General features: G+C 56.4%; 4 protein-coding genes and 1 pseudogene across 4 annotated transcripts; all 5 read right to left on the bottom strand.

Annotated features, from left to right (window-relative positions):
• Positions 1-334: 334 nt before the first annotated feature.
• On the bottom strand, positions 335-12,492 carry LOC129198284 (uncharacterized; the record flags this gene model as incomplete). The annotated part of the gene is given in 15 exon segments (XM_054807432.1): positions 335-836; positions 1,840-1,895; positions 2,010-2,186; positions 2,421-2,471; positions 2,549-2,644; positions 2,874-2,930; positions 3,259-3,368; positions 9,965-10,015; positions 10,424-10,459; positions 10,566-10,685; positions 10,768-10,946; positions 11,037-11,152; positions 11,155-11,402; positions 12,149-12,195; positions 12,338-12,492. Coding segments are annotated over 15 exon segments (2,001 nt in total), but the record flags the coding sequence as incomplete, so codon positions are not given.
• Positions 12,493-13,593: 1,101 nt separating this feature from the next.
• Positions 13,594-24,250, bottom strand: LOC129198282 (uncharacterized; the record flags this gene model as incomplete). Its single annotated transcript, XM_054807431.1, is given in 13 exon segments — positions 13,594-13,827; positions 14,179-14,229; positions 14,307-14,402; positions 14,632-14,688; positions 15,017-15,126; positions 21,723-21,773; positions 22,182-22,217; positions 22,324-22,443; positions 22,526-22,704; positions 22,795-22,910; positions 22,913-23,160; positions 23,907-23,953; positions 24,096-24,250. Coding segments are annotated over 13 exon segments (1,500 nt in total), but the record flags the coding sequence as incomplete, so codon positions are not given.
• Positions 24,251-25,351: 1,101 nt separating this feature from the next.
• LOC129198281 (HLA class II histocompatibility antigen, DM beta chain-like) lies at positions 25,352-35,055 on the bottom strand. Its single transcript, XM_054807429.1, is given in 12 exon segments — positions 25,352-25,585; positions 25,937-25,987; positions 26,065-26,160; positions 26,390-26,446; positions 26,775-26,884; positions 33,481-33,531; positions 33,940-33,975; positions 34,082-34,201; positions 34,284-34,462; positions 34,553-34,668; positions 34,671-34,918; positions 35,007-35,055. Coding segments are annotated over 12 exon segments (1,347 nt in total).
• Positions 35,056-46,091: 11,036 nt separating this feature from the next.
• LOC129198280 (HLA class II histocompatibility antigen, DM beta chain-like) lies at positions 46,092-47,539 on the bottom strand (annotated as a pseudogene).
• Positions 47,540-48,297: 758 nt separating this feature from the next.
• On the bottom strand, positions 48,298-48,936 carry LOC129198279 (class II histocompatibility antigen, M alpha chain-like). The gene is given in 4 exon segments (XM_054807428.1): positions 48,298-48,320; positions 48,423-48,548; positions 48,631-48,696; positions 48,699-48,936. Coding segments are annotated over 4 exon segments (435 nt in total). The 3' UTR covers positions 48,298-48,315.
• Between the last annotated feature and the right edge of the window lie 12,012 nt (positions 48,937-60,948).

Raw genomic sequence — 60,948 nt, 5'->3', positions numbered from 1 at the left:
TTCTCCTCCCCGTCACGCACGCTCAGTGGTTTGAGTCAGTGGTCCTCAAGGGCTCTCTGGTGGTCGTCAGTGGTCGCGCACCCGTGTCCGCTGGATGACCCTCTTCTTGCAGGCATGCGCGGTATCCTTGCTGTGGATGCACCTGTCCATACCAACTTACTTCATAAGATTAATATCTCCAAACCTATTGTTCAGTTTGGTAGGGACTGTACATGGGACATAGCAGCATTGTACCTTGCCATGGTCAGTTAGCTTCATGACCTATTACCTTGGTTACAAACTAATTATCTCAACCTGATTCTATAGCTTCTGTTTCACCACCCCTATTCCACGGTTACAGCGGCACCCGTCGCGTGGTACATGCTGCCTCCTCGGGAAGACTTTTCACGCCCTGGCTCTCGCGCATGCACACGGTGGTGCTCGACCGCAGATCGCGGGGGGGGGGGGGCAGTGCCTTCCGAGGCAGGACGGCAACGCAGGGAAATGGTGGTGTGCCGGCAACGTCGAGACAAACTGCATACCGTAGCAGTCCGCTACCCACGAGTGGCTGTGACCTCCACGGACCCGTCTGCCCCTTACCAGCTGTGCTTCCACCACCTCCGGCAGCACAGTCTCCGGCGCCTCTGCCTCCTTCTTCCTCTGCTGCTGGCTGCAGGCAACAGGGCTTGCTTGGACGAGTTACGGACCTCCACGGTGTTGGATGCCGGACTAGTCCAGGCTTGTTGGTGCCGAATACAGGGCCATTAGGAGCCAGCAGAAGGGGCCCTGGGGGAGTCCAGCTTGGGCGAGAGCAGGGATTGAGCAACTTGCTTATCTTGCACTGATAAGCACCGGACCTGAACAGGGGCAGGAGATGAGCAATTTGTTCATCTTAACAAGCTGCAGCGCCTGACGGGTCTACTCCTCAATCAGCTGAGTGACGCCTGGGGTGAGGGGGAGCCTTCACAGCTTGACGTTACTTTGGTAAAACTAAACAGACCACCGCTCCTCTGTACTGAACGCCTTTGTTCTCCGCCACTGCCCCCCCCAGCCCCGATCAACTGCGCAACAAGCCTTGCTAAGGGCCAATCGGCACACAATACCTGACTTAGTCCCGCCTCGCCAAAAGTATAAATCTGGCATTTAGAAGCCTCTTCTTTGAGGATGAGAACTCCAACTATCCGGACGGGTCGACGGGCCTGGACCTCTCTCTCCTCCCCAAGCAGGGACGCCTCTTCGGTAAGACTTGCGCCTCCGATTATGTCGGATGTTACCCTGGGAAAACTATCATTAACAAAAGCGCTGAACTATTAACTTGAGCTCAAAATTGTTGCAGTAAGTGCATTTATCTACGGCAATTCCGAACTTTTATATCTGTCGCCTCAATAAATTACCTATTTTTCTTTTCAACTTTGCGAAGCTGTTTCAGTGAAAGTCCTTAGCGGGGCTCTGACAGGCAAACGTTGACTCTGATAAGTGGCTACACACATAATCCTTTAGACATAAACCGTTGACCAAGTCTGGGACTAAGACTGGACGCAGCCGCACCGAGGCTCCTCTCTGAGAAGGAGTTTAGAAAGCAAGGGGGCCCTTTCTGAACCTCGTGACTCAACGGGACGGCCTCCCTCAGCCACACATCAGACTTGTACCCTTTCACGTGACACATGGCCATGCAGGGGGTCCCCTTCCAAACATACACCACCCCAGGCAGGGACTGGGCTCCCCTGTCACACATGCTGCACATGCGCGTGCTGCACTTTCCCCCCACCCCATTGCCTGGCACCGGCATTGGCAGCCCCATCGCTCCGGGTGCTGCAGAGACCCCCTAGGACACCCATGTGGGGCAGAGGCCTAACTCACCGGATCTCTTCCTGCTCCACGGCCTCGTCAAGCTGCCCTATTTCCTGGCGCAGCACCTGGGAGAAGGAAGGGTCTGAGTCCCTGAGCCCGCCGCGGCCCTCCTCCAGCCCCCCCAGTCCCGCAGGGCCCGTGGGCACCCACCCGTTTTCCCCCGGCCCTTTCGGCACTACCTCATTGTAGCGCTTCTCCTCCTGCAGCCAGCCCTTCATCTGGGCACAGTGCTTGTCCCCCTGCAAAACACCGGGCGCATCATGCGGGCGGCTGGGCTGGCACCTGGGCACCCTCACCCCCCTCCAGCCCCAGGGCCACGCCCACTCGCTACCCCACTGCCCCAGGGCACTGGGAGACTGGGCGACCGGCAGGGCCAGGCAAAGGGAAGTAAGTGGTGGATGCCCCCAGCGTCTGGGGAAAACGGCCTCCCCGGTCACACTCCTGCCCATAGCCGCTGGGCAACCGGCGTGAGGTGACCCTCCTTCAGCCGGGGGGTTTGGACAAGACAAGATGACCTCCAGAAGTCCCTTCAAAGCTCTCAGCCCCAGCCGACTCAGCCCTGGGACTTGTGCAGAGGAGAGGACACCCACCTTGCTGTTGAACTTCTCTATGGCTTCGCGCACCTCCTGATGGGTCTCCTCCTGCGTGCGGAAAGGAGAGCAGGGGCTCAGGGCCTGCAGCCCCAGCCCCCGCGGACCAGGAGCCACTCCACACCTACCATATGCTGCAGTAGCTCCTTGCTCTTTGCCATGTTTGTGGAGCTCTGCACAGAACCTCTGCCGGCTGCTCCATCGGTCCCCAGAGCCTCTGCTGCCTGCAGGAATGGGGAACCATCAGATTCCCTGGCACAGCCGTGGACGCGCCTCGCCTGTGGCGCTGCCCCAGCTTCCCACGTCCCAGCGCCCATCAGCCACCTGCACACCCGCACCTGGCCAGCGGTCCTGCGCGCCCCTCGCCCTGTGCCCGGCTCGGCCGGCGCTAGCTGGCTGCACTGGCACCCCCCTCCCTGACCCTGTCAGGACGGGCCTCCTTCTCCCCTCTACCTTCTGCGCCTCTTCCAGGTTTGCGGGCGTCTCCCTCGTCTCCATCCGAAAGTTCTGCTGTGGGAGAGGAGGGGAAGAGGAGCAGCCGTCAGGGCAGCGGCACACTCCCACGAGCGCGCTGCCCTCCTCCGCCTTATCCCCTCCCGGCTCCCTTCGGGCACTGCCTTTGCCCTCGCGTCCCCTCTCCTTCCCAGCCCTGCAGGCACTGCGGGCAGACAGAGGGACCCCCAGGCCCAACTCTGGACACGGTCCACGCCTGGACGTGGTCCCGAGCGCCTGGCTCTTGCTGACCCTGCTCGAGCAGGGGCAAGGGCACGAGACAAGATGATCTCCAGAGGTGTCACAGCCCCAGGCCCCGGGGACACGGGGAACACTCCACACCTACCAGACACCGCAGCAGCTCCATGCGCCTTACTGACCACGCAAAGCGCTGCGCCAGTTGCTCCCAGAGCACGCGGAGGCCTTGCTTCACCACTTCTAGCTCCATGACTGGACCTGCGTGGTGGGAGCCATGGTCACGGTCATGGTCGGGGATGCCCAGGGCTGGCACGGGAGCCTCCCCCCAGAGAGGAGCACCGTCAGCCGCCTGCACTCACGCGCCTGCAGCCCCCACAGCCAGCGGTCCCGTGCGCACACGCGCACTAGTTCTGTGCCCGGCTGTGTGTGCGCCAGCTGGGGGCTGGGCACGTGGCAGGAGGGGGTGGGGGGCACCCGGGACCGGTCCCCCCCATCAGCCCCAGCAGCACACATGCGTCCTCCCCACCCGGCCCTGCCCCGGCCCAGGCAGCTGCCTTCCCCCCGCCGCTGGCAGACACGCGCAGACCCCCGGCCGAGGGCTGCGGGGACCGTGGCCATCCTCTGTTCTCACCTCCTGATGTGGTTTAGCCCCAGCCGGCCGCTGAGCACCACGCGGCTACTCACTCACCCCTTCCCCTGTGGGATGGGGAGGAGAACAGAAAAACAACGGCAAAGCCTCGAGGGTTGGGATAAGGGCAGGTTACTGGGACAACAAGGGAGAGGGAAAACAATGAACAACAGTACTGGTAACAGATATTAACAATGGGTAATAACAGAGAACAATTTACTGAGCCACCGACCTACCAACCAGATGCTCAGCCCGTCCGGGAACCACGCTGAAAACCGCGCTGCCCCTCCCCTGCCCGACTAGCCCCGCTTTTATGGTGAGCATGACGTCACATGGTATGGAATAGCCCCCCGGCCAGCTTGGGTCATCTGTCCTGGCTCCTTGTGAAATTAACTCTGTCCTTGCCAGAACCAGGACATTTTCCACCCCTTATTCTATACCATCTACGTCATGCCCAGATTATTTCACAGACACCATTTTCTTCCTCCATGGGCCATCACTCTAACGTGTCCATTGAGTTCATTTAGTCCATGGCTTTGGGTTCCATCTGCCATTACAGTCTCTCAGAGCAGGAACAATGGTGCGTGCTGCTGGATTGTTACACGCTGCATCCAGAGTTTCTTCACGGCTGGTGTATCTGGTATGGTCCATGCTCGCAGTCTGGACGTCAAAGATGTGATTTTTTTGATGAAGTTGCTGGGTACCAGTTGAAGTCAGTTCTAGTTCCAAAGTCCATCCTTCATTAGTTTTGGGTGATTCTTATGGTCATACCATTGATACAGTATATAGCTATTAGCATCATGCAATTTAATTTATTAGCTATTTTCACCCAAAATCTAATCCCCTTGGGGTACACGCCGGACTTCCCCATCTTTTCTCATCATCCACCCAGTGCACCCTGGTCCCTGAGCAAAAGCAATCCCACAGATGGGCTTGCCTTTGCCTGAAGCGGAGATAACCCAAACTGTTTTACCCAAAGTATTTTTCATGCGCACTACAGGAACTTTATCTCCTTCTACTGGGTGTGGTAATTTTGATTGGGCAGGGCCAGCTCGATTGGCAGATCCCCTAGTGTTAACTAACCAGGTGGCCTTTGCTAAATGGGTGTCCCAGTGTTTGAGGGTCCCACCACCCATTGCTCTCAGGGTAGTTTTTAGCAGTCCATTGTACCTTTCAATTTTCCCAGAGGCTGGTGCATGGTAGGGGATGTGATACACCCGCTCAGTACCGTGCTCTTTGGCCCAGGGGTCTATGAAGTTGTTCCGAAAATGAGTCCCATTGTCTGACTCAGTTCTCTCTGGGGTGCCATGTTGCCACAGGACTTGCTTTTCAAGACCCAGAATAGTGTTCTGGGCAGTGGCATGGGGCACGGGATATGTTTCCAGCCATCCAGTGGTTGCTTCCACCATTGTAAGAACATAACGCTTGCCCTGGCGGCTTTGTGGGAGTGTGATGTAGTCGATTTGCCATGCTTCCCTATATTTATATGTCAACCATCGGCCTCCATACCACAGAGGCTTTACCTGCTTGGCTTGCTTGATTACAGCATGTTTCACATTGATGGATGACCTGTGAGATGGCGTCCATGCTCAAGTCCACCCCTCGATCACGGGCCCATCTATATGTCGCATCTCTTCCTTGATGGCCTGAGGTGTCATGGGCCCACCAAGCTATAAATAATTCACCCTTACGCTGCCAGTCCAAATCCGCCTGAGCCACTTCAATCTTGGCAGCCTGATCCACCTGCTGGTTGTTCTGATGTTCCTCTGTGGCCTGACTCTTGGGTATGTGGGCATCTACATGACATACCTTTACAACCAGCTTCTCTAGCCGGGCAGCAATATCTTGCCACAATGGGGCAGCCCAGATGGGTTTGCCTCTGCGTTGCCAGTTGCTCCGCTTCCACTGCTGTAACCACCCCCACAGGGCATTGGCCACCATCCATGAGTCAGTATAGAGGTACAGTGTTGGCCACTTTTCTCTTTCAGCAATATCTAAAGCCAGCTGGATGGCTTTCACCTCTGCAAACTGGCTTGATTCACCTTGTCCTTCAGCAGATTCTGCAACTCGCCGTGTAGGACTCCATACAGCGGCCTTCCACCTTCGATGCTTTCCCACGATGTGACAGGACCCATCAGTGAAGAGAGCATATGGTTTCTCATCTTCTGTTAGTTTATTATATGGTGGGGCTTCTTCAGCACGTGTCACCTCCTCCTTTGGTGACATTCCGAAATCTTTGCCTTCTGGCCAGTCTGTGATCACTTCCAGAATTCCTGGATGACTGGGGCTTCCTATTCGAGCCCACTGTGTAATCAGTGCAACCCACTTACTCCACGTAGTGTCGGTTGCGTGATGTGTAGGAGGAGCCCTCTCTTTGACCATCCAGCCCAGCACTGGCAGTCGGGGTGCCAGGAGGAGCTGTGCTTCAGTGCCAATCACCTCTGAAGCAGCTCGAAGCCCTTCATAGGCTGCCAATATCTCCTTTTCCGTTGGAGTGTAGCGGGCCTCAGATCCTCTGTATCCCCGACTCCAAAACCCCAGGGGTCGACCTCGAGTCTCCCCTGGTACTTTCTGCCAGAGACTCCAGGTAGGGCCATTCTCCCCGGCTGCGGTGTACAACACATTTTTTACATCTGGTCCTGCCCGGACTGGCCCAAGAGCTAAGGCATGAACTATTTCTTGTTTAATTTGTTCAAAAGCTTGTCGTTGCTCAGGGCCCCATTTGAAATCATTCTTCTTCTGGGTTACGTGGTAGAGAGGGCTTACTATCAGACTGTAATTCGGAATGTGCATTCCCCAGAAACCCACAATGCCTAAGGCGGCCTGTGTCTCCTTTTTGTTGGTTGGTGGAGACATGGCTGCCATTTTGTTGATAATATCCATTGGGATCTGACGCCGCCCATCATACCACCTTATTCCTAAAAATTGGATTTCCTGCACAGGCCCCTTCACCTTACTTCGTTTTATGGCAAAGCCAGCCTGCAGCAGGATTTGGATTATTTTCTTCCCTTTCTCAGAAACTTCCTCTGCTGAGTTGCCCCATACAATGATGTCATCAATGTAGTGCAGGTGCTCTGGGGCTTCACCCTTTACCAGTGCAGTCTGGATCAGTCCATGGCAAATGGTGGGGCTGTGTTTCCACCCCTGGGGCAGTCGATTCCAGGTGTACTGGACGCCCCTCCAAGTGAAGGCAAACTGTGGCCTGCACTCTGCTGCCAAAGGGATCGAGAAAAATGCGTTAGCTATATCAATTGTGGCATACCATTTGGCTGCCTTTGACTCTAGTTCATATTGAAGCTCCAGCACGTCTGGCACGGCAGCACTCATCGGCGGTGTGACCTCATTCAGGCCACGATAGTCTACTGTCAACCTCCACTCTCCATTGGACTTCCACACTGGCCATATGGGACTGTTAAAGGCTGAGTGGGTTCTGCTGATCGCTCCCTGACCCTCCAGTTGACGAATTAGCTTGTGGATGGGAACCAGGGAGTCTCTGTTGGTGCAGTATTGCCGCCGGTGCACAGTTGTGGTAGCAATCGGCACCTGTTGCTCTTCAGCCCTCAGCAACCCTACAACTGAAGGGTCCTCCGAGAGACCGGGCAAACTAGACAACGGTTCCATTTCCTCCACTTCCAAGGCGGCTATTCCAAAGCCCACCAGTAGCCTTTTGGGTCTTTGAAGTACCCTTTCCGGAGGTAGTCTATGCCCAGGATGCACGGAGCCTCTGGGCCAGTCACAATGGGGGGCTTTTGCCACTCATTCCCAGTTAGACTTACTTCAGCCTCCAACAGAGTCAACTGTTGGGATCCCCCCGTCACACCAGAAATAGATATCGGTTCCACCCCTTCATAGTTCGATGGCATTAGGGTACACTGTGCACCAGTGTCCACTAGGGCCTTGTACTCTTGTGGGTCCAATGTGCCGGGCCATCGGATCCACACAGTCCAATACACTCTATTGTCCCTTTCCTCCACCTGGCTGGAGGCAGGGACCCTCTAATCCTGCTCATCATATTCACTACTCATCTCTTGCAGAAAGGACTTAGAAGTCCCTTCAAGAGGGTCATAAGTGCGATCAGGCCTTCCACTTGATCTGGGGGGCTGCGTGGTGGAAACTGGAGCAGCATTCCTTCTGGAAGAGTCCCTTTGTACAGCTGTCTTGCCTTGTAGCTCATGTACATGTGCCCGCAGGGTTGAGGTAGGCTTCCCATCCCATTTCCTCATGTCTTCTCCGTGGTCATGCAGATAAAACCACAGGATACCTCGTGGTGAGTATGCTCCATATCCCCTCTCCGGAGCAGAAAAACGCTTACTCCTAACAGCTGAAATACGGGTCTGCGCAGGTGGGGAGTACGATATATCGTCTTTGAGTTGCCGGACGTCCTGGAACAGTTTCCGCACAGCCAAGACGAGGGAGGAAGAAAGGCTCTCTTCATATTGCCGGAGTCGGCCAGGCACTTCATCCACTGTGGGTGCCTCTTCACTCTTCCAGTTGATGACTGCCAGTGAGTTGGCGTACGATGATGGTGCACTTCGTACAAATTTTCGCCACGTGGGTCGGGTACATTGGACTTCATCAGGGTCCGTGGGCAACTGTGCGTTGTCTGGATCATAGTAAACCGTCTCCTGCACAGCTAATTCCCTCAGATATTGGATACCTCTCTCCATGGTGGTCCACTCGCCCGGCCGACATACATCTTTGCTGAAAGGATACCTTTCCCTCACACTTGACAGGAGTCGCCTCCAGAGGCTGAGGGCCTGCGCCTTCTTCCCAATTGCCTTGTCAATGCCCCCTTCCCTAGACAAGGAACCCAGCTGCTTGGCCTCCCTGCCCTCCAGTTCCAGGCTACTGGCCCCGTTATCCCAGCAGCGGAGCAGCCAGGTAATAACGTGCTTCCCTGGAAGGCAGCTGAAATCTTTCCGCGTATCTCGCAGCTCACTCAGGGACAGGGATCGGGTGATCACTTCTGGTTCTGGCTCTTCTTCTTGTTCTCGTGATGGTCCCGGCTCATCATCATGTCTCACTAAGTGAACCAATTTCCTTGTGTATAGGGGCGACTGATACTGGTATGGGTTGATCTTTTGGCTCGGCTACAGTGCCTGTTGCGGGGGTTTGGGCAGCTGCAGGGCCTGTTGCAGGGGCTTGGACAGCTGCAGCGCCTGTGGGTCCGCTCTCTCCCCCTGGATGGTGCTGTCTACTGTCAAGCAGTGTTTGATAGATTGTGGCCAGGGCCCAGCACAGCAAGTTGTGTCTCCTTAGAATCCCCACAGCATTTTCCTTTCAAATATTCTACCATTTTATGAGGGTCTTGCAGTTGTTCAGGAGTGAAGCTCCAAACCATTGGGGGTGAAAAGGTCTCTAGATACCCGCCCATACTCTCCCACATGCCATGCCAGCCCTGACCATTCAGCCTTGGGGAAGATCCCTGGGTGGTATTCTTGAAACAATTTTTGCTAACCCTGAACAGGAGTTGGAAAACATTCAGGAGACCTAGCAATAGGAATATACTGGCCTGAACATTCCAAGGGTATTCAAAATTCTCAAAAATTGTCGTGACCAACCAAAAGGGAAAAGGGGAGGTGAAAGAGTGGGAGAAGGTATCCCCCCCGTCTTCCCCATAGATTGGGTGCAATTATTAATCAATTCTGAAAGATATTGACCAAGGTACGGGCCTGACGAAAATGCTACGTACAAGTACCAGCTCAGACTCATGACTTTCCATGATATCTTATCATAAGTCATTATCACACAATACAACAATATGAGAACAGGAACCCCTCTTCCAGAGGTGATAAACAGCGCCGCAGGGATTACATAGAGTAAACACGGGTTTACAAACCAGAGCCATGTGACCAAACAGAACATCATTATGACCAGAGACTGCTTCAAGAACATTAAAAATGCTTATAACAATTTTGCTGTAACACACTTGGGTGAGACTTGTCCTTATGACAACCCCTCATGCCCCACGTTGGGCGCCAAAAAGACTGTCGTGGTTTAGGCCCAGCTGGCAGCTGGGTGCCACGCATGGTGAATGCCCCCAGCGTCTGGGGAAAACGTCCTCCCCAGTCACGCTCCTGCCCATAGCCGCTGGGCAACCAGCGTGAGGTGACCCTCCTTGAGCGGGGCGGTTTGGACAAGACAAGATGACCTCCAGAAGTCCCTTCAAAGCTCTCAGCCCCAGCCGACTCAGCCCTGGGACTTGTGCAGAGGAGAGGACACCCACCTTGCTGCTGAACTTCTCTACGGCTTCGCGCACCGCCCGATGGGTCTCCTCCTGCGTGCGGAAAGGAGAGCAGGGGCTCAGGGCCTGCAGCCCCAGCCCCCGCGGACCAGGAGCCACTCCACACCTACCATATGCTGCAGTAGCTCCTTGCTCTTTGCCATGTTTGTGGAGCTCTGCACAGAACCTCTGCCGGCTGCTCCATCGGTCCCCAGAGCCTCTGCTGCCTGCAGGAATGGGGAACCATCAGATTCCCTGGCACAGCCGTGGACGCGCCTCGCCCGTGGCGCTGCCCCAGCTTCCCACGTCCCAGCGCCCATCAGCCACCTGCACACCCGCACCTGGCCAGCGGTCCTGCGCACCCTTCGCCCTGTGCCCGGCTCGGCCGGCGCTAGCTGGCTGCAGAAGGGGTGACATGCCCCTTGGGGACAGGGGACAGGGACAGGCTGGATGTGCCGTTACCTGCAGGGGAGTTGTCTCCGGGGAGGGGAGTGTAACCTGCAAGAGGGAGTAGAGGGGGTGAGGAGGCTCTGTGTCACCCCAGGCCACAGTCCCTGTCCCCCCCCGGCCACTGTCCCCATCGCCGTCCCCCCCGACCGCTCACCCAGTGCCGGTGGCCTGGCCCGGTACTGGTAGAGGCCGGCAATGAAGGTGCTGAGCCCCAACACCATCAGCACAGTGGCCGCAGCCACCTTCCCCATCAGCCCTGGCGACAAGGTGGGACCTGTGGGGACACGGTGGGGGTGAGCAACGACGTGGTGAGGACCCAGGGGTCTGGGTGGGTGTCCCGTCCCCCCCCGACTCACCCCAGTCCTCCAGGAGGGGCCGGTCCAGGCTGGCGTGTTGCACTGAGCACGTGAAGGTGTCTCCGGCCAACGGGGCCACCATCAAGGTGACCTGCGCCTGGTAGGTCCAGTCACCGTTGGGGATGGCGGAGATGGGGGGGTGCTCACCGGGGCCCACGACGTCCCTGTTGTGCAATGTCCTCGTGCAACATCAATGCACCGTCCCCATGCAATGCTCCGTGCAACACCCGTATGCAACCCCCATGCAACATCCCCGTGCAACACCCCACGCCACACCCCACGCCACGTCCCCGTGCAAAGCTCCTGTGCATGATGCCCCTGTGCAAAGCCCCCGTGCGCTGCAGGCCTCACTCCTCCACATCACCATCTGGGCCCAGAATTGGGGGGGGTCAGGTCGTCACAAGCCCAACGCCGGGCTTCGGCGCGCTGCACCCAGGCGGTGCCGTTGTTGAGGATGGCAGCGAGTTGGGTGGCGACGGGGTGGAGCAGCCCCCAGTCACAGGGGACGAAGCGCTGGGCGTCGGGGTCGTAGCAGACCAGCGGGTTCTTGTTGAAGACGAGGGCCAAGTTGAAATCCAGCATGGAGCCGTTGGCCGCCAGCGGGCAGGAGCTGGCCACGTGCACCAAGAAGGCGCCTACGAGGGGGACGCGGGGGTGGGCAGGGTCCCCAGGGGTCGGACCCCCCCCAAACCTGCTGCACGCCCCTGTCCCCCCACATCCTACCTGCCCCCCGGCAGCTCAGCACCAGCCCCAGCACCCCGAGCACCCACATGGGCGGCTGTGGGTGCTGGTGCGTCCGGCACGGCGGGCGAGCTCCGGCCTCTCCCTGCAGCGCCCGACCTTCATTCCTGCCACCGGCCCGCTCCCTCCTCCTCCCCCTCCTGTTCCTCCTCCTGCTCCTCCTCAGGGCTTATCCCCAGGGATTTGGCCCCGGGATCCCACGTCACCGGCGATGGGCAGCGCAGGGCTTCGCCCCGAGGGGACTGTGCCCCAGGGCTGGGCTTGGCACCGCGGGAATCCCGCCTGTCCCTTCCCAGTGGGGAAACTGAGGCACGCCTCTTGGGTGTGGCTCTCTGGGGAGTGCAATCCTGCTGCACCCCAATAGCAGAGAGCAGAAAAGCCACCACCACGTCCTCCCTGTGGCCAGCTGCTGCCCTTCCATCCTTTGGCAGTGGGGAAACTGAGGCACGCCTCTGGGGAATGGCTCTTTGGGGATGGGGCACGAACCAGCCCAACCCCAATAGCAGGCAGCGGAGAAGTCATGGCTGCACCCATCTCCCAGCCTTCCCCAGTGGGGAGCCGCAGCGGCTGGAGCAGGTGTCCGGCCCATTGCACCTGCTGCCCAGGAGCAGGGCCCTGGGGACCCAGAGGGGACACTCACTGCAGCCAATACATGAAGCTGCGTCTCCTCGCCAGCAGGTCCCTCTCCTGCAGGTCAACACAGAGCAAGGACACTTGTCAGGCACTGCCGCGCGGTCGGGACAGCTGGGGGTGCGCGGTGCCCCTCCGCCTTGCGCAGGACTACAGCCCACGCGTGGCTGTGAGCTCCATGGAGCAGTCTGCCCCTTACCAGCTGTGCTTCCACCACCTCCGGCAGCACAGTCTCCGGCGCCTCTGCCTCCTTCTTCCTCTGCTGCTGGCTGCAGGCAACAGGGCTTGCTTGGACGAGTTACGGACCTCCACGGTGTTGGATGCCGGACTAGTCCAGGCTTGTTGGTGCCGAATACAGGGCCATTAGGAGCCAGCAGAAGGGGCCCTGGGGGAGTCCAGCTTGGGCGAGAGCAGGGATTGAGCAACTTGCTTATCTTGCACTGATAAGCACCGGACCTGAACAGGGGCAGGAGATGAGCAATTTGTTCATCTTAACAAGCTGCAGCGCCTGACGGGTCTACTCCTCAATCAGCTGAGTGACGCCTGGGGTGAGGGGGAGCCTTCACAGCTTGACGTTACTTTGGTAAAACTAAACAGACCACCGCTCCTCTGTACTGAACGCCTTTGTTCTCCGCCACTGCCCCCCCCAGCCCCGATCAACTGCGCAACAAGCCTTGCTAAGGGCCAATCGGCACACAATACCTGACTTAGTCCCGCCTCGCCAAAAGTATAAATCTGGCATTTAGAAGCCTCTTCTTTGAGGATGAGAACTCCAACTATCCGGACGGGTCGACGGGCCTGGACCTCTCTCTCCTCCCCAAGCAGGGACGCCTCTTTGGTAAGACTTGCGCCTCCGATTATGTCGGATGTTACCCTGGGAAAACTATCATTAACAAAAGCGCTGAACTATTAACTTGAGCTCAAAATTGTTGCAGTAAGTGCATTTATCTACGGCAATTCCGAACTTTTATATCTGTCGCCTCAATAAATTACCTATTTTTCTTTTCAACTTTGCGAAGCTGTTTCAGTGAAAGTCCTTAGCGGGGCTCTGACAGGCAAACGTTGACTCTGATAAGTGGCTACACACATAATCCTTTAGACATAAACCGTTGACCAAGTCTGGGACTAAGACTGGACGCAGCCGCACCGAGGCTCCTCTCTGAGAAGGAGTTTAGAAAGCAAGGGGGCCCTTTCTGAACCTCGTGACTCAACGGGACGGCCTCCCTCAGCCACACATCAGACTTGTACCCTTTCACGTGACACATGGCCATGCAGGGGGTCCCCTTCCAAACATACACCACCCCAGGCAGGGACTGGGCTCCCCTGTCACACATGCTGCACATGCGCGTGCTGCACTTTCCCCCCACCCCATTGCCTGGCACCGGCAGTGGCAGCCCCATCGCTCCGGGTGCTGCAGAGACCCCCTAGGACACCCATGTGGGGCAGAGGCCTAACTCACCGGATCTCTTCCTGCTCCACGGCCTCGTCAAGCTGCCCTATTTCCTGGCGCAGCACCTGGGAGAAGGAAGGGTCTGAGTCCCTGAGCCCGCCGCGGCCCTCCTCCAGCCCCCCCAGTCCCGCAGGGCCCGTGGGCACCCACCCGATTTCCCCCGGCCCTTTCGGCACTACCTCATTGTAGCGCTTCTCCTCCTGCAGCCAGCCCTTCATCTGGGCACAGTGCTTGTCCCCCTGCAAAACACCGGGCGCATCATGCGGGCGGCTGGGCTGGCACCTGGGCACCCTCACCCCCCTCCAGCCCCAGGGCCACGCCCACTCGCTACCCCACTGCCCCAGGGCACTGGGAGACTGGGCGACCGGCAGGGCCAGGCAAAGGGAAGTAAGTGGTGGATGCCCCCAGCGTCTGGGGAAAACGGCCTCCCCGGTCACACTCCTGCCCATAGCCGCTGGGCAACCGGCGTGAGGTGACCCTCCTTCAGCCGGGGGGTTTGGACAAGACAAGATGACCTCCAGAAGTCCCTTCAAAGCTCTCAGCCCCAGCCGACTCAGCCCTGGGACTTGTGCAGAGGAGAGGACACCCACCTTGCTGTTGAACTTCTCTATGGCTTCGCGCACCTCCTGATGGGTCTCCTCCTGCGTGCGGAAAGGAGAGCAGGGGCTCAGGGCCTGCAGCCCCAGCCCCCGCGGACCAGGAGCCACTCCACACCTACCATATGCTGCAGTAGCTCCTTGCTCTTTGCCATGTTTGTGGAGCTCTGCACAGAACCTCTGCCGGCTGCTCCATCGGTCCCCAGAGCCTCTGCTGCCTGCAGGAATGGGGAACCATCAGATTCCCTGGCACAGCCGTGGACGCGCCTCGCCTGTGGCGCTGCCCCAGCTTCCCACGTCCCAGCGCCCATCAGCCACCTGCACACCCGCACCTGGCCAGCGGTCCTGCGCGCCCCTCGCCCTGTGCCCGGCTCGGCCGGCGCTAGCTGGCTGCACTGGCACCCCCCTCCCTGACCCTGTCAGGACGGGCCTCCTTCTCCCCTCTACCTTCTGCGCCTCTTCCAGGTTTGCGGGCGTCTCCCTCGTCTCCATCCGAAAGTTCTGCTGTGGGAGAGGAGGGGAAGAGGAGCAGCCGTCAGGGCAGCGGCACACTCCCACGAGCGCGCTGCCCTCCTCCGCCTTATCCCCTCCCGGCTCCCTTCGGGCACTGCCTTTGCCCTCGCGTCCCCTCTCCTTCCCAGCCCTGCAGGCACTGCGGGCAGACAGAGGGACCCCCAGGCCCAACTCTGGACACGGTCCACGCCTGGACGTGGTCCCGAGCGCCTGGCTCTTGCTGACCCTGCTCGAGCAGGGGCAAGGGCACGAGACAAGATGATCTCCAGAGGTGTCACAGCCCCAGGCCCCGGGGACACGGGGAACACTCCACACCTACCAGACACCGCAGCAGCTCCATGCGCCTTACTGACCACGCAAAGCGCTGCGCCAGTTGCTCCCAGAGCACGCGGAGGCCTTGCTTCACCACTTCTAGCTCCATGACTGGACCTGCGTGGTGGGAGCCATGGTCACGGTCATGGTCGGGGATGCCCAGGGCTGGCACGGGAGCCTCCCCCCAGAGAGGAGCACCGTCAGCCGCCTGCACTCACGCGCCTGCAGCCCCCACAGCCAGCGGTCCCGTGCGCACACGCGCACTAGTTCTGTGCCCGGCTGTGTGTGCGCCAGCTGGGGGCTGGGCACGTGGCAGGAGGGGGTGGGGGGCACCCGGGACCGGTCCCCCCCATCAGCCCCAGCAGCACACATGCGTCCTCCCCACCCGGCCCTGCCCCGGCCCAGGCAGCTGCCTTCCCCCCGCCGCTGGCAGACACGCGCAGACCCCCGGCCGAGGGCTGCGGGGACCGTGGCCATCCTCTGTTCTCACCTCCTGATGTGGTTTAGCCCCAGCCGGCCGCTGAGCACCACGCGGCTACTCACTCACCCCTTCCCCTGTGGGATGGGGAGGAGAACAGAAAAACAACGGCAAAGCCTCGAGGGTTGGGATAAGGGCAGGTTACTGGGACAACAAGGGAGAGGGAAAACAATGAACAACAGTACTGGTAACAGATATTAACAATGGGTAATAACAGAGAACAATTTACTGAGCCACCGACCTACCAACCAGATGCTCAGCCCGTCCGGGAACCACGCTGAAAACCGCGCTGCCCCTCCCCTGCCCGACTAGCCCCGCTTTTATGGTGAGCATGACGTCACATGGTATGGAATAGCCCCCCGGCCAGCTTGGGTCATCTGTCCTGGCTCCTTGTGAAATTAACTCTGTCCTTGCCAGAACCAGGACATTTTCCACCCCTTATTCTATACCATCTACGTCATGCCCAGATTATTTCACAGACACCATTTTCTTCCTCCATGGGCCATCACTCTAACGTGTCCATTGAGTTCATTTAGTCCATGGCTTTGGGTTCCATCTGCCATTACAGTCTCTCAGAGCAGGAACAATGGTGCGTGCTGCTGGATTGTTACACGCTGCATCCAGAGTTTCTTCACGGCTGGTGTATCTGGTATGGTCCATGCTCGCAGTCTGGACGTCAAAGATGTGATTTTTTTGATGAAGTTGCTGGGTACCAGTTGAAGTCAGTTCTAGTTCCAAAGTCCATCCTTCATTAGTTTTGGGTGATTCTTATGGTCATACCATTGATACAGTATATAGCTATTAGCATCATGCAATTTAATTTATTAGCTATTTTCACCCAAAATCTAATCCCCTTGGGGTACACGCCGGACTTCCCCATCTTTTCTCATCATCCACCCAGTGCACCCTGGTCCCTGAGCAAAAGCAATCCCACAGATGGGCTTGCCTTTGCCTGAAGCGGAGATAACCCAAACTGTTTTACCCAAAGTATTTTTCATGCGCACTACAGGAACTTTATCTCCTTCTACTGGGTGTGGTAATTTTGATTGGGCAGGGCCAGCTCGATTGGCAGATCCCCTAGTGTTAACTAACCAGGTGGCCTTTGCTAAATGGGTGTCCCAGTGTTTGAGGGTCCCACCACCCATTGCTCTCAGGGTAGTTTTTAGCAGTCCATTGTACCTTTCAATTTTCCCAGAGGCTGGTGCATGGTAGGGGATGTGATACACCCGCTCAGTACCGTGCTCTTTGGCCCAGGGGTCTATGAAGTTGTTCCGAAAATGAGTCCCATTGTCTGACTCAGTTCTCTCTGGGGTGCCATGTTGCCACAGGACTTGCTTTTCAAGACCCAGAATAGTGTTCTGGGCAGTGGCATGGGGCACGGGATATGTTTCCAGCCATCCAGTGGTTGCTTCCACCATTGTAAGAACATAACGCTTGCCCTGGCGGCTTTGTGGGAGTGTGATGTAGTCGATTTGCCATGCTTCCCTATATTTATATGTCAACCATCGGCCTCCATACCACAGAGGCTTTACCTGCTTGGCTTGCTTGATTACAGCATGTTTCACATTGATGGATGACCTGTGAGATGGCGTCCATGCTCAAGTCCACCCCTCGATCACGGGCCCATCTATATGTCGCATCTCTTCCTTGATGGCCTGAGGTGTCATGGGCCCACCAAGCTATAAATAATTCACCCTTACGCTGCCAGTCCAAATCCGCCTGAGCCACTTCAATCTTGGCAGCCTGATCCACCTGCTGGTTGTTCTGATGTTCCTCTGTGGCCTGACTCTTGGGTATGTGGGCATCTACATGACATACCTTTACAACCAGCTTCTCTAGCCGGGCAGCAATATCTTGCCACAATGGGGCAGCCCAGATGGGTTTGCCTCTGCGTTGCCAGTTGCTCCGCTTCCACTGCTGTAACCACCCCCACAGGGCATTGGCCACCATCCATGAGTCAGTATAGAGGTACAGTGTTGGCCACTTTTCTCTTTCAGCAATATCTAAAGCCAGCTGGATGGCTTTCACCTCTGCAAACTGGCTTGATTCACCTTGTCCTTCAGCAGATTCTGCAACTCGCCGTGTAGGACTCCATACAGCGGCCTTCCACCTTCGATGCTTTCCCACGATGTGACAGGACCCATCAGTGAAGAGAGCATATGGTTTCTCATCTTCTGTTAGTTTATTATATGGTGGGGCTTCTTCAGCACGTGTCACCTCCTCCTTTGGTGACATTCCGAAATCTTTGCCTTCTGGCCAGTCTGTGATCACTTCCAGAATTCCTGGATGACTGGGGCTTCCTATTCGAGCCCACTGTGTAATCAGTGCAACCCACTTACTCCACGTAGTGTCGGTTGCGTGATGTGTAGGAGGAGCCCTCTCTTTGACCATCCAGCCCAGCACTGGCAGTCGGGGTGCCAGGAGGAGCTGTGCTTCAGTGCCAATCACCTCTGAAGCAGCTCGAAGCCCTTCATAGGCTGCCAATATCTCCTTTTCCGTTGGAGTGTAGCGGGCCTCAGATCCTCTGTATCCCCGACTCCAAAACCCCAGGGGTCGACCTCGAGTCTCCCCTGGTACTTTCTGCCAGAGACTCCAGGTAGGGCCATTCTCCCCGGCTGCGGTGTACAACACATTTTTTACATCTGGTCCTGCCCGGACTGGCCCAAGAGCTAAGGCATGAACTATTTCTTGTTTAATTTGTTCAAAAGCTTGTCGTTGCTCAGGGCCCCATTTGAAATCATTCTTCTTCTGGGTTACGTGGTAGAGAGGGCTTACTATCAGACTGTAATTCGGAATGTGCATTCCCCAGAAACCCACAATGCCTAAGGCGGCCTGTGTCTCCTTTTTGTTGGTTGGTGGAGACATGGCTGCCATTTTGTTGATAATATCCATTGGGATCTGACGCCGCCCATCATACCACCTTATTCCTAAAAATTGGATTTCCTGCACAGGCCCCTTCACCTTACTTCGTTTTATGGCAAAGCCAGCCTGCAGCAGGATTTGGATTATTTTCTTCCCTTTCTCAGAAACTTCCTCTGCTGAGTTGCCCCATACAATGATGTCATCAATGTAGTGCAGGTGCTCTGGGGCTTCACCCTTTACCAGTGCAGTCTGGATCAGTCCATGGCAAATGGTGGGGCTGTGTTTCCACCCCTGGGGCAGTCGATTCCAGGTGTACTGGACGCCCCTCCAAGTGAAGGCAAACTGTGGCCTGCACTCTGCTGCCAAAGGGATCGAGAAAAATGCGTTAGCTATATCAATTGTGGCATACCATTTGGCTGCCTTTGACTCTAGTTCATATTGAAGCTCCAGCACGTCTGGCACGGCAGCACTCATCGGCGGTGTGACCTCATTCAGGCCACGATAGTCTACTGTCAACCTCCACTCTCCATTGGACTTCCACACTGGCCATATGGGACTGTTAAAGGCTGAGTGGGTTCTGCTGATCGCTCCCTGACCCTCCAGTTGACGAATTAGCTTGTGGATGGGAACCAGGGAGTCTCTGTTGGTGCAGTATTGCCGCCGGTGCACAGTTGTGGTAGCAATCGGCACCTGTTGCTCTTCAGCCCTCAGCAACCCTACAACTGAAGGGTCCTCCGAGAGACCGGGCAAACTAGACAACGGTTCCATTTCCTCCACTTCCAAGGCGGCTATTCCAAAGCCCACCAGTAGCCTTTTGGGTCTTTGAAGTACCCTTTCCGGAGGTAGTCTATGCCCAGGATGCACGGAGCCTCTGGGCCAGTCACAATGGGGGGCTTTTGCCACTCATTCCCAGTTAGACTTACTTCAGCCTCCAACAGAGTCAACTGTTGGGATCCCCCCGTCACACCAGAAATAGATATCGGTTCCACCCCTTCATAGTTCGATGGCATTAGGGTACACTGTGCACCAGTGTCCACTAGGGCCTTGTACTCTTGTGGGTCCAATGTGCCGGGCCATCGGATCCACACAGTCCAATACACTCTATTGTCCCTTTCCTCCACCTGGCTGGAGGCAGGGACCCTCTAATCCTGCTCATCATATTCACTACTCATCTCTTGCAGAAAGGACTTAGAAGTCCCTTCAAGAGGGTCATAAGTGCGATCAGGCCTTCCACTTGATCTGGGGGGCTGCGTGGTGGAAACTGGAGCAGCATTCCTTCTGGAAGAGTCCCTTTGTACAGCTGTCTTGCCTTGTAGCTCATGTACATGTGCCCGCAGGGTTGAGGTAGGCTTCCCATCCCATTTCCTCATGTCTTCTCCGTGGTCATGCAGATAAAACCACAGGATACCTCGTGGTGAGTATGCTCCATATCCCCTCTCCGGAGCAGAAAAACGCTTACTCCTAACAGCTGAAATACGGGTCTGCGCAGGTGGGGAGTACGATATATCGTCTTTGAGTTGCCGGACGTCCTGGAACAGTTTCCGCACAGCCAAGACGAGGGAGGAAGAAAGGCTCTCTTCATATTGCCGGAGTCGGCCAGGCACTTCATCCACTGTGGGTGCCTCTTCACTCTTCCAGTTGATGACTGCCAGTGAGTTGGCGTACGATGATGGTGCACTTCGTACAAATTTTCGCCACGTGGGTCGGGTACATTGGACTTCATCAGGGTCCGTGGGCAACTGTGCGTTGTCTGGATCATAGTAAACCGTCTCCTGCACAGCTAATTCCCTCAGATATTGGATACCTCTCTCCATGGTGGTCCACTCGCCCGGCCGACATACATCTTTGCTGAAAGGATACCTTTCCCTCACACTTGACAGGAGTCGCCTCCAGAGGCTGAGGGCCTGCGCCTTCTTCCCAATTGCCTTGTCAATGCCCCCTTCCCTAGACAAGGAACCCAGCTGCTTGGCCTCCCTGCCCTCCAGTTCCAGGCTACTGGCCCCGTTATCCCAGCAGCGGAGCAGCCAGGTAATAACGTGCTTCCCTGGAAGGCAGCTGAAATCTTTCCGCGTATCTCGCAGCTCACTCAGGGACAGGGATCGGGTGATCACTTCTGGTTCTGGCTCTTCTTCTTGTTCTCGTGATGGTCCCGGCTCATCATCATGTCTCACTAAGTGAACCAATTTCCTTGTGTATAGGGGCGACTGATACTGGTATGGGTTGATCTTTTGGCTCGGCTACAGTGCCTGTTGCGGGGGTTTGGGCAGCTGCAGGGCCTGTTGCAGGGGCTTGGACAGCTGCAGCGCCTGTGGGTCCGCTCTCTCCCCCTGGATGGTGCTGTCTACTGTCAAGCAGTGTTTGATAGATTGTGGCCAGGGCCCAGCACAGCAAGTTGTGTCTCCTTAGAATCCCCACAGCATTTTCCTTTCAAATATTCTACCATTTTATGAGGGTCTTGCAGTTGTTCAGGAGTGAAGCTCCAAACCATTGGGGGTGAAAAGGTCTCTAGATACCCGCCCATACTCTCCCACATGCCATGCCAGCCCTGACCATTCAGCCTTGGGGAAGATCCCTGGGTGGTATTCTTGAAACAATTTTTGCTAACCCTGAACAGGAGTTGGAAAACATTCAGGAGACCTAGCAATAGGAATATACTGGCCTGAACATTCCAAGGGTATTCAAAATTCTCAAAAATTGTCGTGACCAACCAAAAGGGAAAAGGGGAGGTGAAAGAGTGGGAGAAGGTATCCCCCCCGTCTTCCCCATAGATTGGGTGCAATTATTAATCAATTCTGAAAGATATTGACCAAGGTACGGGCCTGACGAAAATGCTACGTACAAGTACCAGCTCAGACTCATGACTTTCCATGATATCTTATCATAAGTCATTATCACACAATACAACAATATGAGAACAGGAACCCCTCTTCCAGAGGTGATAAACAGCGCCGCAGGGATTACATAGAGTAAACACGGGTTTACAAACCAGAGCCATGTGACCAAACAGAACATCATTATGACCAGAGACTGCTTCAAGAACATTAAAAATGCTTATAACAATTTTGCTGTAACACACTTGGGTGAGACTTGTCCTTATGACAACCCCTCATGCCCCACGTTGGGCGCCAAAAAGACTGTCGTGGTTTAGGCCCAGCTGGCAGCTGGGTGCCACGCATGGTGAATGCCCCCAGCGTCTGGGGAAAACGTCCTCCCCAGTCACGCTCCTGCCCATAGCCGCTGGGCAACCAGCGTGAGGTGACCCTCCTTGAGCGGGGCGGTTTGGACAAGACAAGATGACCTCCAGAAGTCCCTTCAAAGCTCTCAGCCCCAGCCGACTCAGCCCTGGGACTTGTGCAGAGGAGAGGACACCCACCTTGCTGCTGAACTTCTCTACGGCTTCGCGCACCGCCCGATGGGTCTCCTCCTGCGTGCGGAAAGGAGAGCAGGGGCTCAGGGCCTGCAGCCCCAGCCCCCGCGGACCAGGAGCCACTCCACACCTACCATATGCTGCAGTAGCTCCTTGCTCTTTGCCATGTTTGTGGAGCTCTGCACAGAACCTCTGCCGGCTGCTCCATCGGTCCCCAGAGCCTCTGCTGCCTGCAGGAATGGGGAACCATCAGATTCCCTGGCACAGCCGTGGACGCGCCTCGCCCGTGGCGCTGCCCCAGCTTCCCACGTCCCAGCGCCCATCAGCCACCTGCACACCCGCACCTGGCCAGCGGTCCTGCGCACCCTTCGCCCTGTGCCCGGCTCGGCCGGCGCTAGCTGGCTGCAGAAGGGGTGACATGCCCCTTGGGGACAGGGGACAGGGACAGGCTGGATGTGCCGTTACCTGCAGGGGAGTTGTCTCCGGGGAGGGGAGTGTAACCTGCAAGAGGGAGTAGAGGGGGTGAGGAGGCTCTGTGTCACCCCAGGCCACAGTCCCTGTCCCCCCCCGGCCACTGTCCCCATCGCCGTCCCCCCCGACCGCTCACCCAGTGCCGGTGGCCTGGCCCGGTACTGGTAGAGGCCGGCGATGAAGGTGCTGAGCCCCAACACCATCAGCACAGTGGCCGCAGCCACCTTCCCCATCAGCCCTGGCGACAAGGTGGGACCTGTGGGGACACGGTGGGGGTGAGCAACGACGTGGTGAGGACCCAGGGGTCTGGGTGGGTGTCCCGTCCCCCCCCGACTCACCCCAGTCCTCCAGGAGGGGCCGGTCCAGGCTGGCGTGTTGCACTGAGCACGTGAAGGTGTCTCCGGCCAACGGGGCCACCATCAAGGTGACCTGCGCCTGGTAGGTCCAGTCACCGTTGGGGATGGCGGAGATGGGGGGGTGCTCACCGGGGCCCACGACGTCCCTGTTGTGCAATGTCCTCGTGCAACATCAATGCACCGTCCCCATGCAATGCTCCGTGCAACACCCGTATGCAACCCCCATGCAACATCCCCGTGCAACACCCCACGCCACACCCCACGCCACGTCCCCGTGCAAAGCTCCTGTGCATGATGCCCCTGTGCAAAGCCCCCGTGCGCTGCAGGCCTCACTCCTCCACATCACCATCTGGGCCCAGAATTGGGGGGGGTCAGGTCGTCACAAGCCCAACGCCGGGCTTCGGCGCGCTGCACCCAGGCGGTGCCGTTGTTGAGGATGGCAGCGAGTTGGGTGGCGACGGGGTGGAGCAGCCCCCAGTCACAGGGGACGAAGCGCTGGGCGTCGGGGTCGTAGCAGACCAGCGGGTTCTTGTTGAAGACGAGGGCCAAGTTGAAATCCAGCATGGAGCCGTTGGCCGCCAGCGGGCAGGAGCTGGCCACGTGCACCAAGAAGGCGCCTACGAGGGGGACGCGGGGGTGGGCAGGGTCCCCAGGGGTCGGACCCCCCCCAAACCTGCTGCACGCCCCTGTCCCCCCACATCCTACCTGCCCCCCGGCAGCTCAGCACCAGCCCCAGCACCCCGAGCACCCACATGGGCGGCTGTGGGTGCTGGTGCGTCCGGCACGGCGGGCGAGCTCCGGCCTCTCCCTGCAGCGCCCGACCTTCATTCCTGCCACCGGCCCGCTCCCTCCTCCTCCCCCTCCTGTTCCTCCTCCTGCTCCTCCTCAGGGCTTATCCCCAGGGATTTGGCCCCGGGATCCCACGTCACCGGCGATGGGCAGCGCAGGGCTTCGCCCCGAGGGGACTGTGCCCCAGGGCTGGGCTTGGCACCGCGGGAATCCCGCCTGTCCCTTCCCAGTGGGGAAACTGAGGCACGCCTCTTGGGTGTGGCTCTCTGGGGAGTGCAATCCTGCTGCACCCCAATAGCAGAGAGCAGAAAAGCCACCACCACGTCCTCCCTGTGGCCAGCTGCTGCCCTTCCATCCTTTGGCAGTGGGGAAACTGAGGCACGCCTCTGGGGAATGGCTCTTTGGGGATGGGGCACGAACCAGCCCAACCCCAATAGCAGGCAGCGGAGAAGTCATGGCTGCACCCATCTCCCAGCCTTCCCCAGTGGGGAGCCGCAGCGGCTGGAGCAGGTGTCCGGCCCATTGCACCTGCTGCCCAGGAGCAGGGCCCTGGGGACCCAGAGGGGACACTCACTGCAGCCAATACATGAAGCTGCGTCTCCTCGCCAGCAGGTCCCTCTCCTGCAGGTCAACACAGAGCAAGGACACTTGTCAGGCACTGCCGCGCGGTCGGGACAGCTGGGGGTGCGCGGTGCCCCTCCGCCTTGCGCAGGACTACAGCCCACGCGTGGCTGTGAGCTCCATGGAGCAGTCTGCCCCTTACCAGCTGTGCTTCCACCACCTCCGGCAGCACAGTCTCCGGCGCCTCTGCCTCCTTCTTCCTCTGCTGCTGGCTGCAGGCAACAGGGCTTGCTTGGACGAGTTACGGACCTCCACGGTGTTGGATGCCGGACTAGTCCAGGCTTGTTGGTGCCGAATACAGGGCCATTAGGAGCCAGCAGAAGGGGCCCTGGGGGAGTCCAGCTTGGGCGAGAGCAGGGATTGAGCAACTTGCTTATCTTGCACTGATAAGCACCGGACCTGAACAGGGGCAGGAGATGAGCAATTTGTTCATCTTAACAAGCTGCAGCGCCTGACGGGTCTACTCCTCAATCAGCTGAGTGACGCCTGGGGTGAGGGGGAGCCTTCACAGCTTGACGTTACTTTGGTAAAACTAAACAGACCACCGCTCCTCTGTACTGAACGCCTTTGTTCTCCGCCACTGCCCCCCCCAGCCCCGATCAACTGCGCAACAAGCCTTGCTAAGGGCCAATCGGCACACAATACCTGACTTAGTCCCGCCTCGCCAAAAGTATAAATCTGGCATTTAGAAGCCTCTTCTTTGAGGATGAGAACTCCAACTATCCGGACGGGTCGACGGGCCTGGACCTCTCTCTCCTCCCCAAGCAGGGACGCCTCTTTGGTAAGACTTGCGCCTCCGATTATGTCGGATGTTACCCTGGGAAAACTATCATTAACAAAAGCGCTGAACTATTAACTTGAGCTCAAAATTGTTGCAGTAAGTGCATTTATCTACGGCAATTCCGAACTTTTATATCTGTCGCCTCAATAAATTACCTATTTTTCTTTTCAACTTTGCGAAGCTGTTTCAGTGAAAGTCCTTAGCGGGGCTCTGACAGGCAAACGTTGACTCTGATAAGTGGCTACACACATAATCCTTTAGACATAAACCGTTGACCAAGTCTGGGACTAAGACTGGACGCAGCCGCACCGAGGCTCCTCTCTGAGAAGGAGTTTAGAAAGCAAGGGGGCCCTTTCTGAACCTCGTGACTCAACGGGACGGCCTCCCTCAGCCACACATCAGACTTGTACCCTTTCACGTGACACATGGCCATGCAGGGGGTCCCCTTCCAAACATACACCACCCCAGGCAGGGACTGGGCTCCCCTGTCACACATGCTGCACATGCGCGTGCTGCACTTTCCCCCCACCCCATTGCCTGGCACCGGCATTGGCAGCCCCATCGCTCCGGGTGCTGCAGAGACCCCCTAGGACACCCATGTGGGGCAGAGGCCTAACTCACCGGATCTCTTCCTGCTCCACGGCCTCGTCAAGCTGCCCTATTTCCTGGCGCAGCACCTGGGAGAAGGAAGGGTCTGAGTCCCTGAGCCCGCCGCGGCCCTCCTCCAGCCCCCCCAGTCCCGCAGGGCCCGTGGGCACCCACCCGATTTCCCCCGGCCCTTTCGGCACTACCTCATTGTAGCGCTTCTCCTCCTGCAGCCAGCCCTTCATCTGGGCACAGTGCTTGTCCCCCTGCAAAACACCGGGCGCATCATGCGGGCGGCTGGGCTGGCACCTGGGCACCCTCACCCCCCTCCAGCCCCAGGGCCACGCCCACTCGCTACCCCACTGCCCCAGGGCACTGGGAGACTGGGCGACCGGCAGGGCCAGGCAAAGGGAAGTAAGTGGTGGATGCCCCCAGCGTCTGGGGAAAACGGCCTCCCCGGTCACACTCCTGCCCATAGCCGCTGGGCAACCGGCGTGAGGTGACCCTCCTTCAGCCGGGGGGTTTGGACAAGACAAGATGACCTCCAGAAGTCCCTTCAAAGCTCTCAGCCCCAGCCGACTCAGCCCTGGGACTTGTGCAGAGGAGAGGACACCCACCTTGCTGTTGAACTTCTCTATGGCTTCGCGCACCTCCTGATGGGTCTCCTCCTGCGTGCGGAAAGGAGAGCAGGGGCTCAGGGCCTGCAGCCCCAGCCCCCGCGGACCAGGAGCCACTCCACACCTACCATATGCTGCAGTAGCTCCTTGCTCTTTGCCATGTTTGTGGAGCTCTGCACAGAACCTCTGCCGGCTGCTCCATCGGTCCCCAGAGCCTCTGCTGCCTGCAGGAATGGGGAACCATCAGATTCCCTGGCACAGCCGTGGACGCGCCTCGCCTGTGGCGCTGCCCCAGCTTCCCACGTCCCAGCGCCCATCAGCCACCTGCACACCCGCACCTGGCCAGCGGTCCTGCGCGCCCCTCGCCCTGTGCCCGGCTCGGCCGGCGCTAGCTGGCTGCACTGGCACCCCCCTCCCTGACCCTGTCAGGACGGGCCTCCTTCTCCCCTCTACCTTCTGCGCCTCTTCCAGGTTTGCGGGCGTCTCCCTCGTCTCCATCCGAAAGTTCTGCTGTGGGAGAGGAGGGGAAGAGGAGCAGCCGTCAGGGCAGCGGCACACTCCCACGAGCGCGCTGCCCTCCTCCGCCTTATCCCCTCCCGGCTCCCTTCGGGCACTGCCTTTGCCCTCGCGTCCCCTCTCCTTCCCAGCCCTGCAGGCACTGCGGGCAGACAGAGGGACCCCCAGGCCCAACTCTGGACACGGTCCACGCCTGGACGTGGTCCCGAGCGCCTGGCTCTTGCTGACCCTGCTCGAGCAGGGGCAAGGGCACGAGACAAGATGATCTCCAGAGGTGTCACAGCCCCAGGCCCCGGGGACACGGGGAACACTCCACACCTACCAGACACCGCAGCAGCTCCATGCGCCTTACTGACCACGCAAAGCGCTGCGCCAGTTGCTCCCAGAGCACGCGGAGGCCTTGCTTCACCACTTCTAGCTCCATGACTGGACCTGCGTGGTGGGAGCCATGGTCACGGTCATGGTCGGGGATGCCCAGGGCTGGCACGGGAGCCTCCCCCCAGAGAGGAGCACCGTCAGCCGCCTGCACTCACGCGCCTGCAGCCCCCACAGCCAGCGGTCCCGTGCGCACACGCGCACTAGTTCTGTGCCCGGCTGTGTGTGCGCCAGCTGGGGGCTGGGCACGTGGCAGGAGGGGGTGGGGGGCACCCGGGACCGGTCCCCCCCATCAGCCCCAGCAGCACACATGCGTCCTCCCCACCCGGCCCTGCCCCGGCCCAGGCAGCTGCCTTCCCCCCGCCGCTGGCAGACACGCGCAGACCCCCGGCCGAGGGCTGCGGGGACCGTGGCCATCCTCTGTTCTCACCTCCTGATGTGGTTTAGCCCCAGCCGGCCGCTGAGCACCACGCGGCTACTCACTCACCCCTTCCCCTGTGGGATGGGGAGGAGAACAGAAAAACAACGGCAAAGCCTCGAGGGTTGGGATAAGGGCAGGTTACTGGGACAACAAGGGAGAGGGAAAACAATGAACAACAGTACTGGTAACAGATATTAACAATGGGTAATAACAGAGAACAATTTACTGAGCCACCGACCTACCAACCAGATGCTCAGCCCGTCCGGGAACCACGCTGAAAACCGCGCTGCCCCTCCCCTGCCCGACTAGCCCCGCTTTTATGGTGAGCATGACGTCACATGGTATGGAATAGCCCCCCGGCCAGCTTGGGTCATCTGTCCTGGCTCCTTGTGAAATTAACTCTGTCCTTGCCAGAACCAGGACATTTTCCACCCCTTATTCTATACCATCTACGTCATGCCCAGATTATTTCACAGACACCATTTTCTTCCTCCATGGGCCATCACTCTAACGTGTCCATTGAGTTCATTTAGTCCATGGCTTTGGGTTCCATCTGCCATTACAGTCTCTCAGAGCAGGAACAATGGTGCGTGCTGCTGGATTGTTACACGCTGCATCCAGAGTTTCTTCACGGCTGGTGTATCTGGTATGGTCCATGCTCGCAGTCTGGACGTCAAAGATGTGATTTTTTTGATGAAGTTGCTGGGTACCAGTTGAAGTCAGTTCTAGTTCCAAAGTCCATCCTTCATTAGTTTTGGGTGATTCTTATGGTCATACCATTGATACAGTATATAGCTATTAGCATCATGCAATTTAATTTATTAGCTATTTTCACCCAAAATCTAATCCCCTTGGGGTACACGCCGGACTTCCCCATCTTTTCTCATCATCCACCCAGTGCACCCTGGTCCCTGAGCAAAAGCAATCCCACAGATGGGCTTGCCTTTGCCTGAAGCGGAGATAACCCAAACTGTTTTACCCAAAGTATTTTTCATGCGCACTACAGGAACTTTATCTCCTTCTACTGGGTGTGGTAATTTTGATTGGGCAGGGCCAGCTCGATTGGCAGATCCCCTAGTGTTAACTAACCAGGTGGCCTTTGCTAAATGGGTGTCCCAGTGTTTGAGGGTCCCACCACCCATTGCTCTCAGGGTAGTTTTTAGCAGTCCATTGTACCTTTCAATTTTCCCAGAGGCTGGTGCATGGTAGGGGATGTGATACACCCGCTCAGTACCGTGCTCTTTGGCCCAGGGGTCTATGAAGTTGTTCCGAAAATGAGTCCCATTGTCTGACTCAGTTCTCTCTGGGGTGCCATGTTGCCACAGGACTTGCTTTTCAAGACCCAGAATAGTGTTCTGGGCAGTGGCATGGGGCACGGGATATGTTTCCAGCCATCCAGTGGTTGCTTCCACCATTGTAAGAACATAACGCTTGCCCTGGCGGCTTTGTGGGAGTGTGATGTAGTCGATTTGCCATGCTTCCCTATATTTATATGTCAACCATCGGCCTCCATACCACAGAGGCTTTACCTGCTTGGCTTGCTTGATTACAGCATGTTTCACATTGATGGATGACCTGTGAGATGGCGTCCATGCTCAAGTCCACCCCTCGATCACGGGCCCATCTATATGTCGCATCTCTTCCTTGATGGCCTGAGGTGTCATGGGCCCACCAAGCTATAAATAATTCACCCTTACGCTGCCAGTCCAAATCCGCCTGAGCCACTTCAATCTTGGCAGCCTGATCCACCTGCTGGTTGTTCTGATGTTCCTCTGTGGCCTGACTCTTGGGTATGTGGGCATCTACATGACATACCTTTACAACCAGCTTCTCTAGCCGGGCAGCAATATCTTGCCACAATGGGGCAGCCCAGATGGGTTTGCCTCTGCGTTGCCAGTTGCTCCGCTTCCACTGCTGTAACCACCCCCACAGGGCATTGGCCACCATCCATGAGTCAGTATAGAGGTACAGTGTTGGCCACTTTTCTCTTTCAGCAATATCTAAAGCCAGCTGGATGGCTTTCACCTCTGCAAACTGGCTTGATTCACCTTGTCCTTCAGCAGATTCTGCAACTCGCCGTGTAGGACTCCATACAGCGGCCTTCCACCTTCGATGCTTTCCCACGATGTGACAGGACCCATCAGTGAAGAGAGCATATGGTTTCTCATCTTCTGTTAGTTTATTATATGGTGGGGCTTCTTCAGCACGTGTCACCTCCTCCTTTGGTGACATTCCGAAATCTTTGCCTTCTGGCCAGTCTGTGATCACTTCCAGAATTCCTGGATGACTGGGGCTTCCTATTCGAGCCCACTGTGTAATCAGTGCAACCCACTTACTCCACGTAGTGTCGGTTGCGTGATGTGTAGGAGGAGCCCTCTCTTTGACCATCCAGCCCAGCACTGGCAGTCGGGGTGCCAGGAGGAGCTGTGCTTCAGTGCCAATCACCTCTGAAGCAGCTCGAAGCCCTTCATAGGCTGCCAATATCTCCTTTTCCGTTGGAGTGTAGCGGGCCTCAGATCCTCTGTATCCCCGACTCCAAAACCCCAGGGGTCGACCTCGAGTCTCCCCTGGTACTTTCTGCCAGAGACTCCAGGTAGGGCCATTCTCCCCGGCTGCGGTGTACAACACATTTTTTACATCTGGTCCTGCCCGGACTGGCCCAAGAGCTAAGGCATGAACTATTTCTTGTTTAATTTGTTCAAAAGCTTGTCGTTGCTCAGGGCCCCATTTGAAATCATTCTTCTTCTGGGTTACGTGGTAGAGAGGGCTTACTATCAGACTGTAATTCGGAATGTGCATTCCCCAGAAACCCACAATGCCTAAGGCGGCCTGTGTCTCCTTTTTGTTGGTTGGTGGAGACATGGCTGCCATTTTGTTGATAATATCCATTGGGATCTGACGCCGCCCATCATACCACCTTATTCCTAAAAATTGGATTTCCTGCACAGGCCCCTTCACCTTACTTCGTTTTATGGCAAAGCCAGCCTGCAGCAGGATTTGGATTATTTTCTTCCCTTTCTCAGAAACTTCCTCTGCTGAGTTGCCCCATACAATGATGTCATCAATGTAGTGCAGGTGCTCTGGGGCTTCACCCTTTACCAGTGCAGTCTGGATCAGTCCATGGCAAATGGTGGGGCTGTGTTTCCACCCCTGGGGCAGTCGATTCCAGGTGTACTGGACGCCCCTCCAAGTGAAGGCAAACTGTGGCCTGCACTCTGCTGCCAAAGGGATCGAGAAAAATGCGTTAGCTATATCAATTGTGGCATACCATTTGGCTGCCTTTGACTCTAGTTCATATTGAAGCTCCAGCACGTCTGGCACGGCAGCACTCATCGGCGGTGTGACCTCATTCAGGCCACGATAGTCTACTGTCAACCTCCACTCTCCATTGGACTTCCACACTGGCCATATGGGACTGTTAAAGGCTGAGTGGGTTCTGCTGATCGCTCCCTGACCCTCCAGTTGACGAATTAGCTTGTGGATGGGAACCAGGGAGTCTCTGTTGGTGCAGTATTGCCGCCGGTGCACAGTTGTGGTAGCAATCGGCACCTGTTGCTCTTCAGCCCTCAGCAACCCTACAACTGAAGGGTCCTCCGAGAGACCGGGCAAACTAGACAACGGTTCCATTTCCTCCACTTCCAAGGCGGCTATTCCAAAGCCCACCAGTAGCCTTTTGGGTCTTTGAAGTACCCTTTCCGGAGGTAGTCTATGCCCAGGATGCACGGAGCCTCTGGGCCAGTCACAATGGGGGGCTTTTGCCACTCATTCCCAGTTAGACTTACTTCAGCCTCCAACAGAGTCAACTGTTGGGATCCCCCCGTCACACCAGAAATAGATATCGGTTCCACCCCTTCATAGTTCGATGGCATTAGGGTACACTGTGCACCAGTGTCCACTAGGGCCTTGTACTCTTGTGGGTCCAATGTGCCGGGCCATCGGATCCACACAGTCCAATACACTCTATTGTCCCTTTCCTCCACCTGGCTGGAGGCAGGGACCCTCTAATCCTGCTCATCATATTCACTACTCATCTCTTGCAGAAAGGACTTAGAAGTCCCTTCAAGAGGGTCATAAGTGCGATCAGGCCTTCCACTTGATCTGGGGGGCTGCGTGGTGGAAACTGGAGCAGCATTCCTTCTGGAAGAGTCCCTTTGTACAGCTGTCTTGCCTTGTAGCTCATGTACATGTGCCCGCAGGGTTGAGGTAGGCTTCCCATCCCATTTCCTCATGTCTTCTCCGTGGTCATGCAGATAAAACCACAGGATACCTCGTGGTGAGTATGCTCCATATCCCCTCTCCGGAGCAGAAAAACGCTTACTCCTAACAGCTGAAATACGGGTCTGCGCAGGTGGGGAGTACGATATATCGTCTTTGAGTTGCCGGACGTCCTGGAACAGTTTCCGCACAGCCAAGACGAGGGAGGAAGAAAGGCTCTCTTCATATTGCCGGAGTCGGCCAGGCACTTCATCCACTGTGGGTGCCTCTTCACTCTTCCAGTTGATGACTGCCAGTGAGTTGGCGTACGATGATGGTGCACTTCGTACAAATTTTCGCCACGTGGGTCGGGTACATTGGACTTCATCAGGGTCCGCGGGCAACTGTGCGTTGTCTGGATCATAGTAAACCGTCTCCTGCACAGCTAATTCCCTCAGATATTGGATACCTCTCTCCATGGTGGTCCACTCGCCCGGCCGACATACATCTTTGCTGAAAGGATACCTTTCCCTCACACTTGACAGGAGTCGCCTCCAGAGGCTGAGGGCCTGCGCCTTCTTCCCAATTGCCTTGTCAATGCCCCCTTCCCTAGACAAGGAACCCAGCTGCTTGGCCTCCCTGCCCTCCAGTTCCAGGCTACTGGCCCCGTTATCCCAGCAGCGGAGCAGCCAGGTAATAACGTGCTTCCCTGGAAGGCAGCTGAAATCTTTCCGCGTATCTCGCAGCTCACTCAGGGACAGGGATCGGGTGATCACTTCTGGTTCTGGCTCTTCTTCTTGTTCTCGTGATGGTCCCGGCTCATCATCATGTCTCACTAAGTGAACCAATTTCCTTGTGTATAGGGGCGACTGATACTGGTATGGGTTGATCTTTTGGCTCGGCTACAGTGCCTGTTGCGGGGGTTTGGGCAGCTGCAGGGCCTGTTGCAGGGGCTTGGACAGCTGCAGCGCCTGTGGGTCCGCTCTCTCCCCCTGGATGGTGCTGTCTACTGTCAAGCAGTGTTTGATAGATTGTGGCCAGGGCCCAGCACAGCAAGTTGTGTCTCCTTAGAATCCCCACAGCATTTTCCTTTCAAATATTCTACCATTTTATGAGGGTCTTGCAGTTGTTCAGGAGTGAAGCTCCAAACCATTGGGGGTGAAAAGGTCTCTAGATACCCGCCCATACTCTCCCACATGCCATGCCAGCCCTGACCATTCAGCCTTGGGGAAGATCCCTGGGTGGTATTCTTGAAACAATTTTTGCTAACCCTGAACAGGAGTTGGAAAACATTCAGGAGACCTAGCAATAGGAATATACTGGCCTGAACATTCCAAGGGTATTCAAAATTCTCAAAAATTGTCGTGACCAACCAAAAGGGAAAAGGGGAGGTGAAAGAGTGGGAGAAGGTATCCCCCCCGTCTTCCCCATAGATTGGGTGCAATTATTAATCAATTCTGAAAGATATTGACCAAGGTACGGGCCTGACGAAAATGCTACGTACAAGTACCAGCTCAGACTCATGACTTTCCATGATATCTTATCATAAGTCATTATCACACAATACAACAATATGAGAACAGGAACCCCTCTTCCAGAGGTGATAAACAGCGCCGCAGGGATTACATAGAGTAAACACGGGTTTACAAACCAGAGCCATGTGACCAAACAGAACATCATTATGACCAGAGACTGCTTCAAGAACATTAAAAATGCTTATAACAATTTTGCTGTAACACACTTGGGTGAGACTTGTCCTTATGACAACCCCTCATGCCCCACGTTGGGCGCCAAAAAGACTGTCGTGGTTTAGGCCCAGCTGGCAGCTGGGTGCCACGCATGGTGAATGCCCCCAGCGTCTGGGGAAAACGTCCTCCCCAGTCACGCTCCTGCCCATAGCCGCTGGGCAACCAGCGTGAGGTGACCCTCCTTGAGCGGGGCGGTTTGGACAAGACAAGATGACCTCCAGAAGTCCCTTCAAAGCTCTCAGCCCCAGCCGACTCAGCCCTGGGACTTGTGCAGAGGAGAGGACACCCACCTTGCTGCTGAACTTCTCTACGGCTTCGCGCACCGCCCGATGGGTCTCCTCCTGCGTGCGGAAAGGAGAGCAGGGGCTCAGGGCCTGCAGCCCCAGCCCCCGCGGACCAGGAGCCACTCCACACCTACCATATGCTGCAGTAGCTCCTTGCTCTTTGCCATGTTTGTGGAGCTCTGCACAGAACCTCTGCCGGCTGCTCCATCGGTCCCCAGAGCCTCTGCTGCCTGCAGGAATGGGGAACCATCAGATTCCCTGGCACAGCCGTGGACGCGCCTCGCCCGTGGCGCTGCCCCAGCTTCCCACGTCCCAGCGCCCATCAGCCACCTGCACACCCGCACCTGGCCAGCGGTCCTGCGCACCCTTCGCCCTGTGCCCGGCTCGGCCGGCGCTAGCTGGCTGCAGAAGGGGTGACATGCCCCTTGGGGACAGGGGACAGGGACAGGCTGGATGTGCCGTTACCTGCAGGGGAGTTGTCTCCGGGGAGGGGAGTGTAACCTGCAAGAGGGAGTAGAGGGGGTGAGGAGGCTCTGTGTCACCCCAGGCCACAGTCCCTGTCCCCCCCCGGCCACTGTCCCCATCGCCGTCCCCCCCGACCGCTCACCCAGTGCCGGTGGCCTGGCCCGGTACTGGTAGAGGCCGGCGATGAAGGTGCTGAGCCCCAACACCATCAGCACAGTGGCCGCAGCCACCTTCCCCATCAGCCCTGGCGACAAGGTGGGACCTGTGGGGACACGGTGGGGGTGAGCAACGACGTGGTGAGGACCCAGGGGTCTGGGTGGGTGTCCCGTCCCCCCCCGACTCACCCCAGTCCTCCAGGAGGGGCCGGTCCAGGCTGGCGTGTTGCACTGAGCACGTGAAGGTGTCTCCGGCCAACGGGGCCACCATCAAGGTGACCTGCGCCTGGTAGGTCCAGTCACCGTTGGGGATGGCGGAGATGGGGGGGTGCTCACCGGGGCCCACGACGTCCCTGTTGTGCAATGTCCTCGTGCAACATCAATGCACCGTCCCCATGCAATGCTCCGTGCAACACCCGTATGCAACCCCCATGCAACATCCCCGTGCAACACCCCACGCCACACCCCACGCCACGTCCCCGTGCAAAGCTCCTGTGCATGATGCCCCTGTGCAAAGCCCCCGTGCGCTGCAGGCCTCACTCCTCCACATCACCATCTGGGCCCAGAATTGGGGGGGGTCAGGTCGTCACAAGCCCAACGCCGGGCTTCGGCGCGCTGCACCCAGGCGGTGCCGTTGTTGAGGATGGCAGCGAGTTGGGTGGCGACGGGGTGGAGCAGCCCCCAGTCACAGGGGACGAAGCGCTGGGCGTCGGGGTCGTAGCAGACCAGCGGGTTCTTGTTGAAGACGAGGGCCAAGTTGAAATCCAGCATGGAGCCGTTGGCCGCCAGCGGGCAGGAGCTGGCCACGTGCACCAAGAAGGCGCCTACGAGGGGGACGCGGGGGTGGGCAGGGTCCCCAGGGGTCGGACCCCCCCCAAACCTGCTGCACGCCCCTGTCCCCCCACATCCTACCTGCCCCCCGGCAGCTCAGCACCAGCCCCAGCACCCCGAGCACCCACATGGGCGGCTGTGGGTGCTGGTGCGTCCGGCACGGCGGGCGAGCTCCGGCCTCTCCCTGCAGCGCCCGACCTTCATTCCTGCCACCGGCCCGCTCCCTCCTCCTCCCCCTCCTGTTCCTCCTCCTGCTCCTCCTCAGGGCTTATCCCCAGGGATTTGGCCCCGGGATCCCACGTCACCGGCGATGGGCAGCGCAGGGCTTCGCCCCGAGGGGACTGTGCCCCAGGGCTGGGCTTGGCACCGCGGGAATCCCGCCTGTCCCTTCCCAGTGGGGAAACTGAGGCACGCCTCTTGGGTGTGGCTCTCTGGGGAGTGCAATCCTGCTGCACCCCAATAGCAGAGAGCAGAAAAGCCACCACCACGTCCTCCCTGTGGCCAGCTGCTGCCCTTCCATCCTTTGGCAGTGGGGAAACTGAGGCACGCCTCTGGGGAATGGCTCTTTGGGGATGGGGCACGAACCAGCCCAACCCCAATAGCAGGCAGCGGAGAAGTCATGGCTGCACCCATCTCCCAGCCTTCCCCAGTGGGGAGCCGCAGCGGCTGGAGCAGGTGTCCGGCCCATTGCACCTGCTGCCCAGGAGCAGGGCCCTGGGGACCCAGAGGGGACACTCACTGCAGCCAATACATGAAGCTGCGTCTCCTCGCCAGCAGGTCCCTCTCCTGCAGGTCAACACAGAGCAAGGACACTTGTCAGGCACTGCCGCGCGGTCGGGACAGCTGGGGGTGCGCGGTGCCCCTCCGCCTTGCGCAGGACTACAGCCCACGCGTGGCTGTGAGCTCCATGGAGCAGTCTGCCCCTTACCAGCTGTGCTTCCACCACCTCCGGCAGCACAGTCTCCGGCACCTCTGCCTCCTTCTTCCTCTGCTGCTGGCTGCAGGCAACAGGGCTTGGTTGGACGAGTTACGGACCTCCATGGCCACGCGGGGGGGTCCCCTTGCAAACATACACCACCCCAGGCAGGGACTGGGCTCCCCTGTCACACATGCTGCACATGCGCGTGCTGCACTTTCCCCCCACCCCATTGCCTGGCACCGGCATTGGCAGCCCCATCGCTCCGGGTGCTGCAGAGACCCCCCCCGGACACCCGTGTGGGGCAGGGGCCCAACTCACCGAATCTCTTCCTGCTCCACTGCCTCTTCAAGCTGCCCTATTTCCTGGCGCAGCACCTGGGAGAAGGAAGGGTCTGAGTCCCTGAGCCCGCCGCGGCCCTCCTCCAGCCCCCCCAGTCCCGCAGGGCCCGTGGGCACCCACCCGATTTCCCCCAGCCCTTTCGGCACTACCTCATTGTAGCGCTTCTCCTCCTGCAGCCAGCCCTTCATCTGGGCACAGTGCTTGTCCCCCTGCAAAACACCGGGCGCATCATGCGGGCCGCTGCGCTGGGACCTGGGCACCCTGTCCCCATCCGATATGTTCCGTTGGCTCCCTCTGTGGTGCCCAAGCGTGGCAGCGTTTGTCGAAGCAGGTCCCGGAAGGTGCGCCAGGAGGACAGGAAGGAGCAGAAAAACTCCGCCGCTTACCAGACCACGTGCGCCCCCTTATATAGGGTCCCACGCTCATGCGCAGATCGCGGCTGCGTACGTGCCGTTCGTGCGGCACGTGTGGTACGTGTTGCCTCCTCGGGAAGCCTTTTCGCGCCCTGGCTCTCGCGCATGCGCACAGTGGCGCTCGTTCGCAGACCGCGGGGGAGGGGGGGAAGGGGGGGCAGTGCCCTCCGAGGCAGGACGGTGACGCAAGGAAATGGTGGTGTGACGGCAATGTCGAGACAAACTGCATACCGTAGCGGTCCGCTCCACCACCCCGTGGCTCGACATTGCAGTCTCCTTAGTGGTGGGGGAAAAGTGGAAAGAGAAGGAGAAGGTAGAGGGAAGAGAGTAAGAGTGAGAAATAGGGACGGGGCAAAGGGAAGTTGTGGGAAGGAAGAACGACGTGGGGTATGGTAGAGGAATGCTCAATAGCAAACGTTTAACTTTGCAGAACAAACTTGAAAAATGAGGTTAATGAGGTAGTTTTCCATTACAGCAAACATAGAACAACTGGCAGGTACGATATGGGTACTAACATGCAATCTTTCTCTCAGACAATTTGGGAATTTGAAAGGGTTTAAACAATGGGTACTGTGATTGGCTCTGACTGGTGAACGGCACGGATCCGTTTTATCAGGTGAGGTGGTAGGAACAAATTGCGTATTAGATACTACATGTCGGATTAATTGAATAAAACAAGGGATTGCACATGGCAAAAATAGTAAAGCGACAACTGCGCATAGCAAACACAATAGCAGCTGTTTTACCCACGGTGGTCCCGGTAACCAGGACCACAAATTACCATTCCAACCGTTCCAGGTTTGGACAGGGACATGGGCTAATTTTCTAATGTCTTTGGTCAGTTGGAGGACCACTTCACCTACGTCATCTATTTCTAAACAGCAGTTGGAAGCGTTTAGCTTCCCGCACACTCCTCCCTCTTCAGCTAACAGGTAATCTAGGACCATGCGGTGTTGAAGGATTACCGTGCGCATCTCTTGGGACTGCTGGGTTAAAAGATCTATTGCATCGGCAGTCTTATTGGTGATAATGTCACCGAAATTCGGGAATAAAGAAAACTCCTTAACACCAATTTAGCCTTAAGAGGCAGGCATTTCCTTTATTGCAGCGCTGGGTGTCAGGAGGATAGTTCCTCTAATCAGGCACCCCTAGCGCTAGTTCTCTTGTCATATTTATACACATGTGTCACAAAGATTACAAAGTGGTACACTCCCCGTTACAATAATTGGTTCATATTTCTTCGCTTAGCATGCAAACTAGAACGCATGCTCAGTTCCTTTCTCCGCCTCTCTGTCTTTTGAGTAGGTGGGATAATTTGGGTAGGGGGCTTATGGGTCATTGGTCGTGGGGACCCTGGCCCAAATTACCTTTCCCCTAGTTTCTCAGTACTTCCGTGTTGGTAATTGTTCGCTATACGCCTCAGCAAGATAAGGATGTTGCTGGAGGCAATTAATGTCCTCCCTTTCTGCAAGTATGTACATAAGGACCTTGAAGTGTCTTGTAGCTCCTCCTTTTTCTCATGATGTGTAGCAGGTGCTTATTCTAAGAATCGTTAGCCTTCTACCTAAAGTAATAATGAACAGTTTCTTACCACCTATAATACAAGTAGGCCTTCATTACAGGCCTTTCTTCTCTGCTACGTTTTCTTCTTATGTATAACAGAAGCAGGCCTTCATTACAGGCCTTTCTTTTTGGCTACAACTCCCCCCTTTTGAAACTTGTCAGATCCTTTCAGATTCTTATAAGTTTCACCTTCACCATTTTCTATCAATCAGAGCCATATCTAAATCAGTAGATATATTACCAGTACTTGTTTGCAGACAGTCGTGGCTCAAAGGGTCCTCCCTTTCCTCATTCAAGATTAAAAAAAAACTAGCCGGATTGACAGCAGAGGTGACTTTGAGCTCTACATCATCTTGTTTTAATAGTATCACTTGATATTTAAGCATTCTGCTGGGGGATAACCAATGTCCCCCCTTTTGTTCTAGAACTGTGGTAGCCATTTGGGGTGCATATACAAATTTTTTTTCTTTTTTTTTCTTTTTTTTTGGTTAATTTCCTGGCTTTCTGTATTAATAGGACGGTGGCCGCTACGGCTCGCAAACATCCCGGCCATCCCTTACTTACAGGGTCCAGTTGCTTAGAGAAGTACCCGACTGGTCTTTTCCAGTCCCCAATCTTCTGGGCCAGTACTCCCAAAGCGAGATGTTGCCTTTCATATACAAATAGTTCGAAGGGCTTAGATAAGTCCGGCAGCCCTAGTGCAGGCGCCATCATCAAAGCCTTTTTTTTTAGTGCGCTGTGCCATATTTTCTTATGCCGCATTCAGGGTTCCAAGGCAGGTATTCTCCCTGTGCCTCCTTCAAGATGTTGTAAAGAGGTCTTACCAGCAGTCCACAGCTGGATATCCACACACGAGACACCATGCGGCCGTTCCCAGGAAAGCCCTCACAACTCTTGCTGTCTTCGGTTCTGGGATCTGACAAATGGCCTCTTGCCGATCCGTTCCCAATCTCTACCGGCCCTGTAAAATCTCAAGTCCCAGGTAAGTGACCATTGGTTTTGCCATCTGTGCCGCCTTCTTGGACACTTGGCATCCTTCTTGTCCTAAGAAGTTCAACAGTCATTTGTATACACTCCTCCCAGGTTTCTGCTGCTAATAGAATATCATCCACATATTGTAGCATAACTCCTCCAGGATGGTCTCTTCTCCATATTTCTAATTCTTTAACTAACTGGTTTCCAAAGACTGTTGGACTATTTTGAATCCTTGAGGCAACACAGTCCAGGTTAGTTGAGTTTTTCATCCCGTGGTGGGGCTCTCCCATTCAAAGGCAAAACCAGCCTGACTCTGTTTTTCGAGAGGTATGCAAAAGAAGGCATCCTTTAAATCTAGGACGGTGAACCGTTCATGTTTCTCTCTGAGGGCTGTAAGTAATGTATAGGGGTTTGCCACCACTGGGTGAATGTCCTGTGCTATTTGGTTCACAGCTTGTAAGTCTTGCACTAACCTGTATTCCTCACCCCCTGGCTTTTTAACAAGTAAGACTGGGGTGTTAAGTTCTGATTCGCATTGTATGAGCAACTCATATTCTATAAAGTTGAGTAGTAACTTTTCTAATCCCTTTTTGGCCTCTATCCTCAATGGGTATTGTTTTTGTCTTACCGGATTTGTTCCAGGTTTAAGGATAATTCTTACTGGTTCCGGTCTTCTGGATCTACCTGGAACCTCACTAGCCCGTACCAAAGGTGTCACTGCATTCTCCACCTCCTCGGGAATTCCTTTGTTAGTCTTAGGTTGTTCCTGCAACATAAAAACTCTTGCCTTGATGGCTTTAGATGCAGGCATTAATAATTGAACTTCCCCATCTTTAAGAGTGATCTGCATTTCCAATTTACTCAATAGGTGCCGTCCCAAGAGTGGTATAGGACATTCAGGCCTATATAAAAATTGGTGAGTTACCCTTTGTTTTCCGAGCTTAACATTTGGAGGATGGAAAAAGGCACGCTGTTCTGCTTTCCCTGTGGCACTCACAATGTTTACTGTAGCATTGCTCAATTTTCTTTGACAAGTATTTAAGAGAGTAAGTCGCCCCAGTAGCTACAAGAAAATCTATTTTCCTTTTTCCCAGCTCTAGTGTAGCCAGGGGTTCCGCTGGGGAGGTTTCCCCCAGTCCCCTTCAGGACTTAGTTAAGGGGAACTGATGTGGCAAGGGAGCTGCTTCTTGATTGTATTGTGCCTCCTCCAGAACCTCTGGACTGACAGGAATAGGACCCCCTAAAACGGTCCTTAAATTTCTGACAATCCCATTTCCAATGTCCCAATTCTTTACAATGTGCACACTGATTATCTCCTAAGGTACTGCTGGGTTTTTTTGTGCTGGAGGGGCCTCGCCTCTCCCCCCATAGTATTGCCGTCCTCCCCTGAAGTTACTGTTTGCTGACTCTCCCTGCAGTGCAGCTCTCAGGTTACCCTCTCTTTCCCTGTCTCTCCGTGCCTGTCTCCCCTCTCTTTTGTTTTCTCGTTGCTCTTCTCTAACTTCCTTCCCTTTCTGCCTGTTATCAAAAACCATCCATGCAATCTCCAACATCTTCCATTAATTCCAAATCATCCTCCTCATCACGCTCGCACTTCAAACACCTTTGCCCTGTACTACAAGCAGAGCAACACCTTCACAGCCTCCCGCTGCCTTTTCCTGCTTTTCTAATGCTGATGCCAATGCCAGGGGGTCTTGCGGGGTAAACCCCACAGTCCTTCAGCCACTCAGGATGATTTCGCAAGGTGAAAAAAACAAATCAACATAAGGTACCTCACCCCATTTCTTCTCCCTTCTGCAAAACAACGTCAACTGTAACGTTGTATTATATTCCAAATTCTTATTCTTGGGCCATTTTTCCTGATCATCCAATTTATATATCAGCCACCGGTGATTATAATATTCAATCAGTTGTCTTTTTATAAGAGGGTCCCCTCCTATGTGTTTCCAGAGTTTTAAAATACACCCTAGGGGAGATTTCTTTACTATTCCCCCATCCACCGAAGGTTTGTTACCCATCGTAACACAAATACGACAAAAAAACCACAAAACAAAAATTGACAAGTGACAAAAGTGACAAAAGTAACACAAAACAATTAAAACACAAATTCTTGATTGATCAATATCTTTCAAAAGTTCTTACAAAATTCTTAAATTGCACTACAATAGCCCCTCGCGTAGCTCACACCACGGCTTACCTGAAGGCTAAGGAGGCCTCTAACCCAAAATGTGAAATCAGAATTAAAAGTAAGAGAAATGCATTTTCAAGGCCAGGTTGGATGGGGCTTTGGGCAAGCTGGGCTAGTGGAGGGTGTCCCTGCCCATGGCAGGGGGGTTGGAACTAGATGGGCTGTGAGGTCCCTTCCAACCCAAACCATTCTGGGATTCTCTGATTCTATGACGTCATGCTGAGCATAGAAGGGGGCTAGTCGGGGAGGGGCGACAGAGCTCCAGGCCTTGCAGACAGCGTGCTTGCAGAGTCTTGCTGGGTGAAAAAACTGGCTGGAAGGCCGAGCCCAGAGAGTTGTGGTGAACGGAGTTCAATGCAGTTGGTGGGCGGTCACAAGCGGTGTTCCCCAGGGCTCCGTCTTGGGGGCCAGTCTTGTTTAATATCTGTATCAATGATCTGGACGAGGGGATCGAGTACGCCCTCAGTAAGTTTGCAGATGACACCATATTGGGTGAGAGTGTCGATCCGCTCGAGGGTAGGAAAGCTCTGCAGAGGGATCTGGACAGGCTGGATGGCTGGGCCGAGGCCAGCTGGATGAGGTTTAAGAAGGCCAGGTGCCGGGTCCTGCCCTCGGGTCACACCAACCGCAGGCAAGGCTACAGGCTTGGGGCAGAGTGGCGTGAAAGCTGCCTGGAGGGAAAGGACCTGGGGGTGCTGGTTGCCAAGCGGCTGAACGTGAGCCAGCAGTGTGCCCAGGTGGCCGAGGCGGCCAACAGCATCCTGGCTTGGATCAGGAATAGTGTGGCCAGCAGGAGCAGGGAGGTGATTGTGCCCCTGCACTCTGCTGTGGCGAGGCTGCGCCTGGACTACTGTGTTCAGTTTTGGGCCCCTCACTCCAAGAAGGACACTGAGGTGCTGGAGCGAGTCCAGAGAAGGGCAACGAAGCTGGTGAAGAGTCTGGAGCACAACTCCTGTGAGGAGTGGCTGAGGGAACTGGGGTTGTTTAGCCTGGAGAAGAGGAGGCTGCGGGGAGACCTGATCACTCTCTACAGCTGCCTCAAAGGAGGTTGTAGTGAGATGGCTATTGGTCTCTTCTCCCAAGGAACTAGCGAAAGGTTGAGAGGAAATGATCTCCAGTTGTGTCGGGGGAGGTTTAGATTGGCTGCTGGGAAAACTTTCTTCACCAAAAGAGTGTTCTTGCATTGGAACAGGCTGCCCAGAGAGGTGGTGGAGTCACCATCCCTGGAGGTGTTCAAAAGAGACGTGGACGTGGCACTTTGGGACATGGTTTAGTAGACATGGTGGTGTTGGGTTGACAGGTGGGCTCAATGATCTTAGAGGTCTTTTCTAAGCTTAAAGATTCTATGATTCTCTGAGTCCCAGGAGGAAGGCGGTCTGTCCCGTGCTGAGAGCGCCGCGGCTGCCGCAGGCGGGGGGACAGCAGGAGGAAGGGGTGGGGGCACGTGGCAGAAGGCAGGCAGTGACCGCCGTGCTTCAGGCCTGGCCCCTCGAGCGGCTGCGTGCAGCAGCGCCGCATTCCGGAGCTGGCAGGCCGCATCGCTCCGGCCTCCATGCGACAGGGCCTTTCCCCTCGGCAGCCAAAGCGTGGGGCTGTGGGGAGGGAGAAGGGCAGGGCCTGTGGGGAGCTGTGGGTATGAGGGAGGGTCTCGGAGGGTCTGTGGGTGTGTGGGTGACAGCGTTTGCTGGCCTCGGTGTAAATGAGTCCCCGGCTGCTGGAGCCTGAGCAGTCTCAGCCACGCTTACGGGGTGTCCTGCACATTGCTAAAGGGCTGCCGAAAAGGGGGAGTAAAACCCCGACCATGGCCTGAGGAGACGGGTTTCCAACTTGTTATCAAAAATTATAATTATAATGATTATTATTAGTTGTTGGGGAAAATATTTTCCATCCGGTTACTTTCCCTCAAATCCCTCAAAGCTCTTTCCTTTCTGCAGGTTCCTGTGAGCAGTGTTACGTACCTTGTTTTATACTAACCGTACCTCCTGCTTCGAGGAGTTACGCATGTAAATCTTGTATAGTCAAACGGGCCATTTAATGAACATATCCTATTGTCACCGAAAGCTGGGACTAAAGCTCGTAACACCAATGTAGTGTTAAAAGGCAGGCATTCTTTATTGCAGCGCTGGATGCACGGGGGATAGCTCCACCTAACGTGCATGCCTGGCGATCACCAACAGACAGGTTACGTAGGATCAAAATATACCTATTCGGTATTTTTCCAAGAAAAGGGAGTGCTATGACAATCATTTCTTAGAAGCCATTTCCATATTCTCCTCCCCGTCACGCACGCTCAGTGGTTTGAGTCGGTGGTCCTCAAGGGTCTCTGGTGGTCATCAGTGGTCACGCACCCATGTCCGCTGGATGACCCTCTTCTTGCAGGCATGCGCGGTATCCTTGTTGTAGGTGCACCTGTCCGCAGCAACTTACTTTACAAGATTAATATTCCCGAACCTATTGTCTGGTTGGGTAGGGACTGTACGTGGGACATAGCAGCATTGTACATTGCCATGGTCAGCTGGCGTCATTACCTATTAGCTTGGTTACAAACTATCTCAACCTGATTCTATAGCTTCTGTTTCAGGGCCCCTAGCCCACGGTTACACTATGTGATACAATTCCTTTACAGGATGAGGTTTGATGAACACATTTGTGGCTCATAGGAATAGCGCAGCCAAGCTCCGTGTTAATTCGCATAAGGTTGTTGGTTTTGAACACTAATTTCTTTGTATTTTGATTTCAGAAGTTGTGACTGTTTCTTGCACTGCTCCTCATAAGCACCCCTAAACGGATGTTTTGGTACATGATTTGCGCAGTTTTAGGCTTGTGGCACCCTTAACTACTTATAGTCATGCTGTTAGGTGATTGAGGGTGGTTTTTGTAATAAGGATTTCTGGCACTTCACAACCCTCAGTGTCTTCAAAACCTTTTTTGTTTTAGCTTCTAAGTAATTTTGTTATTCCGGGTGGTGGTACAAATGTCAGATGCAGCAGTGTCGGTAGCATCACTAACACAAGGTGCTTGTTGCATGTAGCCCAAAATCATCAGTTTAGTATTTTGTTGCGTAAAACGCCTTTGCCATGTTCGGAGTTTAAAAAGAAAAAGATCCTGTCATTTTGTGCTCTCTTCTTAGGTGATGGTCAAATGCATGAAAATAGGCGCTAAACCTTGTTTTCCCTTTTAGTCTGATTTAACCTGTGCAGGACTGTGAAGCACTAGATTGTCCATCTTCTCTTAGAGACTGCTCCGTGTTACTGCTGCCTGGGATTTTGTTTTGCTCGCTGCCGTTCTCAGCTTGGAAGAAACACCCCTGAGGTCTCACTCTCCGCACCCCTGGTTTCAGTTTCCTGGAGCACTTGCCAATCTGTTTTGGCTTTGTGTGGGAAGAGTTTGGTATTGGGGGGGTGGTTCAGCAGTGGCTTCTGCGAGAAGCTGCCAGAAGCCGCCCCCACGTCCGACAGAGCCAACGCCAGCCAGCTGCAAGACGGACCCGCTGCTGGCCAAGGATGAGCCCATCAGTGACAGTGGTGCAGCCCGTGGTGAGGCAGGCTGTCCCCCTGCAGCCCCTGGAGGAAGGATGATGTTGGAGCAGAGATTCCCCCTGCAGCCCCTGGAGGAAGGATGATGTTGGAGCAGAGATTCCCCCTGCAGCCCCTGGAGGACCCCACTCTGGAGCAGGTGGAGACACCTGAAGGAGGCTGTGACCCCATGGGGAAGCCCACACTGGAGCAAGCTCCTGGCAGGACCTGTGGCCCCATGGAGAGAGGAGCCCACGCCAGAGCAGGTTTGCTGGCAGGACTTGTGACCCCATGGAAGGGACCCACGCTGGAGCAGTTGGTGAAGAACTGCAGCCCGTGGGAAGGACTCACGTTGGAGAAGTTGGTGGAGGACTGTCTCCCGTGGGAGGGGACCCCACGCTGGAGCAGGGAGGAGTGTGAGGAGTCCTGCCCTGAGGAGGAAGGAGCAGCAGAGACAAGGGGTGATGAAGTGACCACAGCCCCCATTCCCCATCCCCCTGTGGTGCTGGGGGGCAGTAGGTAGAATTGGAGAGTGAAGTTGAGCCAGGGAAGAAGGGAGGGGTGGGGGGAGGTGTTTTAAGATTTGGTTTTATTTCGCATTGCTCTACTCTCTTTTGCTTGGTAATAAATTAAATGATTTTTTTCCTCTGAGTCTGTTTTGCCCATGATGGTAATTGGTGAGTGATCTCTTCCCTGTCCTTCTCTCGACCCACCAGCCTTTCGTTGCACTTTTCTGCCCTGTCTAGTACAGGAGGGGGGTGATGGAGCAGCTCTGGGGTCAACCAGCCAGGGTCAACCCACCACAGCCCGACACCGCTTGTGCCTGGCCTTGCCTGCGCCTGGTGTCCCTCATGCCCGACATTGCTTTTGCCAGGCACTGCCTGTGCCCAGCGTGCCCCGTGCCCGGTGTCCTCATGCCCGGTGTCCCTCGTGCCCGGCATCGCTTTTGCCCAGCATCAATTGTGCCCCGTGTCCTTCGTGCCCAACATCGCTTGTGCCCAGCACTGCCTGTGCCACATGTCCCTCATGCCCGGCATCACTTGTGCCCAATGCACACGTCACCGCTCGTACCCGGCCCCACTCGTGCCACGGGGGGTGTGTGTGTGGGGGTGTGTGTGTGGGGGGGTGTGTGTGTGTCCCCTCAGTGGGACACCACGGGTTCCCCCGTACAAAGCCACCCCGTTGCCACGCAGCATCTTTATTGTGGGCACTGCAGGGTCACCCCCGGGGTGACGGTGACACGGGGAGGCCATTGGGGCCAGGAGGTCACGGTCCTGGGGGTCCTCAGATGCTGCCTGGGGGGGACACGGGGTGCAGAAGGGGTGACAGGCCCCTTGGGGACAGGGGGCAGGGACGGGCTGGATGTGCCGTTACCTGCAGGGGAGTTGTCTCCGGGGAGGGGAGTGTAACCTGCAAGAGGGAGTAGAGGGGGTGAGGAGGCTCTGTGTCACCCCAGGCCACAGTCCCTGTCCCCCCCCGGCCACTGTCCCCATCGCCGTCCCCCCCGACCGCTCACCCAGTGCCGGTGGCCTGGCCCGGTACTGGTAGAGGCCGGCGATGAAGGTGCTGAGCCCCAACACCATCAGCACAGTGGCCGCAGCCACCTTCCCCATCAGCCCTGGCGACAAGGTGGGACCTGTGGGGACACGGTGGGGGTGAGCAACGATGTGGTGAGGACCCAGGGGTCTGGGTGGGTGTCCCGTCCCCCCCCGACTCACCCCAGTCCTCCAGGAGGGGCCGGTCCAGGCTGGCGTGTTGCACTGAGCACGTGAAGGTGTCTCCGGCCACCGGGGCCACCATCAAGGTGACCTGCGCCTGGTAGGTCCAGTCACCGTTGGGGATGGCGGAGATGGGGGGGTGCTCACCGGGGCCCACGATGTCCCCGTTGTGCAGCCAGATGATGGTCACCTCGGGGGGATAGAAGCCCCAGACGTGGCAGGTGAGGAGGACGGGCGCCCGGGCGTTGCCCGTCTTGGAGGGGATGATGCGGGCTTGGGGTGGTGCTGGAGCGGGGAGGGGGGACGGTCAGTGAGCCCCCTCCCCACCCATGCGATGTCCCCATGCGATGTCCCCGTGCAACATCCCTCTGCAATGCTCCGTGCACGGTCCTCGTGCAACGTGCAATGCACCATCCCCATGCAATGCTCCGTGCAACACCCGTATGCAACCCCCATGCAACATCCCCGTGCAACACCCCACGCCACACCCCACGCCACGTCCCCGTGCAAAGCCCCTGTGCACGATGCCCCTGTGCAAAGCCCCCGTGCGCTGCAGGCCTCACTCCTCCACATCACTGTCTGGGTCCAGAATTGGGGGGGGTCAGGTCGTCACAAGCCCAACGCCGGGCTTCGGCGCGCTGCACCCAGGCGGTGCCGTTGTTGAGGATGGCAGCGAGTTGGGTGGCGACGGGGCGGAGCAGCCCCCAGTCGCAGGGGACGAAGCGCTGGGCGTCGGGGTCGTAGCAGACCAGCGGGTTCTTGTTGAAGACGAGGGCCAAGTTGAAATCCAGCATGGAGCCGTTGGCCGCCAGCAGGCAGGAGCTGGCCACGTGCACCAAGAAGGCGCCTACGAGGGGGACGCGGGGGTGGGCAGGGTCCCCAGGGGTCGGACCCCCCCCAAACCTGCTGCACGCCCCTGTCCCCCCACATCCTACCTGCCCCCCGGCAGCTCAGCACCAGCCCCAGCACCCCGAGCACCCACATGGGCGGCTGTGGGTGCTGGTGCGTCCGGCACGGCGGGCGAGCTCCGGCCTCTCCCTGCAGCGCCCGACCTTCATTCCTGCCACCGGCCCGCTCCCTCCTCCTCCCCCTCCTGTTCCTCCTCCTGCTCCTCCTCAGGGCTTATCCCCAGGGATTTGGCCCCGGGATCCCACGTCACCGGCGATGGGCAGCGCAGGGCTTCGCCCCGAGGGGACTGTGCCCCAGGGCTGGGCTTGGCACCGCGGGAATCCCGCCTGTCCCTTCCCAGTGGAGAAACTGAGGCACGCCTCTTGGGTGTGGCTCTCTGGGGAGTGCAATCCTGCTGCACCCCAATAGCAGAGAGCAGAAAAGCCACCACCACGTCCTCCCTGTGGCCAGCTGCTGCCCTTCCATCCTTTGGCAGTGGGGAAACTGAGGCACGCCTCTGGGGAATGGCTCTTTGGGGATGGGGCACGAACCAGCCCAACCCCAATAGCAGGCAGCGGAGAAGTCACGGCTTCAGCCATCTCCTGCCCTTCCCCAGTGGGGAAACTGAGGCACGCTCCTCTGGGATGGCTTTTTGGGGGGCGCGATGCAGCTGAACCCCAATATCAGACAGTGGAGAAGCCACCACAGCGCGGGCTGGGGGACGGACGAGGACACGGGGCGCAGCCACAGACGAGGAGTTTAATCGCTGGGGGTTGCGGGGGGGCAGGAGGGGGCTTATTCCCACCTTCCCCTCCCCCCCCACCATCTCCACTCCTGCACCGAGCGGTGCCGGACTCTGCACCGTCCTGTGCTCAACCTGGGCGGGGGACACAAGAGGGGATTTGGTGACAGTCTCCTCCTCACCCCCCCCTCATCACACCCCCCTCACCGGGGGGACACCCCAGCATCCGGGCTGTACCGTGGGCGCTCCGGCGCGCCGCCAGGATCATGGCGATGCCGAGCAGCCCCAGGAGGATGCCCAGAGCCATGATGGCGCCACACAGCACCGTCTCCAGCACCTCGGAGGGGTCGGGGGTTTGGGGCACTATGGGGGGACATGGGGGGGGGGGGGGTCACCACCAGCCCCGATGTCTCCCCAGCAGCCCCGTCCCCGTCCCCATGCTCACCTCAGTAGGCAATGACGGAGGCGTTGTCCCCTTCAAGGGTGACCATGCGGGTGTAGACATCACCGGCAGGTAGGAGAAGCGGACGAAGGCCAGGTCGGCCGCGGGGGTGTAGTGGGTGTGGGTGACCCCTTGGGTGACAGGGACCCCGCCCACCTGCCAACTGATCTCCACCGCCGGCGGGAAGATGTTTCCCGCCATACACACCAGCGTGTTGGGTTCACCCAACACCAGCGGTCGCACCGGGAAGACGTCGGCCACCGGGACGCCTGCAGCGGTCGAGAGGGGACGGGGTGGGATAGAATCCATCAAAGGACCATTTTGGGGGGGAAGGGACCTCTGAAGGTCATCGCCTCCCTCAGCAGGGGCATCTTCAACCAGCTCCTGTTGCTCACAGCCCCGTCCAGCCTGACCTTGAGTGGTTCCAGGGATGGGGCATCTTCCACATTCTCGCTACGGCATCTCACCACCCTCAGCGTAAAGAATTTCTTCCTTACATCTAACCCAAATCTACCATTTTTAGCTTCAAACGATTCCCCCTTGTCCTAGCGACACTTTTTCTCCCACCAAGTCCTTCTCCACTCTCCAGCCCTTCATCCCCCAGCCTGTCTCCTTGTTCGGGATTGCCCCGACCCGGGTGCAGGACAGAATCCCAGAATCCCAGACTGGTGGGGGTTGGAAGGGACCTCTGGAGATCATCTAGTCCAGCCCCCTGCTAGAGCAGGATCACCTCGAGCAGGTTGCACAGGATCACGTCCAGGCAGGTTTTGAATCTCTCCGGAGAAGGAAACTCCACAACCTCTCTGGGCAGCCTGTCCCAGTGCTCGGTCACCCTCAGAGTGAAGAAGTTTCTCCTCATGTTCAGACGGAACTTCCCGTGTCCCAGTTTGTGCCCGTTGCCCCTTGTCCTGTCACTGGGCACCACTGAGAAGAGTCTGGCCCCTTCCTCTAGACATCCGCCCTTTAGATAGTTATTAGCATTGATGAGATCCCCTCTCAGTCTTCTCCAGGCTAAAGAGCCCCAGCTCTCTCAGCCTTTCCTCATACCAGAGATGCTCCAGTCCCCTCAGCATCCTCACAGCCTTCCACTGGACTCTCTCCAGCAGTTCCCTGTCTGTCTTGAACTGGGGAGCCCAGACCTGGACACGCAACTCCAGATGTGGCCTCACCAGGGCAAAGTAGAGGGGAAGGAGAACCTCCCTGGACCTGCTGGCCACGTTCTTCTCAAGGCACCCCAGGACACCAGTGGCCTTCTTGGCCACGAAGGCACATTACTGGCTCATGGAGAGCTGCTGGTCCACCAGGACTCCCAGGTCCTTCTCTGCAGAGCTGCTTCCCACCAGATCAACCTCTCACCTGTTCTGGTGCCTGGGGCTGTTCCTCCCTGAGTGCAGGACCCTACACTTGCCCTGGTTGAACTTCATTTGGTTCCTCTCTGCCCAACTCTCCAACCCGTCCAGACCTCGCTGAATGGCAGCGCAGCCTCCTGTGTGCCCTTCTGCTGTGTCGGCCGCTCCTCCCAGTTGTGTATCATCAGCGAACTTGCTGAGGGTCCACTCTGCCCCCTCATCCAGGCCATTGATGAATATGTTGAATAAGAGCAGACCAAGCACTGACCCTTGGGGCACACCACTAGCTACAGGCTTCCAACTAGACTCTGTGCTGCTTACCACAACCCCCTGGGCTCTGCCATTCAGCCAGTTCTCACCCCACCTCACTGTCCACTCATCCAACCCACACTACCTAAGCTTGCTCACAAGGATGGTATGAGAGATGCGACCATCCCCGTGGCCTAGAGCAGGAGCCCTTCTTCTCAGTGATCATCTATGTGTCCACAGAGCAGGAGCCCTTCTTCTCAGTGACCATCTGCATGGCCTAGAGCAGGAGCCCTTCTTCTCAGTGACCATCTACGTTGGCTTCAGAGCAGGAGACCTTCTTCATGGGGGGGGGGTCTGCTACAGGCCTTTGTGTTGGGTTTGCATGGCAAGGTTTTGGTAGCGAGGGGGGGCTACAGGGGTGGCTTCTGTGAGAAGCTGCTAGAAGCTTCCCCTGTGTCTGATGGAGCCAATGCCAGCCAGCTCCAAGACGGACCCGCCCCTGGCCAAGGCCAAGCCAATCAGCGCCTCTGTGATAACATATTTAAGAAGGGAAACAAAACAGTTGGGAGAGCTTTTGCAACCGGAGAGAGGAGTGAGAAGATGTAAGAAACTCTGCAGACACGCAGGTCAGTGCAGAAGGAGGGGCAGGAGGTGCTCCAGGTGCCGGAGCAGAGATCCCCCTGCAGCCCGTGGTGAAGGCCATGGTGAAGCAGGCTGTCCCCCTGCAGCCCATGGAGGACGGATGAGGGGGTGTAGAGATTCCACCTGCAGCCCGTGGAGGATCCCACGCCGGAGCAGGGGGAGGCACCTGAAGGAGGCTGTGGCCCGTGGGAAGCCCACGCTGGAGCAAGTTCCTGGCCGGACCAGTGGAGCCGTGGAGAGAGGAGCCCACGCCAGGGCAGGTTTGCTGGCAGGACTTGTGACCCTGTGGGGGACCCACATTGGAGCAGTTTGCTCTCGAAGGTCTGCACCCCGTGGGAGAGACCACGCTGGGGCAGTTTGTGAAGGACTGTAGCCCGTGGGAGAGACTCCATGTTGGAGCAGGGGAAGGATGAGAGGAGTCCTCCCCCTGAGGATGAAGAAGCGGCAGAAACAACATGAGATGAACTGACCGCAACCCCCATTCCCTGCCCCCCTGTGCTGCTGAGGGGGGTGGAGGTTGAAGCCGGGAGTGAAGTTGAGCCGGGGAGGATGGGAGGGGTGGGGGGAGGTGTTTTAAGAGTTGATTTTATTTCTCATTCCTCTACTCTGTTTTGCTTAGCAATAAATTAGATGAATCTCCTCTCTAAGTTCAGTCTGTTTTGCTCGTGACGACAATTAGTGAGTGATCTCTCCCTGTCCTTATCTCGACCCAAGCCTGTTGTTATACTTCTCCTCCCCATCATGCTGGGGGAGGGGTGAGTGAGCGGCCGCGTGGTGCTCAGCTGCCGGCTGGGCCTAAACCACGACAGCCTTCCATGATGGGGTTAGATTGTTGGTGGACAAGGGAGAGTGACTGATGTCATCTACCTGGACTTGTGCAAAGCATTTGACACTGTCCCACACGACAATCCCTGTCTCTAAATTGGAGAGACATGGATTTGACTGATGGACCACTCGGTGGATAAGGATTTGGCTGGACGGTCACAGTCAAAGAATTGTGGTCAACGGCTCAAAGTGGAGGGTGTCCCTGCCCATGGCAGGGGGTGGGACTGGATGAGCTGTGAGGTCCCTTCCAACCCAAACCAGTCTGTGATGCTGTGGTTCTATGTCCCCAACCATCCCCACCAGGTCCCTGCAGCGTCCCCAGCCACGTCCCCACCATCTACCCCCACTGCCACACCATGTCCCCCCCACATCCCCACCGTGTCCCCAGCCGTCCCCTATGCCGCAGGTGGCCGCTGTCCCCCAGGAGCTGGCGCTCTTCTTCCGCTCACTCCAGGGCACCATCGCCTACGGGCCGGAGAGCTGGAGCCGGGCGCAGGTGACAGTGGCAGCCACCCGTGCGGGTGCCCACACCTTTATCACCTGCCTGCCCCGGGGCTATGACACAGGGAGGAGGTGTTCCCCGAAATGGGGAGGCTGCGGTTTCCTGCTTGGTTCCTCCTTGCAGGTTTATATTTTGATTCATGACTTGGTGACAGATGCAGAACCTCAGCTCATTTTGCGTGGGATGGGCTCTGAAGTCACACCACAAGCCGTAATTCTGACCTGGAAACTGAGCAGCCTGATGCCTCCGGTGCTCGTCTGGTGAGTAACTGTTCCTTCCGCAGGAAATATAGAATATTTTCTTTCCTTCAGAGTCTTGCAACAGATTTGAAATAAATGCTAATGAGGGAGAGTGGGGCGGAGCAGGGGGCTGCACCGGGGAGCCACGTGTGGTTCCGTCTTGCCCTGGAGCATGCAACGCCCCTAAATTAACATAGGCGCAATCTCCGTGTCTCTGTGTCCTTCTCCATCACCAAGCTGACTTCAGCGTGGTGGGACCAGACCTCCCTCTCCAGGTCACCGTGGGGCAGGACGTCGTGCTGCCATGTCACTTGTCCCCCAGCATGGATGCTCGGAGCTTGGACCTCAGGTGGATCCGGCACCAGTTCTCCGAAACGGTGCACCACTACCGAAACGGAGAAGACCTGTACAGGGAGCAGATGGAGGAGTACGGTGGGAGGACAGAGTTGGTCAGGGATGGTCTCTCCAGTGGACGCCTGGACTTGCGAATCTCTGGGTTGAGACCCTCTGATGATGGTCAGTACGTCTGCACCGTGACAAATGGTGCCTCTTATGGAGAAGCTACGGTGGATGTGGAGGTGGCAGGTTTGTGTCTGGTGCGGTGTTTGCAGGGGCTGGTGCGGGTGTCCCTGAGTTTGTGTGTCCCTCCCAGAGCTCTGTCCCATCCTCAGGTGTGTGGATGAGGTGCCGAAGGACAGGAGCCGTTGAAAGAGGTGGGGTGCGAGGGGGCTGTTGCCTGCAGTGCCTGCCCAGGAGGGAGCACGCAGGTGGTGCTGGAGGTGTTTTTGGGGCAGAGCGGCATGGATGTGGTGGCTTTGCTGGGTGTGCGTGGTGTCTGTGAAGGGTGCCCTGGTGATGTTGTGAAGGCCCTGGGGACGAGGTGCTGAGCAGCTCGTTGTGCTCAGAGCTGGGGCTGCCAGCCAAGCCAAGGCTGGGACCTGACACTGTTAGGGGTGGAGTTGGGAAGAGATGTCTTTGTGGCTCTGAGCAGCTGGATCTTTGCTTTGGCTTTGCCCTTTGTGGCGTAGGAGACCTGGCATGTTGTCTGGAAGCGTTGGGGCTTCCTGAACACGGGTCGGTGCTGATGCTGCCTTGAGGTGCTGAAGCTCGGCAGCTGGGTCTTGCTGTGCCGGGCTGTTTTGTGGGAGATCTGGGGTTGTTTGGCATCAATGCTCTGCAGTTCCTGCACAGGTTGGGGTGGTTTTGGCGGCCGGCCCTGTAGCCCTGGTGGGACCTGTGATGCGTCTGCTATCGGATTCGGTCGTCACCTTTGAGTTGAGTCCATCCCACACTGACCCCAACCACGGGCTCTTCCCCAGCCACAGGCTCTGTCCCTCAGTTCTCCCTGGAGGCTTACGAGGACGGAGGCATCCGGGTGGTGTGTCGATCGGCCGGCTGGTACCCACAGCCGGAGGTGCTGTGGAAAGATCCCAGCGGGCAGCGTCTCCCCTCGGTCTCCCAGAGACATTTCTCGGATGAGAGGGGCCTGTTTGACATCATCATTATGTCATCATTATGACCGGGAAGGGAAATGAGAAATGGTCCTGCGTGGTCAGGAACAGCCGCCTCAATGAGGAGCAGGAGACGTCCCTGCACATCTCAGGTGCTTTGAGCAGCTTTGATCTGGGGTTCCCGGTGCAAGGTGTGGGGTGTGGGGGCACGGGAGGGGTGTGCACCTTCACAGCGGTTCTCGTGCACGAGAGAACCGGAGCCTCGTGCGCTTCAGGTGAGCATTGGTATTTGGAGGGGAGAGAGAGGACTATGTCCCCTTGAGGCCAGGGCTCCCAGGACAAGGGGCTTGTGAGCTAGAGCTTTGGGGCGTTTGTCTTTTTGGTCTTCTGCTCAAACACGGGACTGTAAAACCATGCCTTTTCCTGCTGATGTTCTTGTTTCTCAGCTCCCTTTTTCCACAATGCCCGTCCCTGGATGGTTGGTGTGGGGGTGCTTCTCGTGCTTTCAGTGGTGTTCCTCGGCCTCGGTGCTTATCTGTGGAGATGCACCTGTGGATGAGTCCACGTGGGAGCAGGACACCCCAAAGCGCCTGTGGTCATGAAGAAGTCCAGAGCAGAGCCCCTGCCCTGCTGCAGACACTGCCCGCTCTCCTCTCCTCCATCCCGCAGCAGCACATGTCCCTCTCTGCCCTGCCCAAGCCCACCCTGCCCAGGCACAGCACCATGGCCTTCAAGAAAGCTTTGTGGGTGACCATGGAGTGTGGCCGTGCTGGTTCCTGGGGGCTTTTTGTCCTGATTCCTGCCTGCCCGCAAAGGGCATTTGCAGCCAGCGCAGTTGGAGCAGTGGTTGGAGCAGGAGCCTGGGGGCAGCTCCCTGCAGGATGAGCACGGGGAGTGGGGATCAGAGGCGGGGGGCACTCACAACTCAGGCACCCCCTTGTCTTCCTTCTGGGGAGCCCCAAACTTTGCCAGCACCCCCTGTCCCCAGGATGCCCCTGCTCTCTCAGCATCCTTCTACACCACACAGTCCTGTTGGGAGCAAGAGTGATTGGTCTTTCCCTAATCCCCTTCCTCGCTGGGCACTCGGGACAGGCGGCTGTGGCTCGTTGCTTCTTTTGGGGATTGGGCTGAGTGTGCGAAAGCATCTTGGTAACCGAGGGGCTTTAGGTGCAGCAGCAGAGGAACCTTCTGAGTGGAGAAAGAATTTCCCAACCTGGGGCTCTTTTAAAGTGATATTTAGCAGTATTGATTGCTGTGGCTGCTGCTGCTCTGGGGTTTGGTGCTGCAGCAGAGCTGGGGACTGTGGGATGGGATGGGATGGGACGGGATGGGATGGGATGGGATGGGAGGGTGCTGGGAGCAGGGGCTGGGGGTGGCCAAGCCTGGCAGGGCACAGGAAGGGGTGGGGGGGACACAGGAAGCGGGGGCTGGGGCTGTGGGACCCAAGAACAAAGCAGAGCCCAGGCAGCCCGGCTGGTCGGAGCCGGTACCGATGCTCAGAGCCGCTCCCGGTGATGCCACATCCCTGTAGGTAACGGGTGGAGGATGGCCGGGGCTGGGGCCGAGATCCCCCGCTGCACTGCCCTGGGGGGTTTGCGGGCCACCCTTCTGCTGCCCCTGCCGTCTTTTGAAATGGACTCTGGTAGACAGCGAGTGAGACCTAAGGCACAGTTTGGCCCCTTTCGGGGTCTAGGCGAGCCTGCAGCCCCAGTGTGAGTGGGGCCGTGCGAGGGCCGCTGAGGGAGGTTTGAGGCCAGGCACCCATTTTGGGGCTGGCACCTTTGGCCTGGGAGCAGGGGCTGGATGCTGACAGTTTGGAGGCTGGACGAGCGAGAGTGACAGTAAGCCATGCTCGCACTGTAGGTGTCTAGCCAAGCCCGCAGCCCCAGGTTTGGCCCTGGTGGGACCCCATGTCTCCACGTGTCCGCCCGTAGATGACAGCACCGTCCCAGTTTGGCCAAGTCTGGCTGTGATGGCACCTCGTGTCACCCCATGGTTGACAGTGCCATCCCAGTATGGCCCAGTTGTGCACTGGTGGGACCCCCACACCACCCCACGTCCCCATCCAGGTGGCAGTGCCATCCCACTTTGTCCCAGTCACTTACTGGTTCTTCACATGCCAGTGTCCCAACACTTTCTTTTAGTTCTTGTTTTACAGTTTTGCGCCTTTTGTGCAGTGTTTCGGCCCATTGAAGCTCATGGAGGTGAGATCAGCAGTGGCACTGTGTCGTGCCGGGGGGGACACTTGGGGACACTTGGGGGGGGGCGGGGGGGATGTCCCCAAAAAAGGCCGGGAGGGTCCTGCGGGCGGTCAGGAGGACCCGGGGGGGGCGCCCGCTGCCGTTGCCATGGTCACCCGTTGCCACGGCGCCCCCGCTGCGCGCGCGCGAGGCCGGAGTGCCATCCCCTTGGCAACGCTCGTCCCACCCCCCGCACGCCGCCATTGGCTGCCGTGCCCCCGCCTTGCGTGCGCTGATTGGCTGGTGCGGAAGAGGCGGTAAGCTGAGGGGGCCCTGAACTGGGAGCCGGCCCCAACCCAGTGCAGGGCGTGAAGTGGGAGCTGGCCTGAACGTGGGAAAGGGCCTTAAACTGGAACGGAACCTCATCTGGGCCAGGTGCTGAGTGAAAGTGGGCTGGAGCCTTGAAGTGGCTGGGATGTTAAGTGGTACAGAGTCTGGGCTGGGCCTGGGCTGGACCTGTCACCGAAATTCGGGAATAAAGAAAACTCCTTAACACCAATTTAGCCTTAAGAGGCAGGCATTTCCTTTATTGCAGCGCTGGGTGTCAGGAGGATAGTTCCTCTAATCAGGCACCCCTAGCGCTAGTTCTCTTGTCATATTTATACACATGTGTCACAAAGATCACAAAGTGGTACACTCCCCGTTACAATAATTGGTTCATATTTCTTCGCCTAGTATGCAAACTAGAACGCATGCTCGGTTCCTTTCTCCGCCTCTCTCTTTTGAGTAGGTGGGATAATTTGGGTAGGGGGCTTATGGGTCGTTGGTCATGGGGACCCTGGCCCAAATTACCTTTCCCCTAGTTTCTCAGTACTTCCGTGTTGGGAATTGTTCGCTATATGCCTCAGCAAGATAAGGATGTTGCTGGAGGCAATTAATGTCCTCCCTTTCTGAAAAGTCTGTACATAAGGACCTTGAAGTGTCTTGTAGCTCCTCCTTTTTCTCATGATGTGTAGCAGGTGCTTATTCTAAGAATCGTTAGCCTTCTACCTAAAGTAATAATGAACAGTTTCTTACCACATATAATACAAGTAGGCCTTCATTACAGGCCTTTCTTCTCTGCTACGTTTTCTTCTTATGTATAATAGAAGCAGGCCTTCATTACAGGCCTTTCCTTTTGGCTACAATAATTTCTAGAGCCGCTTGCAATCTGATTATCCGATTTAAGTTACAAATTGGTTCTCTTGCCCCTGATAGTTGTTCATTAGGGGTCCAGGTGGCAGGTCCGTAATGTTGAATTATTCGCTCAGGAGGCCACTCATTGTTTCCCCATTTTTGCATTCCACCTAAATTTACCTCGATAGATTGTGTCTTACGGGCAATACTTCTATCTCCGAGGTTGTCATATAGTTTTATTCCTAACCGAGCTCCGCCTCTCCCCGGCAAAAGAAAAAATAAGGGCCGGATAATCCCTATGTTAGAGATTCCTGACCATCCTGCAGGTAAATGTTTATATGCGGTGTGTCTGCAGATCCAGCAATGCCCTTTCTTAGCCTTAACGCCATGAGCAAATGGTCCAGCTGCCCCTTTTGGGAGCTGAAAATAAGTTGTGTCGTCATCGCCCAGAGGGCTAAAAAACATGGTTGGGCAATTAATTGTTCGGCCGGTGCAATACCAAGCGCCAGAATTATTTTTCCACTCACAAATTTGCTTATAATTGGTTTGTGGGACAGACAGGGTTTCATTTTTGTTTGACCAATATCCCTTGAATCCCTGAGTGCGCCCCGTTTCATTAAGCCACATCCATATGTAGACTCTCCTATCTTTATCAACTAGCTTACCGAGTGAGTGTCCATTGACATTTACTTTCCCCCACATAAATCCCTCCCCTTTGAGTACGGTTTAGACATTAGACAATACTGCCCTACAGTTGGATATTGAATTGGCCACGTCCCACTGTCGCCCCAAGTGTCGTCTGCGGTTTCACGATAGTTGCTTACGATCTGGTCGGGGGTGAGGGGTGCGGACGTCCACGGCCAACTCGACAACCCCAGAAGTCCTCCACAAACCCAACAATGACACAAATTGAAGGTTCGGCTCACTGCTTTAGCCAATAATACAAATTCGTTGTCCTTAAAGGGATCATATGGGTCGGGGGAAGGTAGAGGAATTGGTTTTCCATCGCTCTCATAAACACACGTCTGAATTAGAATAATCAAAAATAGCATGCGCATTCTGATCAAACCGCAATCGATGTCTGTCTGGCTTCTTCTGGGGGTATGTGTCTGGGTCAACTGCTTTGTCCTGAAAAACAAGAACAGAAACAAACTCACTCCTCGGGTTAGAAGGAAGGAATAATCCACTTAGCATGAATCTTCTGGATTTTCCCGCTGGCGTCTTTTGCTTTCCAAGTGTATTTATTTATTGGGGTGTCTAAGACTAACGGTAGTGCTCCCACGGTGGGGAGTTCAACTAAAACAGGTTGTCCGGGGAAGTGGGATGGGTTGTCAGGGTGATCAGGGCTATGTGAGGTGGGTATGATTGTCGGGGCTTGTGGGCAAAACGCCGTACTTTTTGGGCATCCATTCATTCCCCAGCGGCTATTTACGCTGGTCACTGCGTCTCCCACCCGCTCAGCCCATGCTGGTCTGTGTGGTTTCAGGAAGCATTTGAGTAGCCCGTTTGTTCTTTCCATGATTCCATTCGCTTGCGGGTAGTAGGGGGTGTGGAACACCCATGAAATTCCCTCCCGGGCTGCCCATTCCTGAACTATCTTAACTGTAAAGTGAGAACCGTTGTCCGACTGAATCGACCGTGGTTTGGGGAAGGTACCAAACCACTCTTTCAATGCCTTCACCGTGTTCTCTCCAGTAGCTTTGGCAAATGCCACGGCTTGGACCAACCCTGACACTACCTCCACTCCGACCAACACATACTGCTTTCCTTCCGACTTCCGGAAAGGACCAATACAGTCCACTTGCCAGGTTTCCCACAGCCCCTTCCCCTCCCTCAAGTGTAGGGGATCGTCTTCCAGGGGTTGTCTTTCTAAGCAGGTACGGCATTGTTCGCAAGCGGACACACAAGTCTTACATTTCTCTCTAGTAACAGGCCAACCTCGAGCTTGGGCCTCACAGTAGAGGTCTTTGATCCCTGAATGTTTCCTCTTTACATGCAACCATTCCAACAATTGCTCCCAGTCTTCTGCTATTGGGGTGTTTTGAAGGGGAGCTAATCGGGCCAACTCATCTACTTCGGTGTTCCACCGGCTCGCTGGGGTGTCACTTTGTTGGTGGGAGGCCACCCACGCCACTGCAAATTCCCCACGTCTAGCAATTGCAAGGATGTCCTGCCATTTTTCCTTTTGCCATATCGGTACTCTGTTAACCTCCCATCCATTTTGCTCCCAGAATGGTAGCCATTCTATGCAACCTTTAAATACTGCATAAGCGTCAGTATAAATGTATACAGGGGAAGTGGTTTGGGCTTCATGTTGGAACACGCTCCATACCGCGACCAGTTCTCCCACTTGTGCGCTACCCTCCCCTTCCGTAATGATTTGTTCCTTGGTTTTTACTTGGAGTGCTACAGCTCGATATTTCCAGACCTTTCCTTCTCGCCTTGACGAGGCGTCTGTGAACCACACGTTGTGCATTTGTTCAGAAAACGGGGGAGCTATCTGTATCACAGGGGGAAGTTCAGCTGTTTCTCTATCTGGGCCCACCTCTTCTTGGATGGTTAACCTCTTTGTGGCTCCCTCAGACACTGTAAATATATCACAATAATGTTCTATTTGGGCATACCACTTTCGCACAGAGGCTCTCTGAGCCACCCCGTCAGGGGGTGGGGCTCCCACTAGGACTGCTTTAGTCACCTTAGACGGGCCCCAAAGAATTATGCGTTGCTTTCGAGTGGTTCGTTCGGCCTCTCTCAAAGCTAGACTAACTACAAATAGACCCTTCTCCCACACTGTGTATCTTTTTTCAGTGTCTTTAAAACTGCACGAATAAAACCCATAGGCCGAATGGGCCCCTCTGGCCCCTTTTGCCATAAATGAATCGAGAGCCCGGTCCGGGCAAACCCCCACTCAATTTGGATAGCATCTGTGGGGTGAATGGGACCTAGAGCTTGGTGGGCAGTTGCTTCAAATATTAGCAGTCGTAATGCCTCATCACGGACCGGGGTCCACTCCCATTGGGCCTTTTTTCGCAATAAGTCATACAGTGGCCTTGCAATAATCGAAAAATCAGGAATATGCTTTCTCCAAAACACAAATAATCCTAATACATGTTGCAAATCCTTTTTCGACTCTGGCATTTTAATCTGATCTAATGAGGAAAGGGTGTCCGGTGGAATGCGTGTCATTCCTCCTTTCCACCAGATTCCTAAAAACTTTACCTCGCTTGAAGGTGTTTATACCTTCTCTGGTGGAATTTTCAACCCCAAACTTTCTAAGTGGGAAATTATATTGCCCTGAGTTATCCGCACTTTCTCTGTTTCATCCCCTCCCACAAGAATGTTGTCGATATATTGGTAAACACTGACTTCCTTCTCTGCTTGGACTACCTCGAGTTCCTGCGCCAACGCATGGTGGGCTAGAGTGGGAGAGTGCTTATATCCCTGTGGGAGTCGGGTGAAGGTGAATTGTTGGCCTTCCCACGTAAAAGCAAAGCGATCTTGGTCCTCAGGTTGCAGGGGAACCGTAAAAAACATATCTTTAACATCAATTGTTGCCATGATGGGGTGGGCTTGTTCCTGAATAGTCGCTATCAACTCGGCAATATTTGGTACCGCTGCTGTCAATGGACCCGTATTTGCATTGAGCCTGCGATAATCTACTGTTAATCTCCACATGCCATCAGGTTTTTGTACTGGCCACACAGGAGA

This window comes from Grus americana, chromosome 32, assembly GCF_028858705.1.
Source record: "Grus americana isolate bGruAme1 chromosome 32, bGruAme1.mat, whole genome shotgun sequence".
NCBI classification, from domain to species: domain Eukaryota; kingdom Metazoa; phylum Chordata; class Aves; order Gruiformes; family Gruidae; genus Grus; species Grus americana.
Note: the sequence above shows the minus strand (reverse complement) of the source record. Positions and strands in the feature narration are given on the sequence as shown.